The sequence below is a fragment of the Manduca sexta genome, chromosome 8, assembly GCF_014839805.1.
Source record: "Manduca sexta isolate Smith_Timp_Sample1 chromosome 8, JHU_Msex_v1.0, whole genome shotgun sequence".
Lineage (NCBI taxonomy): Eukaryota > Metazoa > Arthropoda > Insecta > Lepidoptera > Sphingidae > Manduca > Manduca sexta.
The window spans coordinates 4007285-4079373 of NC_051122.1; the positions used below are offsets into that span (position 1 = coordinate 4007285).

General features: G+C 36.6%; 2 protein-coding genes across 4 annotated transcripts; one reads left to right on the plus strand and one right to left on the minus strand.

The window, feature by feature from the left end:
• Nucleotides 1-20858: 20858 nt before the first annotated feature.
• LOC115442722 (bifunctional methylenetetrahydrofolate dehydrogenase/cyclohydrolase, mitochondrial) lies at nucleotides 20859-34521 on the plus strand. Of its 3 annotated transcripts, XM_030167856.2 has the most exons (6): nucleotides 24349-24490; nucleotides 29330-29427; nucleotides 29629-30084; nucleotides 30779-30987; nucleotides 33040-33162; nucleotides 33444-34521. In XM_030167856.2, the coding sequence occupies exons 2-6, from the start codon at nucleotides 29336-29338 to the stop codon at nucleotides 33569-33571; spliced, it is 1008 nt and encodes a 335-aa protein (XP_030023716.1). In that variant the 5' UTR covers nucleotides 24349-24490; nucleotides 29330-29335; the 3' UTR covers nucleotides 33572-34521. The 3 variants fall into 3 exon arrangements, with proteins under 3 accessions (XP_030023718.1, XP_030023717.1, XP_030023716.1); XM_030167858.1 differs by lacking the exons at nucleotides 24349-24490; nucleotides 29330-29427 and adding an exon at nucleotides 20859-20927; XM_030167857.2 differs by lacking the exon at nucleotides 29330-29427 and having other exon boundaries at nucleotides 24265-24490.
• A 32654-nt stretch (nucleotides 34522-67175) lies between these two features.
• LOC115442740 lies at nucleotides 67176-69056 on the minus strand. Its single transcript, XM_030167891.1, has one exon. The coding sequence runs from the start codon at nucleotides 69054-69056 to the stop codon at nucleotides 67176-67178; it is 1881 nt and encodes a 626-aa protein (XP_030023751.1).
• Nucleotides 69057-72089: the final 3033 nt, after the last annotated feature.

Here is a 72089-nt window from a genome sequence, read left to right on the forward strand (position 1 = left end):
GCGATTCACGTTACATTCACGAATGAATGGTTATTCATTCGTTCGTTCATTCAATCACATATCGTGGGACGGTTTATCAGAGCCCAGTGAATGGCCAGGGAGAACTGCGCTATCTTGTATTTAAATGTTTTTAACACGGATTTTTGGACTGCCAATGTTTGACACATTAACTGATGCGTAAGTAAAGGTACGAAAATGATCTGCAAATTTTAAAACTGAAGGCTGTAATTTATGCTCTGCATTTTAAATCCAAAAAGAACCTGTGCGCAATAATTACCAGAAACCATTACGCGGAAAATGAATTGTTTAATTTTACTTAAAATATCGCAAAAATTTACGTTCCAATGATTTTTGTTCGTGTAAATATTAAATAATTTATTCCAAAATGTGTGCGAACTTTTCGTGGAATTCGTACACGCATTACAGGAACGAGGAAGCGTGTCAAAACCCAAGCGAAAATTTTCATTAAAATATGCACATAATTAACAAATTATTTGGTAGTTGACAACCTCATAATTTACAATTTCATAGTAGTTTTTGTCATATTATATTGGAATTCTTCCGAAGATTTCGTGCCAGTCGGGGATTTAATTTCCTCTTCCTTTGACATCGAAGCTAGTTTAAGGTGGAAATTGGAACTGTCATTTTTTAACTTACAGTTTAATATTGACGCTTTGCTCTAGCATTAGAGTTACGTTATTTTAATTAATAGTTATTAAGTTTGTAATATATGAAATGAAATAAGCCATAAACACCGGTGTCTCCTGTAGGAGACTGTAATTTAATATTTTTTTTTTCATATCCTATAATTTATTTTATTCATTAGTCAAGAGTGACCAATGGGAACATAAAAGCATTAGGTATGGTTTTCTCTAAATTTCTTTCTCAGTGCTCAACCACTCGAGCCCAAATTTCTAAGCTTCTAGATCCACCGGTTCAAGTCAATGAAGACCGCTCAACCTGTCTGTTGTCAGTATATGTAAATAATATTAAAAATATTTATGTAAATATGGTTGAAAATTGACATCTATAATATTAAATTTAATATCATCGATTCAACAAATCGGACTCATATTTCATAGAAATCCCACGAACCGATCGGATCGTCTGGAAGTCAAAACAATAGTTATAGAAATTTATATATGGCTATCTCATCCAGAGGATTACATAGGTCATATCATAAACTAATTTCCAACTTGTTTGGAAATTCTTCTATGACATTGTAAATGAGACTCCATTCCGAAGTGTCTAACTTTTCAATTCGAACAAACCGATTTTATGTTTAAAATATTTTTTTGTTCAAAGTTAATACTAGTTTTAGATGTTGTTCGTTCAACATTATTTATCGTGTTCCTGTCATTTTCTTACTTAACACAGATAATTATATGATGTGGAGAAAAAACTAATTAGGTCAATATAGCTGATAAAACTATTGTATGCCGAGTAATGTAATTCAAAGTTCAGTTATAACAAGTATTGCCTAGTAGTCCCTATATTTAGTGGCTTTATCATCAAGCGAGTTGCTAGTACTTTTCAATAATTTAATGAACACTGGAGTTTAAAAACAAGTTGCTAGTTCGTTATATCTACAGTAAATATAACTAGGGTCCCGAGAATATTAAAATAACTCTACACGGCACTAGGTATGGGCGGAAATGTAAATCCAAAGTATAGCTAATGTTAAAGTTAACCCAACCCACGGCCAAACTTTGTATATTTTGTTTAACAAAATTTAGTTTTGCAAGTTTCTTCAAAACATATTTTCTATAACAATGTTTTCATTATTTGGTATTCCCTTGGGTACCGTTACGCGAATCTCAAGATATCTTAGCACAGGGATGCATCTCATTAATTTGTAAATTTATACATCGTACAAGTTTCCACAGCAGTTCTGCGCAAATAATGTTCTAGATTAGAACTTGACTGACGTTATTGTGATGACTGTGTTTTATACACACACACACACATCACGCTAAGGGTAGGCAGAGGTGCAACCAGCACACCTACTTTCGCTTGTGTGGTCCGTCCTATAATGTGATAGGGGGCGATCCTTTGGCCATATCGAGCACAAATTCCAGACTGAGCTGATATTAAGTAGAAAACCTAGTACCACTTTGCCCGATCTGGGATTCGAACCCAGGACTTCAGAGCGGTATCGTACCGCACACGCTATAAAACTATGACATCGAGGAAATCTAGTTATTATGGATTTAAGACCATAATATTATGTGCAATAAGTTCAAGATTGTCTAACTTAAATCTATAGTGTTAGTCTTATCTATACTTCTATACTATTATATAAAGCTGAAGAGTTTGTTTGTTTGTTTGTTTGTTTGTTTGTTTGTTTGAACGCGCTAATCTCAGGAACTACCGGTCCGAACTGAAAAATTCTTTTTGCGTTGGATAGCCCTTTGTTCGTGGAGTGCTATAGGCTATATATCATCACGCTATACCCAATAGGAGCGGAGCAGTAATGTCTTATCTCAGGAACTACCGGTTCGAACTGAAAAATTCTTTTGTGTTGGATAGCCCTTTGTTCGTGGAGTGCCATAGGCTATATATCATCACGCTATACCCAATAGGAGCGGAGCAGTAATGTCTTATCTCAGGAACTACCGGTTCGAACTGAAAAATTCTTTTTGTGTTGGATAGCCCTTTGTTCGTGGAGTGCCATAGGCTATATATCATCACGCTATACCCAATAGGAGCGGAGCAGTATTGTCTTATCTCAGGAACTACCGGTTCGAACTGAAAAATTCTTTTTGTGTTGGATAGCCCTTTGTTCGTGGAGTGCTATAGGCTATATATCATCACGCTATACCCAATAGGAGCGGAGCAGTAATGGCTAAACTCAGGAACTACCGGTCCCAACAGAAAAATTATTTTTGCGTTGGATAGCCTTTTGTTCGTGGAGTACTATAGGCTATATATCATCACGCTATACCCAATAGGAGCGGTGCAGTAATGGCTAATCTCAGAAACTACCGATTCAAACTGAAAAATTATTTTTGTGTTGAATAGTCCTTTGTTTGTGGAGTGCTCAAAGTTATATATCATCACGCTATGGCCAATAGGAGCGGAGCAGTAATGTCTAATCTCAGGAACTACCGGTTTCAACTGAAAAATTCGTTTTGTGTTGGATAGCTCTTTATTTGTGGAGCGCTATAGGCTATATATCATCACGCTATGACCAATAAGAGCGAAGCAGTAATGAAACATGATGCAAAAACGGGGACAATTTATTAGTTTTGAGAGCTTCTGTTGCGTGCGCTGCGTAAACGGTTAAAGTTATGCAACAATAATGTATGACGGGATTGTTCCTCTTAAAAAGTTCTACAAAAATATATCATAAAACAAAGTTCCCCGCTGCATCGGTCTGCCGGAACGTGTTAAACTCAAAAACTACCCAACGTATTAGGATAAAATTTGGTATGGAGACAGTTTGAGACCCTGGGAAGAACATAGACTCCCGGGAAAATATATAGCGTGACTTTTATAACGGAAAACTTTAGCCCGAAAAACTTTATAACGCGGGCGGAGCCGCGGGCAAAAGCTAGTTAATATCATAAAGGATTCCAAGAGATATAGTTCTTGCGACTTTCTAAGGTACAGGAGGCCAGCGATGGACGGTTATGATGTAAAATCATATTCAAGGGATAAGAGGCATTAAAAACATTTTAGCAGCAATAATGCCTATGGGCTAGTAAACTAGTAAAGAATAGAAACTAACACACAGATTTTGATTATAAAAACGTGTATTTTTTTACTTTATTTAATCAGTGCTATTTTGTAAACTCAATCCACCGATTTAAGCTTTGTGTTTTCTATCAGTCAGTAAAGAATTTCATTACGACTGATTTTCGAATGATCAAATAAATTTTATTTGAAGGATAAAGTAGTACATCATAAACGAATTAAATGTCAACTGTCTCAGTTTATAAGTTTATTGCTTATCTTGCAATAGAAAAATCAGCCTTAAGCACATATAACAGTTAATTAAAAATCTAAGCCATAACATAGAACGTGTAAAGCCAACGGAAATAGCTTTCCGATTTCTCATATTAATTTTATGTTTCAAGAAAGTATTGACCGCTTAATGCCTCGTTTGAAGCAAAGCTATAGTTGTACATACAACATTGTGATGTAACCACTCTTCAGTTTTGATCGAAGCATTGTCATTGTGAGGAGTTTTTTTTTTATTAGTTTTTCTTGCGCCTCCGGCCGCGTGAATTTTTTTATCCAGGTTATAAGTTCCAGTATGTACTGTTCCGGGATTAAACTCTCTTGTATCCAAATTTCATTATAATCTGATAAGCGGCTTAAACATAAAAAGGTAACACAGACAGACAGTTGCTTTTGGATTTATATAACATATCAGTAGATATGGATAGATACAGGGAGCGGGAAAGAGAAAAATGCTGCTCCAAAAGTATAGCAGACGAATAGAATTTATTTCTATTATTATTGCGATAAGTCACTAATAACTAAATTAGAGGAAATATGTTTATTTCGATCAATATCGATTTAATTCAAATCGTGAAATCTTCAAGTAGTATCGATATCCCACGCCTTCGTATGGCTCATTACCGGAATATAAACTTACATTCGGTCTCAGAAACACGATGGATGCAAGCCGCTTTCTACATGTCCTTCTGGAAATCTTAGGAGAGGCCTTTGTTCATCAGTGGACTTTATGTGGCTGATGATGATAATAAAACTTACCAATTAAGTCAAAAGCGGAAATTACGGAAACAGCAAACACAACATTTTCCTTAAAACTCGTGTTTTGCAAAGAAAGCTTAGTTCCAAGTAAACCATGACGCTAGTAACTTGATATAAGTAAACAACCCTTAAAGCACATTCGAAAGACCTTTGCGTGTTTGGAGCAGGCCACCGAATGGAGGGTCCATCAATAATGCACATTACAACGAACGCTGTGACCTTTCGCAAAATAGAAGCTATTATAATTCGAAAACCACAATGGTTGCATGGTAAAGTACAGTGAATTTCAGTTATGTAGCTTCATGTTTAATAGTATTGGTTTCTTAGTTTGCTTTAATTATCTTCCAAAATAACACACTTCTCTAAGCACAATGTATAAAGCATTTGTTTGGATTTCTACATTCGGTCGCCGTGTGTCAATCTAGAACGCATGTATGAAACCCGAGCCAAAACACAATATACGGCAGGGTCGTCATATCAGATTGTGCATTCAGGACACTTAATAAAGTACTGCTCTGCTTGAGCAAACATTTATTACTAACCATTATGACGTAATTAATATGATGCACACATGTACATAATTATATCTATGGGACCGAACAAGGCAACCAAGTTCGAAGACATCCTGCTAAAACTAAATTAGTTTCTGACCTGGTAATTCAAATAGGAACCTTCTAATACACGGGAAAGACATAGGTATTCCCAGATGTAATGAAAAGCTGATAAATGAAAATAATAATATAAAAACGCAAGTTACACAAGAAGGAAATCCGTACAGCACACATAAATATACGTAACATTGATTGATCGGAGATAAATTCGTCTAAAAAACAAGAAGCGTATGAAACGAATCGGAATCAGTCAGACGTGTGAACATCGAAGATTAAACAATGTAGAGAAGACGTTTTTAGTGGGTGATATTCTTTTTTCAATTTTGTACTTTTTTTTTGCTTTTGTAGGCAAACGAGGTAACCGTCCGCCTGATGGTAAGCAGCATTCGCCGCCCATAGACTTTGCAATGCCAGAAGCATAGCCAAGTCAGGTCAGGCATAGGTCCTTATAACTTTTCAAATTTACAATTTTGGCTTAACTAGTATCTTATGCCATGTTTATTTACTTTAGAATTTTGATCCAGCAAGGTTTTAATTACATAGGTCTTAAACATCGATAATTTTATGTTTCAAATCAAAAACTCACAATTATCTGATATAAATGATCATCAATTTAATGGATACCAACAAAGCCAGGCTATCTTCATCTACCGGAGATGTAACAGCCATCAATAAAGTCGTTTTAGAAATTAGATTACAATGATTAATAAAGGCAAATAAAATGTTTCTAAAATTAATGACATAATGGCTACTGAATCAGTTAAATTGAGCAAAGACACTGACGATGAAATAATTGGAAGGACGAGTACTTTAATGATCTAGTAAATAATTATGGAAAATATAATTTGGTAAAATATTCATAGCAAAAATCCAATGTTTTTGAAGCTCGTCACACTAATGAACTTGTAATAGATAAGTAGTAGCCAGAAAATCATTTTTATATTTTGTGAAAAACATTAGTTTATTTAATATTTTTTATAGTACAGTCAGACACAAATATAACTGATAAATTCAAAATTTTAATCTTTTGTGCCTTATAATTTTTTTAACCTAAATAAACTTCAAATGGTTTAGTTTATTTTGGATAAAGAAAAAATAATATTTAGAATGAAGTTAGTATGTAGAAGTGTTTTAAACAATTTTTTCAGCTACTTTTGTTACTGACGGAAACCTAAGAGTCATGTCGCTGGCGAGATTTAAGATCTTTAAAACCTGATTGCTACTTGCGTAGTACAGACGAAGTCACGAACGAGAATGTCATATTATTATCATACCTTAGTCGGGTGTATTCGTTACTTATAGTTATTCATAGTCATAATATCTATTCGCAAGTTATTTGGCGAATCATTCACCGATAACCTAACGAGGCATTTTTTGACTTAATTAATAATAATATTTAACAAGCACCTTTCTTAGTGCGCCTGCTTTATCCAGCTAAGGAACTCGTGTGCTCTATTTCATTCTTTTAAAGTAATCGGTTTAGAATGCGTTGACTCCCAATCGATAAATCTATATTTTTTACGTTGATAAAAGTAAATGGCAAATTATTTTGTTTAATTTATTCCAGAATGTTTCGTTTTGTTATTTTTACAAACAAATGTTCTTATTTTGCTTTGCTGAAATAATCAAATTTTTAGATATTGTTGATTCTTAATTATAAATATACGTATTATGTGATAATATTATAAATTTTTTAATTTATCGCCTTGATATAGTTAATTTTACTGAATGCTATAGATACTTATTGAACTTATATTTAATTGTACCATTATCTTAAAATACATAGCTAAAAGCTTTTAGTATGATATCCTATACAACACTTACTCAATTAATACATACTTAAGAATAGAATACAAAACTTGCATTTACTTACTACTAAATCTATTAACCTAGTGTCGATTCTGGCGTCATAATCTATGCCATAAGTTCATATCGGGCTATCGAATCGGCTCAAAGATACATCAGTTACACAGGCCATCGGTTCATTGAACTTTAGTTAGACGAGCGGAGTCTAATCTTCCAGTAATCAGGTTCTCATACGCGATACATTTACGGTACATTTGTCTTCTTTCGTGTGATCCCAGCTTTAGCCAGTGGTTTTGTCTTGCAATATGACTTCAATGGATATATTACGTAATATGACAACTTACCTTATGAATTGATGTTGATTATTTGCTGTTAATAGCAATTTTTCGGATATGGTATAGTTAAACACGGCATGGAGTATAGCGTCTAGTTACTTTCCGGGCGCAACTTATCAAGAATTCAAATAGACGTAGCGTGAAGAAGCAGATCAGTAGAGCGGGAGATTGTGTCGAATGGCATGAGATAGCCATCCGTTGCCATTTGACTCTATCTGGACGGTATAACGCTTAGCATCAGGTGCAGTGCAATCACACAACTTCTTTAGTTCTAGCCACCTTCGGGGAAGCAACGTTTATGCTTAACCCCAAAGTGATATAAGAAGGAACAACTACAGCAGCCAATTTTCCATCTAATGTTCCGTGCCTTGATGTAAGGTATCGCAAATTAGGTAAAAGAAAGGTGAAGAATAACATCCTGAGGAAACCTGCATACCTGAGAAATACTCTATAGAAATTTTGAGGGTAAGTGAAGTATACCAATCCGCTCTAGGCCAGCGTCGTGGCCTAATCCCTCTTAGTAGTAGAGGAGGCCCATGCCCAGCAGTGGGACAATATATAATACAAGGCTGTTATTAGATAAAAAGTTGTTCATTTCTTATACACATACTATAAGACATTATTTTGCTTATAAAAAACTCAAGGAAACAAAAACAATATTGTCACATTACGAAGTAATAACGTCGCAAACAAAAACAATTTATTAGATCACATACGCAATTTTATTTTGCGACACATAATTTTCACTTATCTCAATTCAGATGTCCGCGCAATAACAACGGGAATATAATAAACAGAATTTTGGATGTAATGCGTAAATAAAACCTTTATTGCGTTGGTTACTAATATTGGTGCAAATAGGGACTATTTACTAGGTCCCCCATGTACAAGCATTCGTCTAGGACGATTTCTAGGAGCAAGAAAGACTAGGTAAAAAATTACTGCTTCTGTGGCGTAGTTATAATGCGTACGCGGTCCTACTATGACTACCGGGCTGAGGTCCTGACTTCGAATCCTGAGTCGGGCTGAAAATTCAATAATTGTGACTGGGATTTTCCATCTTAAAAATTACTGTTACTGTCCGCAGGAAAGGTCAGAAAGTTGGCGGTGTGATAGCCCCGTACCTTGGAAAGCACGTAAAACCGTTGGTCCTGCGCCTGATCTCTCGCCGGTCATGTCGGATTGCCATCTCACCGGGCTATGAGAGTGAAGGAACAGAGAGACACAGACAGACATACAGAGTGCACCTGTGTATTGCGCACACACTTGTGCACTATAATAAGTATATCCTGCATACCTGGCTGATCACCGTTTATATTGGCCACCTTAGCCGAAATTCGGCTAGGAGGGATTCATTCATTTACAAGCAAATACAAACATCTTTCTTAATTATAAATTGCACAACAGACTTACAATTTTAACGTCAGTTCTGTTACTTTTTTTATTTTACGATAATAAAATTAGGTTCTTTTTTAACCCCGTGAAATAGCTAATTTATTTCCGTGGGGGTAATTACACCCAGGTTATTATCCAGGGTCTAGGACCAAGCAAGGCTAGGTATAAACTAATTTGTCTATTTCTTCTGGCTAGAAGCAAGCATTGATATGTCTCAGTTTCAAAAATAGTGGAATTACTAGGCATTTGAAAATATTTTTAGAATAGAGTCCTGCTGTAGACATACTTGTCTACAGCATAAATAGGTTACCTCGATCAGGAGAACACCAGCCTTAACAAAACACGTGATAGTTTTCCGCGACGTTAAGTTATAGTAATATTCCTGAATGTCCAATCAGCTATGGCCTTCCCCTACCACCTATTACTTTCCTTTTATGATCAATAATTAATTATAGAATCATGAAAAATCTCGTACAGAATTTTGAACCTTCTAGGGTTTTATATTTTGATGTAAATATCAAAGAGTGTGGGTATTGTGTATACAGAGCAAGGAGGTACTTTGAAATACAAAAAGTCAAACAAAGTAACAACTTGACGTTTAATCGTTTACCTGCTTGTCGATAAAGTCAAAACCAATAAATACCTTCAAAAATCGATCCTTACACGAAATAAAAGTAATTTCCCCGGCCGAATGGTTCTCAAGTTTCAAATTGTAGGTAGAAAACACTCGAAGATCGTTTAAAGGGAGCAAGCTAATAAATAACGGCAAAAAACAAGCCCCGAGCACTTCATAAAAGAACTCTTTGTGAGGTCTAATTAAGGGAAGTTATTAAAAGTAAAAAAGGGAGTGATCGAACACGATGAATTAATTTTGTCAGAAAAATTAAAAACTTAGTCGCTGTTTATTTTGGATATTGGAATAAGGGTTTAATTTCTTATCTTGAAATCCTTAGCTTAGGTGAAAACAGTAATTTTAGAAGATGCAGTGCAATTTATAATTGAAAGTTCTGAATGGTTACCAACACAAAACACGTCTTAAGTAAGTGTAAACTTAAGTGTTTCTCATGTATCCCAGTGACGTTTTACATATAGACGCGTCATACACTGACAAAATTGCACATAAAAACAGCGCAGTATTTACTATAGCCACAGCCCCAGCGGCTCGCATTGATACGGCCCGAGTGGGCCCGAGTATGCCCGAATGGGCCCGAGCGTCGACCGCCCCGTCGCCATGACAGTCGAATAAAATGAATTTATTAGTTAAAAAATAAGTTAAATAGTATATAAGTACTTAGCACTAACGCATGAAATTAAACGTTTTTTCCATTCACAGTTGCAGTATAATTTGTACATCGTCTAAAAACACAGGAAGGCATTTTATTTATAAAAATACAAAAAGTTGCTAAGCCGACTAGCGGCGACAGTGTTTGGAGCTTGACTAAGTGAATGTCGGGCAATTACCTTGCTTTCGTCTTGCCAGTATTGAGCTCGGACAACGTATCTATGTAATAAAAACATCTTAGATGTATCCCTTCAATTATAATAATATGTTTTTTTAACATACTGTGTAAAATTATATTTATATGAATCAATAGTGAAGGGTGCACATAACCCAATTTCTGCCGGCTTCCCTTTCGTAACTTATTATTGAAACGATTTGCAAACTGCATTATGCATATCAATAGTACCTATATGTTGTGTCAGGTTCCCTTTCAAAAATGTCACCCTTCGCCACTGATGTTTATCATAAAAATAACTATCTTTAACTACCTTTTTTACCTACCCGTAGTACAACACGACATTTTCTGTATATCCATTTGGCCAACAACATAAATGGACTAAATGATTACCACGAACATTGTATTATTTTCGTTTTGTTATTAACTAATTCGCGATAAAAACAAAATATACGCTGTTCTGGATTCCTTATTATTATTCGACCTAACCGGTCGATATGATGCAATGAATACAACAATGGCAGTAATATAAAAAGGTCAAGTATAGTAAAAGCTATTTAATTCATACGATAAACAATCAAATTGCTGTCTCATAAAAATCTTTAACCACGACAATTGAACATCAAACTCCAATCTATCACGGCTTTGCGATTTTCGAATAAAAAGCTACAGAAACACTTAAAATGTCGAACAACATTCTAATAGGGCTGTATTCACACGAAACTAAAGTGTAGGCCGCAGTTTCATGCGCGATATTCAAGCGTTTATTGCTCCGTAGGCGGATGACATTAAAAACAGCTTAGCACATGTGCTGAGCTACTACGATATATTCCAGGCATTTACCACCAAAAAATAGAAAAACACTGCGGGGAAAATTAGGCGTGGTATTTGTAAAACGCGTTCCGTGCGGTCATGGTAGGCATCCGCGACAGTAAATTGCGCGGTTAAACACGTTTATGGACTTTTTTTAAATGGACGCTAGGATACATTTTGGAATGTAATGACGTCACATTTTATTCGGAAATTTGCGAATTTTATGCTACAGGTCTGATATAATGTAGAATGCGTGACAAATCCTTTTTCAATTTCCAAAAAATAGATCTATACTAATATTATAAAGAGGAATAGCCTGTAACTTTGTTTGTAAGGGCTAATCTCTGGAACTACTGAACCGATGTTGAAAATTCTTTCACTAATAGGAAGCTACATTACTCCTGAGTGCTATAAGCTACTATTGTCCCGGAAAAACGTTATTACGCAAGCCGAGCCGCGGGCAAAAGTTAGTAATTGATAAAAGTCTACGATCAGTAATTGTATTACTTCACACTGCATGTATTAAAAATTATTAAGATTCTTCCAGATAGGGAAATCTTAATGCTGTGACAACGTGCCGTCCTAATGGGATAACACTATCAATGCAACATCAATAATATATTAAGTGAGTATATTTATTTTCTCTTGTCTTAACCTATCTTACTTTTCCTTAATTCTTATCTTTCTTACTTCAGCAGAGGAGTGGGGTCAAATAGAATGTCTACTGACGAAAATGTATTACTCCTCGACAGTCGATACAATTATGCCGGCCTGTTGGAACCGGATATACACAGGCTGATCTCGGAACGCGACACACTTACGTAAACCACTATGGCGGGTTTTTACACCTTGTATTCGGTGGTCGGTATCCGGGTGGATATAAAATATATCCTACCAGCAGCAAGTTTTAGATTTTGGTGGCGGGAAAGGCTTTTCACACAGAAGAAGTCGCGAGCAACATCTATTATTTTATAAATGTGTGTGAGTTTGTAAAGCACCATACTATTTTTGCTGATATATGCCTAAGTAAACATTTTATACGTTCCTAATAACTACACAAAATACCGATAAATATACCATTTATCAAGTGTAAGCACTAAATAAACGATAGCAAACCCTAATTTTTCAACTTCGACTAAAGTAATATTCGGTGCGTGAGCACATTTTATTACATAGGCTGAACCTATTAGTAGTTACTTAACATAATGTTGTATAGATAATATTAAATTTATGTTTATATAATTTATCATAAAACTATAAAAGTCATCAATATTAAAACTAAAAATATTTTAATTTTTGAGCTGAATCTATTATCGAATGAATTTTGTCTTCGTGAAAATTATGAAAGGCAAGTACAACTAGCTCGTGTATGGAAAAGCTTCCGTCAAAAAACGGCAAATTATGGTGGCGCCACAATAGCAAGTAGGTCAATTTAGATAGCGCATAAAATTAAGAGTATTATTGAATTAATCAATAAAAAATTCTTCCGCTTTGTTACAATTGGGGTTTTATATACTGCAGTTCATCACCCTCCATACACCATCCACTTACTAAAGATATGAAATTATTAAACTTAGCTTACTTCACTTCGTTTACAGCTGCTAACTTCCTGTAATATCCTTTTGTTTCACTTGTGCCTTAGTGGTGCGGTATTTGAGTTGTGATTTTTTACTTACCACTGGACGCTTTTTAAGTTCTCTTTCATATAAGATGGTGCCCCTTGCTTCTACCGTCCATGTTGATAATGATTTCTTATCCACCGTTTTGAAAAACGTGACGTCACATTGCACAACCTACGTTCTAGAATTCTCTATGATCAAAGCACAGCTGAAGCTACTAAAGGCCGAATAATCTTGGCCAAAAAAACATCCACTTATTTTATATTTACGATGCCCAAGTAACTAAGATACATCCTCAACAATAGATAGGAAAGTGTAATAAAAATGTAATTTTCCAGTGTCGCGGTCGTAAAATTGCTAACCAGGGAAATAAGTAGTATTTTTCTGAAGGGCCTAACTTCATCGCCATTGAGGTCTCTTGTGATATTAAATCACTGCTTTTTAACGAACTGTTTTTATTTTATGTTGCATACTAGTTTTTACTCGCGGCTTTGCCCGCGTGAAGGAGTTTTCCCAGGATAGAAAATAACCTATAACCTTCCCAGGGTCTTAAACTATCTCCAAACCAAATTTCATAAAAATCCATTCAATAGATATTGAGACTTCGATAACCCAGACAGACAGAAAGGAGGACTTTGTTTTATAATATGTATAGGTTTAAAACAACTTTGCTCTTCTTAAAATTGCAGGATTTTTGATTTACTGGATAGTATGAGAGCCAATGTCGAATGCCTGTAATTCGAAGTTATTAATGAATTTATAGTCCTATTATTTAAATACCAAACAATGTACATTACTGATACTACTATAGCTAAATAGAAAGTGCGTACAATATTTGGTACTGATCTAATGTAATCCATGTAGGACGAGGAAACAGAAAACTTCTTATAGTGTATATGTATGCATTAGTAGTAGTAGTCTAGATAGTTATCTATACTCTATCTATACTATTATATAAAGCTGAAGAGTTTGTTTGTTTGTTTGTTTGTTTGTTTGAACGCGCTAATCTCAGGAACTACCGGTCCAAACTGAAAAATTCTTTTTGCGTTGGATAGCCCTTTGTTCGTGGAGTGCTATAGGCTATATATCATCACGCTATACCCAATAGGAGCGGAGCAGTAATGGCTAATCTCAGGAACTACCGGTCTAAGCTGAAAAATTCTTTTTGCGTTGGATAGCCCTTTGTTCGTGGAGTGCTATAGGCTATATATCATCACGCTATACCCAATAGGAGCGGAGCAGTAATGGCTAATCTCAGGAACTACCGGTCCAAACCGAAAAATTCTTTTTGCGTTGGATAGCCCTTTGTTCGTGGAGTGTGATAGGCTATATATCATCACGCTATACCCAATAGGAGCGGAGCAGTAATGGCTAATCTCAGGAACTACCGGTCGAAACCGAAAAATTCTTTTTGCGTTGGATAGCCCTTTGTTCGTGGAGTGCTAGAGGCTATATATCAGCACGCTATGACCAATAGGAGCGGAGCAGTAATGGCTAATCTCAGGAACTACCGGTCCAAACCGAAAAATTCTTTTTGCGTTGGATAGCCCTTTGTTCGTGGAGTGCTATAGGCTATATATCATCACGCTATACCCAATAGGAGCGGGGCAGTAATGGCTAATCTCAGGAACTACCGGTCCAAACTGAAAAATTCTTTTTGCGTTGGATAGCCCTTTGTTCGTGGAGTGCTATAGGCTATATATCATCACGCTATACCCAATAGGAGCGAGGCAGTAATGGCTAATCTCAGGAACTACCGGTCCAAACTGAAAAATTCTATTTACGTTGGATAGCCCTTTGTTCGTGGAGTGCTATAGGCTATATATCATCACGCTATATTCAATAGGAGCGGAGCAGTAATGTCTAATCTCAGGAACTACTGATTCAAACTGAAAAAATATTTTTGTGTTGAATAGTACTTTGTTTGTGGAGTGCTCAAAGTTATATATCATCACGCTATGACCAATAGGAGCGGAGCAGTAATGAAACATGTTGCAAAACCGGGGAAAATTATGAGTTGTGAGAGCTTCCGTTGCCTGCGCTGCGTAAACGATTAAAGTTATGCAACAATGATGTATGACGGGAATGTTTCACTTAAAAAGTTCTAAAAAATATATTATAAAACAAAAGTCCCCCGCTGCATCTGTCTGCCTGAACGTATTAAACTCAAAAACTACCCAACGTATTAAGATGAAATTTGGTATGGAGACAGTTTGAGACCCTGGGAAGAACATAGGCTCCCGGGAAACTACTACTTTTATAACGGAAAACTTTAGCCTGAAAAACTTTATAACGCGGGCGGAGCCGCGGGCAAAAGCTAGTATATTATAAAACAAAGTCCCCCGCTGCATCTGTCTGTCTGAACGTGTTAAACTCAAAAACTACCCAACGTGTTAAGATGAAAATTGGTATGGAGACAGTTTGAAACCCTGTGAAGAACATAGGCTCCAGGGAAACTACTACTTTTATAACGGAAAACTTTAGCCTGAAAAACTTTATAACGCGGGCGGAGCCGCGGGCAAAAGCTAGTTTTTTTATACGAGCAGAGCAACATTTCCCTACTGCACCTAGTGGTAAGTGAAATGGAGTCTAGAATGCGACTGACGAGAGATGATTATCCCTCGGCGACAATTGTACCGGCCTGTTGGAACCGAATATCAAAGACTGATCCCGGAACGCGTCACACTTACGTGAGCCACTATGGCGGGTTTTTACACCTTGTGTGCGGTGGTTACCCGAGTGGATATTAAATATATCTAGCAAATTCCGTCGCTATATCGATTTCTGCATTCAAGCATTACTTTAAAAAATCATTCTTATCTATACAACTGCACTCTAATCCTATCACTGAGAGGCACTCATTGATAGTACTCGCTATATCTATACTATTATATAAAGCTGAAGAGTTTGTTTGTTTGTTTGTTTGTTTGTTTGAACGCGCTAATCTCAGGAACTACCAGTCCAAATTGAAAAATTCTTTTTGCGTTGGATAGCCCTTTGTTCGTGGAGTGCTATAGGCTATATATCATCACGCTATACCCAATAGGAGCGGGGCAGTAATGGCTAATCTCAGGAACTACCGGTCCAAACTGAAAAATTATTTTTGTGTTGGATAGCCCTTTGTTCGTGGAGTGCTATAGGCTATATATCATCACGCTATACCCAATAGGAGCGGGGCAGTAATGGCTAATCTCAGGAACTACCGGTCCAAACTGAAAAATTCTTTTTGTGTTGGATAGCCCTTTGTTCGTGGAGTGCTATAGGCTATATATCATCACGCTATGACCAATAGGAGCGGAACAGTAATGACTAATCTCAGGAACTACCGGTTCGAACTGAAAAATTCTTTTTGTGTTGGATAGCTCTTTATTAGTGTAGTGCTATAGGCTATATATCATCACGCTATGACCAATAGGAGCGGAGCAGTAATGACTAATCTCAGGAACTACCGGTTCGAACTGAAAAATTCTTTTGTGTTGGATAGCTCTTTATTAGTGTAGTGCTATAGGCTATATATCATCACGCTATGACTAATAGGAGCGGAGCAGTAATGGCTAATCTCAGGAACTACCGGTTCAAACTGAAAAAATATTTTTGTGTTGGATAGTTCTTTGTTCGTGGAGTACTATGGGGTATATATCATCACGCTATGACCAATAGGAGCGGAGCAGTAATGGCTAATCTCAGGAACTATCACATCGAACTGAAAAAAATATTTTTGTGTTGGATAGCACTTTGTTCCTGGAGTGCTATAGGCTATATATCATCACGCTATGACCAATCGGAGCGGAGCAGTAATGAAACATGTTGCAAAAACGGGGAAAAATTATTAGTTTTGAGAGCTTCCGTTGCGTGCGCTGCGTAAACGATTAAAGTTATGCAACAATGATGTATGACGGGATTATTCCTCTTAAAAAGTACTAAAAAATATATTATAAAACAAAAGTCCCCCGCTGCATCTGTCTGCCTGAACGTGTTAAACTCAAAAACTACCCAACGTATTAAGATGAAATTTGGTATGGAGACAGTTTGAGAGGCTCCCGGGAAACTACTACTTTTATAACGGAAAACTTTAGCCTGAAAAACTTTATAACGCGGGCGGAGCCGCGGGCAAAAGCTATTATAAATAATCAGATAAAACAATGCACATAAAACTGCAATACATACTACATACATACAATATATAATATCTACGTACACTATGTCACTTTTAATAATAAAACTTAAACATTTTAGTCTTCTCAACCACACATGTCACCGACAATAGAAGATTTATGTCAAAGTGATGAAAAGTTTCAAACAGGCCGGTATCGCTGTGCCAATGGCGAGTCAGGCTGTGGAATGGTTTGCCAGCACACGTGTTCCCTCCTTCCTATAACCTGAGGTCCTTCAAACGGAGCGTGAAGAAACAATTATGCAGGCCGTGAGTGTGCTGACCGTCCAGAGATGCTTGTATCTTTGGTCGGTCAGTACTTTCTTTAGGCTTCACTTTCACTTTCAGGTGCAGTGAAGCCACTTTGCCGAGCTCCTATCCAAAAAAAACACTGTCTGGACCCTAGTCTACTTCAGTTAGGTGTGTAGGACATTTTGGGGAGCTTGTGTAAACAAGTAATAATGAATAGGATAATTTTATTAAAACATCAAAGAAAAAGAAGAATAGAAAAAACATTAATTGGCCACAGTTTGCGTGTTAACATAATCACAATACTGAGTCTAAAAATGTCGCTTATTTCTTATCCAAAACTTGGGACGAGGTATTCAAAATCAAACTATATAATGATAATAGGAAAAATCCAAGTATAACATCAAACATATTTACAAATCACAATAGGTCTAGACTACCAATAATTTCTAGTATAACCAACTTAATACCATAATCTCTAACAATAAAATTCTCCTCAATAATATTAATCACCTTTACGGTGTATCGATCTTTTCCTATTATATTGAACACAATTGGGAACTTCAATATCGACGCTAGGGGCTTAGCGAGATAGGAATTAGTGAAAAAGCACTAATGGATATGGCATTTTTCTATGAGATACGCAAGTTTCAAACCCTCAGTCACATATCTGACTTTTCGAAGTCATTGTATTGTTTATTTAATGGTGAAGAAAGCATCGTGATGAAGCCTGCATAACTGAGAATTCTCCAAAAAGAATTTCGGAGGTATGTCAGGTCTGCCAACCCTTACTAGACTAACGTGGTGGATTAAGACCTAAAACTCTGTTAGTAGTAGAAGGGGACCGTGCTCAGCAGTATAGGGGCTGGTATTATTAGATGAACAAGCACGCAGGTACCCCACTACCACTTAAAAAAGTAGCAACACTACACGAACTTTAAATAACAAGCCACTGCACTACTTTCTTCACCGAGTCATTAAAGTCTCATAGCATTTTACATTGGTTAAAATATCCATCAAACTGAACACAATAATGCTTACTAATGGATACTTGGTGTCAGAAGACATTATGGTGGTACTTACCCATATAGTCCGTCACACACGACTTACCACCTAAAAGTTTAGTAACTTAGTTCTGCTTTTATTTATACCTTTTTTATACTAACACGGATATGTGACCACACACCTGATGGTAAGCGGAGTGATGTATAGATGTCGACTGTCAAGATTTTTCTTTATACAGGCATAGTCTCACTATACCTGTTGGTAAGTTGGAATGGGGTCCAATAGATTGTCGACTGAAGAGAGATGATTAACCCTCAACAATCGACACAATTATGCCGGCTTGTTAGAACCGGATATACACAAGCTGATCCCAACGCTACACACTTACGTAGGCCACTATGGATTTAACACCTGGTTTTATACATAGTGCAGTAATCGTTTATTTTATTCCGTGTATGGCAATGATAATATTTGTCATTAACAATGTTAAATTTAATTTAATTGCCACATCTAGCTCTGTTTTAGTGTCATGTAAATCCTATTGTAAGACCAGCAAGCCGTCTGACCTTCAGTAAGCTTTGAGGCACCGGATAACAAGAACTGAAACTATTATTGTGTTCACCGTTGCAGGCTCCGACGACACTTTGATAAAGGATGCAGCCTTCATTGAAAATACATCCATCATTTTGTGTTGAAAAGATTTGCTCAAAGTTATAGTTGATTAAAGAGGAAATGCTTATAACTGGCTTGTTTTAAATCTTATAAAATCTGTACACTTATAACACACCATTTTCTTTTTTAGATATAATCCTTCTGTAATTTGTATGTCTGTAGATTACTTATTATTTTATTTTTAACTTTTATACACATACATCAATTAATAATTATAGTAATTCAAACGTAAATAGGAACATGCCCATGATAAGTCAAAGAAAACACGCGACTTAAACACGGGAAGATTTGCGGAAATTATAGTATTAAAAACAACGTCCGTAGAAATTTGTGCTCACCAAGAAAATCCATAAACAATGGTAATGCCATTAAAACACCCAAATAAAAAGCAACAGAGCGAAATATTGAAATTGTTTATTTTTCACAGGGTGAAACGTAAACAGAAATTATTGCTAAGGGTCTCACTGAGAAATTAAAAAGTTTTAATTGAATATTAACCAACTGAGCGGTTATGGAAAGTTATTTTCTTCTTCGGGTAGTCTGCTTGCTCTCACAAACTCGCCAGATTGAAGTTTCGAAGCCGAAAAACAAGCGGGCTCTGTGAAAAAATTGTAATTAAATTTAGAGCGATGGCTCAGTAACCACTTTGGTGCGGGACTTTTTACGAGGATTTATGTGCCATAAATAATAATATAATAACACCAGCTCCGTATTATATTGTTTTACTCTTCTACTACTGACAGTTTAGGCTTTATCAACCTCATTGGCCTAATGTGTTGGCTACTTCACATGCCTTTTTGATGGTGTGTTTCATCATATTAACGGACGGAAATTGACGAAATATGTGCATACACCTCGAAAAACAATTTTTTATAAGTGCACGGCGTAGTGACCCCCACTTATGAGAGGGATTATTAATTCTGGACAGTTGACACAATTATGACGGCCTGTTGGTGCCGGTCCCGGATATACACAGGCTGATCTTGGAACGCGACACACTTACGTGGACCAACCACTATGGCGGGTTTTAATACCTTGTGTACGGTGGTCGGTATCCGGATGGATATAAAATATATTCTACAACCAGCATATTAAATATGAGAATTATTGTATTTTTCGATTGAATATAATTTGTGAGGTTTTAATTTGTAAAAACATTTTCCAGTTGCTCTGGTTATACTATTTCCGATATTATGGCAATCTACTTTTTATGGCGTCATGGGACGGTAGATTATAATTTGGCACTATTTGTACCGCTGCTTGTCTTTTCAGATACAGCTTAAGCCAATATAGATAGGGTACACAAAGTCCTAACAACTACCACTGTTTATTTATTTCATAAAACTATCCAATTTGGGAAGTTTAATATTTTTTTCCATACATCATGACCATGGCTGTACGCGTTTCATACACATCATGCCTTTATGGCTGAAACGATAGGCAAAGGTACAACTAGAGTACCCACTTTTCGCCATGTGTACTTCGTCTCATGATTTGATAGGGACGAGCCTATCGCCATTACGGGCACAAATTTCAGACTCCGGGCTAGTAGAGCAGAAAAATCCAATGTTGATTTGTCTGACCGGAGGTTTGAACCTGAGACCTCAAAGTCTTGTACCACGCACGCAATACTATTACGTCACCAAGGCAACGAGTGACTAACGTAATGTATCTTTCACTTCATTCCATTCATATACTACACAATAATCGATCGATAAACATCGAGTATGCTCTGTCTAAAATACAGATGGAAAAGATGTAAAAATACCTGATACTGGACTGAAAACCTAATATCACTTTGTCTGACCCGGGATTCGAACCTTGGACCTCAGAACCGCATACCACGCACGCAATACAACTACGCCACCAAAGCAGTCGTATATGTTTCATATTATTTTATTGCGACAAATATTGTTCCCAAGCTGAGTCATAAATGTCGATTGTCCATATCGCAACTTTCTCATAGAAATTCCTAAAAATAAAACGCGATAACCAGCATGCACCGCATTGATAAGACTATAAATACTAAGTGACCTTTCTGATAACCGCAGTTGTGCAGTGGTGCATACGAGGTAAAGTTCAAAAGAAATGTGAGTAATGACTTGATCGATCAATCAATCTTGACAGTTTTTTTTACGAGTGTGGAAATGTTACTCCACTACACCTGATGGTAAGTGGAGTAGGATAGAATGTCGACTGACGAGTGATGGTTAATCGGCAGTCGACACAATTATGCCGGCCTGTTGGAACTGGGATATACGCAGGGTGATCCCGAAAAGCGATACGCTTTGGGTCACTATGTCGGGTTCAAACAATGTTTACGGTGGTCGCTATCCAAGCGGATATAAATTATATCCTACCACCAGCAAAAGTTTAAGTTCAATATATATTTAAGGCATTTTTTTACACAGTGATTGTAGACATAACTAGAGTATCAATTGACGCGACATCATTTATGCCTTGTTCACACAAATATGCTGGCCTGTTCGAAATCGGATATGATATTTGCACTTACCTACTTTAGTGATAGTTTTGTTCATTCCACCTCTAAAAATAAATACGGAAATAATTGCTTGTTTCTATGGAGAACATAGTAATCTCAATCATATTTATACGGAAATTGTGTGTTAAAAATGATATAACTCATTCTTCCTTATTCGATTAAAGTCATAAACTATAATTTATATAAGACAACATATAATAACAACATACTGCAGATAGTATAAAAAAATATACGTATCATAACATACATTGGGTTTTCTATCTCTGTCAACAATCGCGTTAGTATAACGCGTAAATATAATATATATTGTATTATAAATAATTACGTTTATCTTAATGATTCGGGGTCACAAAATAGGTACATACTCTTACTAGTATAAATAAAGGCCACAAAAACTATGTCTAAAATTGTTTCCTAAGACAGTCGTCAGGAATTCCCTTAAGCAAAGTATTCAGTAATTTTTATTGACGCGTCTATCGAATCGTTATCGTAAACTAAACCTGCAATGTTATCTTGTAATGTGAAACTACGTGTTATTATTGCGTAAAACGCATTTCTGTAATTCTTGAGACATTGACATGTTTTATCTCAGTGACCTACGTCAGAACCGCGCCCCCTTCAGAGATGTATCAGCTTCCCAATTAATTATAAACATACTAACTAGTAAGATATAAACACGCAGATACTTCGGTCGACACGCGGTCCACGCATGACTCAGTAGGTTACTTTAAATTACAATATTATATTGAATTTAATCGTAATGAATTGAGTTTTAAAAATCGGACAATTTGTAGTTTGATTTGCGCAACGAGAGTTCCGTACAAACTAGTAGGCAAGGTATCTAAGTATACAAGTACATATTTACGATTTTCAAAGTTTTTCCTTTACACATGCCGGAAGATATTGCTTCTTGCCAAATATCATGATCCTAGGCTAATAGAAAGTACCCTATAGGTTATGCTTCTCCTGTAACATTGCAAAATATGCGACATAAAGGATTATATCTTTTTAATCGCGTTGACTTACAAGTTTGATTTTTTACAGCTGAGAGAAACCGTAGTTCCCAGTATTTCATAAATTTCAACTTAATAACCATACGCGTAAAAAGCGGCGATAGCCTAGCTGGGTGTGGAACGGACTACCAAGACGAATGTCCGCAGGTTCAAATACCGAGGGCACACACCTCTGACTTTTCTAAAAAAATATGTGTGTATTCTTTGTGAATTTATCGTTCGCTTTAACGGTGAAGGAAAACATCGTGAGAAAACCTGCACATCTGAGAAGTTCTCTATAGGAATTTCGAAGGTGTATGAAGTCTACCAATCCGCACTACGCCAGCGTGGTGGACTAAGGCCTAATCCCTCTCAGTAGTAGAGGAGGCCCGTGCTCAGCAGTAGGCAAGTATATAATACAGGGCTGATATTATTATTATTATATTATTACCCGTACGCGGTCCTGAGATAAGGGGTCCTGTCCACCTGATACACAGACAGGTGGACAACAAAGAGATCCTATAATGGTTCCTTTTGAAGTAGGGAACCATAAGAATTCGTAGTTTTCCTCAAGTTATCTCGGGTCAACTTAGTTTATAAATATAAAGATACTTTTATCCATTATATTTTATCACCTTATATAGTTGAAGTCAAGTAACGTAATGCACAATATTTCCTTGAGCGCATAATATTTTTTTTATTAGGAAGTAGGAAAACGCACAGACGGCTGATTATAATAATATTTCTCGATATTAGGTGATATAACAGCTCGCGCATTCATTAGCTCACATTATTGATATCAATATGTATTACGACACATTTTTATTATTTATGCAATCTTTTAAGTACTTATTAAAATTTTAATGGTGGAAGGTTTTCATGTACTTGACGGTGTAGTAGCGATAGCATCGCAGCAATCAAAATTATCCTTCACGCTAATGCTTTCTTAGGCGTAGCGTAGGAGGAGGAGAAGGGTTGATCAGGTCAAAGATGGGCGGTGTCCTCTCTAGAAAGGTCTTTGCCCACACTAGAAACAGCCTAGCGCTTACAAGAGCATCACGTGATACAAGCCTTTCGTGGAATTCCTCTTTTCTGTCTCTTCATGGCTTCGATATGCTATTGGAATAAATAGAACAATAAATAAGATTTTGAAATTCTCTAATGAAATTAATACAATTCCGATATCTTCATTTTTTTTACATCCAATTAGTGGTCTTATTTTGAAATGATACGCGGGATGACGCACGATACCCGTAAACACGAAGATGCAAGTGAATTAACAAGATGAGACTAATCGACTTGTTGGTGCGGGTAGATAATTAATCATTTAGATTTAAAACATCACATATTTGTATATAATTACGATTACTTATTTTTCCGGTTTGATGAGAAAAAATGTCCCAAGGTACTTATACAAAAACCAAAATCGCAAAAGTTTGAGTTCAGACTATGTTGGTGGCCATGTGCGATAATATATCATATTAAAAGTAGTATGTACTTATGCCGTAATTTATTATATTGTAAGTCAATGAACTTCTCGTCATTCCCTAAGTATCTACATTATTTCCTAAAAGCGCGAGAATTTAAACCGTGTAGGACATACAGTGTTAAACGTTGGAATTTTATAAAATGCATACCTATTTCTAGATATTTTCTTGATTACTAAGTACAAGAATTTACTAGAACTACCATCGGGTTCGGATTTTGAAACCAACTTGAAACTCAAAATTCCCGCCTTAACTCCATAAGACTGGTTTGACGTGAAACGTTCTGAAATCATTTCTTTTACCAATTCTTTGTTCACAAAATATTTTTTTTGTGAATCATGTTTTAACACACAATAATTTATCAAAATACAATTATTAACCAAAACTGGACAATCATCTATTTTAATTATTGTGCCGGATAACCCAAAACTGCGTAGCGTTCGGAAATTTGACAGAAAATATTCCATACGCTAAACACGTGTCAAACTACAAAGTTTATTATTTAATTTATTACCTACGCACTGTAGTACATAAATACACTTTCATAAAATAAACAATTCATATTTCTTCTACAAGGTGTTATTGATGTTATTAGTTTCTGCTACAATTAAATTTGGTGCTTTAAATTATAAGTTACAATCTATTTGTCAAAAGTTTCATACATCTCCCAGGTAAGCAAATTAATTTTTATTACTAATTGATTACGCCACACTATATGAGAAATATATGACTAAAAATTTATACGATTTAATTAAATAAAACGTATATACTGCGCATTATGAAATTCTATTGCATACTGATTAATTTTGTTTGGTTATCGGTTAGTTTTTCTAATCGTGCAACTGATCACTTTGTTAACTCGTGTTCAGTTTAATTATTAAAGAATTATATGTAAGTTGTCTTTCACAATTTTATTTGATAAAAATAATTTAATACCACACAAAACGAAATATGAGCATTGAATTTTTTATTACACTGATTTCAAATGGTAATCATTTTAGTTGATACATTAAAAATAAATCTGGATACAAAAGAGTTTTGTTTTAAATGTATCATATACACCAGCCAGTATGAGCGGGATGACTGTGACCGTCAGATAAATAAAGGTCAAATTATGATTAAGGAAAATTTAGTTGTACGATGACAATTAATTTATGTTATGTATCAACTGCCTTGTTGCTGATGACTAGTGTTATATTTAGTTTTACCTAACTCAACTCTGACGCGGCGATAGCCTAGTTGGGTGTGGAACGGACTGCGAAGACCAATGTCCGCAGGTTCAAATCCCAAGGGCACACACCACGGACTTTTCTAAAAAATCATGTGTGTATTCTTTGTGAATTCATCGTTCGCTTTAACGGTGAAGGAAAACATCGTGAGGAAACCTGCACATCTGAGAAGTTCTCTATAGGAATTTCGAAGGTGTGTGAAGTCTACCAATCCGCACTAGGCCAGCGTGGTGGACTAAGGCCTAATCCCTCTCTGTAGTAGAGGAGGCCCGTGCTCAGCAGTAGGCAAGTATATAATACAGGGCTGATATTATTATTAACTCAACTCTATTGACAATCTTTTTGTTGTTGTTAATCAATAGTGAAATTTACTTACACAAGTATGTAAAGATAGATAGAAAAGATTACTTGAACCGATAATGGATAATTCATTTTATCTTTGCATTGTTCCAGAGGTCTAACCTACATTAAAGTGTTAGTTACCTTTGTTTAAATTACAAGATATACAATCTTTCCAATAATAATAACAGCCCTATATTTTGTAAAATCCTACTGCTGGTCACAGGCATCCTTTACTGCTAAGGGTATCTTTATATCTTAATCCAACATGTATAGTGCGAGTTGGCAAAGTTTGCATACAATTGAAATTCTAATGTAGAATTCTTGTGCATTATTGTGCCTTCTTTAGTTAAATGAATTAAAAAATATATTAACATTTAAAATTTTACTTCAACACAGTGAATTTGTTTTTCGTTTTTTTTTTTGTATATTATGTCAAAGAAAGTTAATCTTTATTGTTGAGCCTAAATAAGAAACAATATAGCTTCGGGCAAATGAATAACTTAACCATAGATAAATACTTAAACTTGTTAGTTAATTTAACTGGACATATAATTTAACTAGGCTAGTGTGAAATATAATATTAGATAGATACTTTATTTAAGGTGGTAGCTCAAGGTCCATTTTCATACATTTTGTTTCGGCTTTAATCTGGGTAACTAAACAAGTATTGGCAAGTAAAGAATTTAAATTCACGTCTAGTTAGTGATTAGTTCTCGCAGTTGAAAGAAAAATGTAAAAATAATTAATAATCATGGATATTTCTGCCTTTAAAATTTCGTCATATTAAATTTTAAAGGCCGAAATATCCATGATTATTAATTATTTTTAACCACCTTAATGTTATAACGGCTAACAGGAGATAATTTATTAAGATTTCACGTGCCACTTCACTTGCATAAAAAAGATTTACCAGGATTAATATTTTCCTAGGACAAGAAGCAAGTCTCAGGAGTAATGTAGTTGTAATGTTGTTATGTAAATAAAAAAAAATCCTATTAGTAAAATAATTTCAAAATAAGTTTAGTAGTTTGTGAGACTGGTGCGTTCAAACGAACTCAAAACATATATTATTCATTAACCAACAGATACAAGTAAAATTTATCTTACCCAAGCCACAAATAACTGGTTACAGTAAAAAAAAATAGGTAGGCAAAAACAATAAAAAAAGTGGCTAATAATATTCGAGAGTGGAATTATTTTAGTTTTGGCTCATCTCATCCACTCTTACTATGCCTACAGCTTTTACTATGATGCAATATATGACCCCAATTACTAATGGAATAAAATCTACTTTTAACCGAAACAGTGTGTACAATGAATTACACAATGTTATGTTCATTTTATCAATTTTACTAGTAATATCCGGTAACATTGGAACATTATTAATGTTAAGTATATCTAGACAGGTTATAACCAGTTGTAACTTCAAAAGTAATTTCTGATATCACACGAACTATGTAACCTCAGATAGGTACCATACAAAAACCAGTCAAGAGTCTGGTTTTCACTGGATAATCAAGGAAACTGCCCATAATGTTGGCATCATATATTATTTTGACTCAGGATTCAATTAAAAATCTTTTAATTTGTAGCCAAAGGCTAGGAAAATGTAAAAGTGTCATGTGATAAGTAATCTCCAATACTTTTAAATACCCATAAAATTAGATGAAATGATGCATAAACAATCTATTAGGAAATGGATAATGCTATGTGGGCTTTTATCATTTTTTTTTACCTAGTAAAATACAACATTGAGGTTTGTTCCTTCACTGTTTTTTACTGCATTTTATATTAACCAAAGTATTTACAGGATATCATATGACTTAATATCTACTGTCGCAAAATAAGAAGCGCTGTGCAATCCTACTTCTTATACTCAAAGTACGGGTGATTTTACTACGGCTTACGAGCATCCAAGTCGCTTACCATCAGGCTAGCAACTTGCTCGCCTCAGCATAATAGAATAGAGGAAAATCTCTCTCACATGTCAACGCCCTTTCCGAAACGTAAGCACGCATGCAGCATTTTTTGATCAACGCACTCTGAACGGTACCGGTTTTTGAGCTACCGTCAAAGCAATTTATGCGGCATCGGTTTAAATGTGAAAGCTCTTGCCCAATTTTAACTGAATACTTCATACCCACATCGCATGGAGCAAAAATTTATAAAAAAGTTAACATTTTTCGAGTAATATTCTTTCTGAAATAGATTGTCATGCAGATGCGAATTATTGCGAATATAATTTGTATCCGCTTTTAAATAGTGAATGTGAATAAGATTGTAAGTAAAGCGAAAAATCCTGGAAATATTTGGATGATGTTGGGCAGATACTACAAATCTTTAATTAACACAATTTTTATAAGTAATATCAATATAATATTAAGAGAAAAATTAACAATACGATTTTTATTAAAATAAATAAAAAGAAAATAAAATGCTTTCTTCATCACGTAGGCGAACATAGTTGCACTTATGATAAGTCAAGGTACATGAGAATGTTTAATTATTATTTAAATATAGTCGCTTATTTGGACGGAACCGTAAGCAAAATACTCTGTACAACTTCTTATTCTTGCTCGTTCTGTCAGACTTGGGAGTTTGGCGTGTTTAGCGGAACAAGCCTATGTAATTCTGGCGAGTGGCAACTGCGGTGTGACCAGCGTACCTCGTTGCTCACAATTATATTTGTATTGTCTTTGACTTACCATTATGATTCTTTGAAGTTACTGTAGTACAGCAAAAAAAGAAACAAAAATGACAGTACACCGCACCTTCTAAATATAACATACAATAATCACACTTAACTAAACAAGATAGAAAATAAGTACTCATACTTATATTATTAAACAAGTAACAGCAGATATGTGTCACTTTATGTTAATGGTTATTCAACCTACGTTACCAACCGCTAGACCCCCTAACAGCCAAATAAATTAATTTCAGTAAACACACGCCTAATCTACTATAAACAATACTGACGACTGATATAACTAATTTAATTTAAAAACATCTTGTTTTGCGAATAAACTTGCATCATGCTGTATTAAATAAGTGACTGCTAATTATTTTTAAAATATGTAAGATATAACAAATAACAATGTTTCTTTATCTGAGTTTAAGCCGTAGGCGTTAACCACATTCCGAATGGTGGGTGAAGTCAAATTGAATTCGTTTAATTTATTTCATGGATGAAAGATCTAAATCTGTTGATTGAGCCATATTGTAAAAAGTAAAGCAAAAAAACAAATTGTCCACGGAACACTTAAAATAGCTTGGTCGTTGTGTAATTTAAAATTGAAAGTATATAATATTATAAAAATAATTTTAGGAATGCCAACAGCTTAGTACGTCCCGTAAAGATGAAATGTTGCAAAGCTTTCGAAACGTCAGGAGTAATGTAATAATGAAAAACTACAAATAAATCCAAAAAGTAGTTTTATTTCGGTGTCTAACATTCACGGAATTATAAGAAATCATTAAGCTTGGACGATGCATTACTATTTCTCTAGCCTTGTGTATATTAATGGGTAACAATTATTATTTACCATTAAGGAACACATTTACCATTTGTCGAATTACTGAATTTTTTATTTGACACGAATTTCTTAATCTCGTTATGGCATTGGAATTACTTTTGACAGCAAAATAAATTATACTTTTTTTGCTATTTGATACAAACTCCCAAACGACAATCTTACATCACGTACAATGAAATAGGTCAAATGGGTCATTGCATTCCAAAATTCCAATAATCCATCGATTCTGCTTCCGTTTCCATTGACATTCCAACGGGAAAATCATGAAATAAAGTGACGAAATTAGGGGCAGTTACAACACTGTACTGCCAATTATACTGATTATCCTATTTTTATAATGTTATCAATTATTTCGAATAAGTTGTACTCATCACACGACCTAATAACCCCTGTACGTCAACAGTAATCGATGAGGCAAATCATTTGTCTTCGTCTAGTCAGTTCGCTTCTGACATCCAAAATGAGAAGTCATACGTATATTGATTCCTTGGGCTCTGCCAGGTAAAATAAATATAATATGCTTATGTGTTGTGGCTTCAGTCTTAGCACTTAAAATCTTTCTTTTGTTTTAGCAAATATCACCGAAAATTGTGCTAATTTTCTTTAGATCTGCAACGTAGTGTTTTTAATTAGATTGAGTGCTGGCGTGTTTGGTATTTATTTGTTTTGAGAACACATATAAATGTATCTTTATTTTTACAGCATTATGGCAAAAATCCTCAACGGCAAAGATCTTGCCAACGAGATTAAAGAAGAATTGAAACTGAAGGTAGCGGCTTGGGTAAATGAAGGTCATAGAACTCCAAGCCTACGCTGCATAATAGTAGGAGATGACCCGGCAAGCCGTACTTACGTTAACAACAAGGTCAAAGCCGCTAAGTTTGTTGGAATAGATGCTTTGGCTATCAACCATGACGCCACCATATCTGAAGACGCATTGATTGCTGAAATCGAACGATTAAATGCAGATGAAAATGTCGACGGCATCTTGGTGCAATTACCTATCCCCGAAACAATGAATGAAAGAAAAGTTTGTAACGCAATAACTCCCGAGAAAGATGTTGATGGGTTCCACATTATCAATATTGGAAGATTATGTACGGACATGCCTGCCATCGTACCCGCTACTGCATTAGGCGTTGTGGAGATGTTGAAAAGGTTAGTCGCAAAACATTTAATCAGCCTTTTAAAATGGTGCGTTATAATTTTTTTTTTCGAGTTATCTTCATTGAATTAACTGTCTAGACGTTGAATAATTAATTGCTAACCTTTATTTATTATTTACATTTTATTAAGATTGTCTTGAATACTTAAGTGAAAGCAAATATTTGTAAAATAATTTCATTAAAAAAAACTGCAAAACTCTTTGAAAATTAAAGATTGTTAATTCAGTATTTAAAAATGTTAAAGATCGTTCGAGCCAGAATTGTTAGTTTATAAATGCAAAGACTTCTCCGATTTTTTCGTAGTGCGTTTAGATCGTAAGCCATGACAGTGATTTGAAGTCTTATACTCTGTATGTAATCTGAATTTCATGAATTCAAAAACATGTAGAATATATTTAGTTACATAGAAATGATCAAATCACACACTTATGCATTTTATACCCTAAAGGGTAGGCAGTGGCGCAACAATTGCACCCTCTTTTTGCTATGTGTAATAAGGACCAAGCCTATCGCTTATCGCCCGCAAATTCCAGACTTCAGGCTGATAATGAATAGAAAAACCCAATATAATTTTGCCCAACTCGGGGAACCCTAGACCTCAACACTGCACCTGTATTCTATAGTAACTTGTACACAAAAAAAAGAATTACAAAAACAAAATGAACATTATCAATTGATTATTTAAGGTACAAAATCGAAACATTCGGACGTAACGCTGTGGTTATTGGGCGGTCTAAAAACGTTGGGATGCCAATAGCGATGTTGTTGCACAGTGATAAGAGACACGACAGTGGGTTAGGAATGGATGCGACGGTCACCATCTGTCACCGTTACACGCCGAAGGATCAGTTGGAATTCTACTGCCGTAACGCAGATATCATCGTCACGGCTACAGGTGAGGTTCAAACATCAACTTAGTGTACCTGATTGTCTGCTTACAATATATGCTTACTAAAATATTTTCCCAAAAAATTCTAAGCTCACAGTTTTGTGTACTGTTTAATCTGTCATGTTTTGAAAATATAAAAACGCTGTCCGGAACTAGGTCTGAAGCCTCACATTTTCTAACATTTACACCAACTTCACGCCGAGACAATATCGTCACTTGTTAATCAGATAATTCGCACTTGGCTGATATATACAATAAATAATAGGGTATTCGAATAATAGATATCGTATTATCTTAAGTAATTTCTTCTTTATCTTCAATTTGATCATTTGCCTTGTTCAGTCTAAAGTCAGTTTTTCTTAGCGAAAAGGGTACCGCCAAATCATCCGCTGCTATGTCATCATCCACCTTCCAGATAGCTTTATCTATATGGGCGAATTACGTTTATATTTACAATAACTTTTATCGCTCCATGTGGGGTCGGAATGTTTTCATTATTAGTAGTTTAATCTGAATTATGACGTCTATCTTCAAGTAGGCTCGGTGTTTTAATTGTTTTGTATGATCGGGTCAAACGATTGTTTGACGTCAATTATTGTTGAGTTTGATCATTTGTCATTTAAATTTAAAGAGTTACAACTAGTTATAAATTTGAATATAGAACTGATGTTCTTTTTTTAAGCAATCTTTTAAAAAGGAGGTTGTTTGTTCTACCGTTATTTTTAAAATTTCAAAATTCGAATTATTAGTTGTTTAAGCTTTATAGCTTAATAACGTATTATGTTGTATGTATGTTATTTAGTCCATTGAAATGTTACATTTTTTAGGCCTTACCTTGCGTTTTTTAGAGGACGCAATTTTATTTTTTTTGAAGTGTAGGGGGGGTCAGTCTAAAGCTAAAACCAAGTTTGTGGGGTCGCCACCCTTGTCCCACGGCCGCCATCTTGAAAAAAGGGGTTGAAATGGTTTTTACGATGTATCTCTTTAACTATTTATCTGACAAAATAAATGTATAAATATTTTTTGTTGCAAATTAAATTCTCTACAACTTTGGTCTAGTAACTTTTGTCGTAGAACTATAAATAAAAAAGTTATAAGCGAAAATGTTAAGAAATTCAATGTTAAGCAATATCCATTGCAACGTCATCAGAACGTGTGTTTATAAGGTTCATAATACTTTTTGTACTCTCATTAATACCCAAATACCCAAGGGACCATTAGGGAACAAAAGAACATCTGCCTGCTATTATTATTATTATTTCTAACCTCTCTTATTGTAAGAATAGCTGATAATATTGTGTTGAAGTTGTCGTTCAACTTTTATCTTTTAGTTGTGCTACATATTTCTGTACGTGCGTATGTATTTTATTCTGTTTCTAATTGTGAAGACGATTTCGAATGATTTTAGACACGATTTTAACTTTAGTGAAAACTACTTTTTTTATGAGCATTTTGACTTCTAAAAGACTTTTAAAAGTCAAAATGCTAATAAAAAACTTACTTACGACAACTTCAACACAATATTATCAGCTATTCTTACAATAAGAGAGGTTAGAAATAATAATAATAATAGCAGGCAGATGTTCTTTTGTTCCCTAATGGTCCCTTGGGTATTTGGGTATTAATGAGAGTACAAAAAGTATTATGAACCTTATAAACACACGTTCTGATGACGTTGCAATGGATATTGCTTAACATTGAATTTCTTAACATTTTCGCTTATATCTTTTTTATTTATAGTTCTACGACAAAAGTTACTAGACCAAAGTTGTAGAGAATTTAATTTGCAACAAAAAATATTTATACATTTTTTGTCAGATAAATAGTTTAAGAGATACATCGTAAAACCATTTCAACCCCTATTTTCAAGATGGCGGCCGTGGGACAAGGGTGGCGACCCCACAAACTTGGTTTTAGCTTTAGACTGACCCCCCCTAACTTCAAAATAAAATTGCGTCCTCTAAAAAACGCAACCCCAAATGTAACTTTTCAATGGACTAATTGGAAATAGAGCGCTTTTGAATATACTTAATGACATAAAAAAAATCTTGACAACAGGTCTACCCAAACTCATAAAAGCTGATATGGTCAAACCCGGTGCTACAATTATCGACGTGGGCATAACTAAAGTCATCGATGAAAATGGAAAGTCCGCACTCACCGGCGATGTTGATTTTGAAGGTGAGTTGTAATGTATTTTTGCTACTTATCTTTGCATTCTGTTACATCTAAGAAGTGATTGACTATGCATTTAATTTAAACAATTTGAAGATTATTAATTAAGTGAAATTCTTTTGAGCTACGCGTTAAGATTAAACTTTTGAGAATCCTTATAAGTAAAAATTCCTTTTCAATTTTATTTTTATAACGTATTGTAGCAATTTTGCCCAATATGTATACAAAAGCCATTATAATTTTGTCCATGATTATTTTCAATAAAATCATTTTACTTTTTGAAACAGAGGTAAGCAAAGTCGCTGGTGCAATAACTCCAGTGCCTGGAGGCGTAGGACCCATGACAGTGGCAATGTTAATGCACAACACACTGCAGGCCGCACAAAACCGAGTCCACTCGTACAAACTACAATAGACTAATGTTATAATTGTTATTAGAATTAAATTTATTAAAAAGTTTATGTCGCGTAGATATTATGCTGAGACTGATAATTGTAAATAAACGAGCATGGCAAAGTAGTAGTGGTAGGATATATTTCATATCCGCCCGGATAGCCACCGCACACAAGGTGTTAAAACTCGCCATAGTGGCCCACGTACGTGTGTCGCGTTCCGGGATCAGCCTGTGTATTCGGTTCCAACAGGCCGGCATAATTATGTCGTCAAGGGGTAATCTCTCATCAGTCGACATTGTATTGAACCCTACACTTTGCCATGCAGCTATAAAAGTCTCCACTGCGCCTGATAGTGGAGTGCCGTTCAGAATGTCGATTGATGAGTGATGTTCCATCGACAGTCGATCATTCAGCCTGTTCGAAACCGGTACATGCTGATCCCGGGATATTTAGATATATTAAATAAAGCCTGGCTTTGTTGATATAGTGTTCCTATAACTTATTTAGAGTTGCGACCCTTTGTCGCCAATGCATGGCATTTCTAAAGCAATTTTCCGTAGACAAAAATAATAATGATAAATGATCTTGAGATGCCCAATAGTTACTTATTGACATTTACTAAAAATGACATTAAAAAGATGAGTCATAAAAAAGAAATCTCTATTTTTTTTACATTATTATCAGTTCTCAATATAATTTCAGACGAATAACTCGTTTTTTTAAAGAGTATTATATTATTAAGTAACCTAATTGTGCGGTTAAAAATCGATATCGATATAACTATAGTATAAAAAAATTGCATTCGAAATTCGAACGTATAAAAGCAATGAGAATTCGACCATAATGAATAGACAATGTATAGATTATATTGATATCTATTTTAACCTCACAATTATGAATCGAATAAGATTATTATTTATTTTTAACGCATTCCTTGTTATTATGGATAGGCTGTGAATCATCTAGAATAGAAGTCATCCATAATTTTCTTATATACTAACATTACCTTCATGATAATAAATAGAATATTTACAAATTAATCCCCTTATTCGTAGACGTTTTTTATCTAAGGACGGAGCAAAGCTGTGATAATAAGTCTTTTTCTCAGTGCTGACTGAGATACAACAATATTAGCCAATCACAACGGCCCTATGGCTACGCACTGCGAAGGCTGCCATGCCGTCAGCACTGAGAAATAGCTTTGTTATCACAGCAATGCTTCGTCATTAGATAAAAAACGTCTATGAACGGGCATAAATAAACTCGAAATATGAATAAATTGTTAAAATAATTATTTCTAATGTTTGATGAAAGCAATAAAAACTAATGAACATCAATGATATTCATTTTTTTTGTATTTTTGTCACAAAGGTTAAGTATAAGGTTTACAACTGAAGCTTATTCACCTCTGCCTACCTTCATATGTATTTATCATTATGGTTGTAAAGTTATAGCATCCTTGTTTTTGTTGTCACAAAGAATGACGGACGACATAGAGAGTGGAGAAATTAATCCGACAATAATGCTTGGTATCAACTAGTATAATCTAGAAAAAGCTAATATTTCACCGAAATACTAAAAGTCGTGAATTCATTTCTGCGCGTTTCTCCCGAAGTATTAGTTCTGAGGGTCTACTTCGAAAAATGAAATCCGTAGTTTCGGATGACGGACCGCACGTTTTGTTACTACGAAGTGTTACGGATCCGATTCGTTCATCGCAATATTTCAGACATGGAATTTGTAAGAATTTAAAGGGTTTCGCGATTGCTTTTTAAAACCATCTGCGAGGATAAAGGCTCATTGCTTTCGCCAGAAAAAAAATTCGGGGAATTGATCTTACCACGCACTCTCACTTACTAAGGCGAGCTACAGAACGGTGACGGATCCGAAGCAATTTGGTATTAAATTTAAATCCGAAGTTCGTTGTTTTTTCGTTTCGGACTAACATTTCGACGTTCGTTTTTCGAAGTAGACCCTCAGTACCTATTCGACCAGTGGCGAAGAGTGAAGTTTTTCAAAAGGTTACCCGAGGCAAAGAAAATTGCCCTAGTTAATATATCGCGGTCAACAACAAATACTAAGACAGAAGTAAATAAACGTGAAAGGGAAGCCGGTAGGAATCGGGTTGTATGGACGCTTCGCCACTGTATTTGACTAATATACGAATGCGAAATAATAATAATCGTAATCAATTTTGCTCCAGCATTTGCAGGTCCGAAAGGTATGAAGTTCCTTTGTGACAGAAATTTTACAGAATTACGTTGTTCAAAAAAAGTGTGTTTTCAACATTGTAACTTTTCAAAATGGAGTTAAAGTTACATGACTAGTATAATAGTTAAATTATTCATTCAAATCTACTTAATGATTTTGATTCTTATTAACTGACATGCGTATACACATGCCCTTAGAACTAAGTTGACCTAACTCAATAAAAGACGATTTGCGGGAAATGAATAAAAAACAATTGAAAAATATAATAGGAAGTGAATTGGGTCGCCGAAAGGGAAAATCTGTTTCTATTCTATAATTTTGTCTTTTTTCGTCAGATATTATGCTTTATTAGTTTTTTTAACGAAATAAGAAAATATATAAACTTTGAGTTAGGTCACTAGTTTTAAGAGTGTGATATTTATATAGTAGATCAAATACATTGACGCCGCGCGTCACCTAGACATAGATTGTTTTGTCAATTATACAAAGTCATAACAACTGCATTTATATATAGGTAGATATGTTATTTATCATTAAGAAAATATTTAATACTTGTATTCTTATACAATGGACGCATTTTGCATTATATTGTGTAACAATAAAACTATTTCAGATACAATTGTATTTTTTTTTTATTGTAATAATAAACCCTTAGTCCTTTGTGCTGTACACGTAGATAAATACATATACTTGTCATGTGAGGGAGTTGACGTATTAAGCAACTATGAGCAAAAGAACTGCTAGTATTTTTTGTATATGAAGGTGTTAAACCCGGCATAGTGGCCCACGTGTGTTACGTTCCGGGTTCCAACAGGCCGACATAATTGTGTCGACTGCCGAGGGGTAATCATCTCTTTACAAATTATCGCTTCATTTAACTCTGAAGGAAGCATCATGAGGAAACCTGCATGACCTAAGAAATTCTGTATAAGAATTTTGATGGCATGTGAAGTCTACCAATCCGCACAAGGCCAGTATGATGGACTAAGGCCTAATCCCTCTCAGTAGAAGACGCCCGTACCCAGCAGTGGGGCAGAATACAGAACTGATAATATTATAAGACTTGTTCGCTTCTACTGAAGTTTTGGTATCTCAACCAGGGAAAAGTTACGTGGAATAATACATCCATTCCTTTGTTTCCCTTAATATCCATAAAACATCTGAATATAATGAATTTTAAATAAGGAATACGAACCACATCCTCACGCGAAGTTAGCTTCTCTTTATAAAATTCACCGTTGGTAATGTTAATAATTAATTTACGTCTTACGTTATAAACGGGTAGGTACATCGCGCCAAGTAACAGCGGAATGGTTTCAGGGAATACCTTGCGTTTTAAAACCACATTTCCTTTTAAATAAGAATACGTTCATGGAAAATTTCTCGGTGAATTTTCAAGTTCTTGTGTATAGTTAATTAAGAAATTGTTTTTAATGAAGTCTAACATTTTGTCGATACAAGGCGGGAACCTTGTAAGGGTTGGTTTTCGTAAATGTTGCTGTTGCATCGTAGTATTCTTTATTTTGAATATTGACTGCCTCGGTGTAATAGTGACTGAGTTTTTCCAATTTAAAAAAAATAGGCGCCACTCGGAGATCACTTAAAGCCGTTGGTCTTCCGCCTGATTTATCTCCGATCATATCGGATTGTCGTCTCACCAGCCTTTGAGAGTAAAGGAACAGAGAGTTCACACGTGTATTGCGCATACTTGTGCTATATACCTTCTGTCTACTGGGCTGATCTCCGTTGGAATTGGTTGCCGTGGTCGAAATTCGGTAAGGAAGGAATCAATCTATCATTGATTATAATTTATGTTTGTATCAAATAACGTATACGTGACGTCAAATTTGTGAACAAAGATGGCGTCAGCTATCAAAATTCAAATAAAGAACGACATTAACTGAACATGAATTTGTATTCATGTTGAATCGTTTGTCGTAACTGCGCAGAATTCTTTCAAATAATAATTAATGTTCAAATAATGTTTAATTTATGTTAAAACTGAGTCTTAATAAAGTATATAATAGGCAGATTCTTTAATTAGCTTATATTTCTCTATTTTATTTTTATTTCGACTGAGTGATTAGGTACCTATATTTTAGTCCTTAGTTTTTCCAAAAAATGTAGATAAGGAACTCATCTCCTAACTTCTGGTACAAAGTTAATTCAAACTTTGTTAACTAGACCCTTATTACCATCGTAAAGGATAAAAAATAAGTCTGGCCCATAAAATGTTAAACATTATCAGACTTAATTAAAAAAGTATGCATTGCCTTGTTTTAATTAAAATATCCCCAGAAAAAGATGAAAAGTGAACGTCCCTTAATTTTGTTATCACTTTAATTTTTTTTTACCTTAAACGTCTAATTAAACGCCAAACTCTAAACGGCTTATTGTTTTAAATAACATACAAATAATTTTGGTTAGCTTTATTTTTCAAATTGTTGGACAAAATAAATTTATCTTAGCATCAATAGCACGCAAATTGATACGTATAATGTAGCAATTCTTGCTTTAGTGAAAATATATTAATTGAAATACTATGTATTGTCTACATAGGTACCGCTTCCAACAGGCCGGCATAATTATGTCGACTGCTGAGGGGTAATCATTTTTCGTCACTCGACATTATGTTGGACTTCACTTACTATCAGGTTTAGTCGGGTTATTATGCCGTGTAAAAAATCATGTTTCAGGTGACAATTTTTTTAAATAGTTATTTATACCTACTTACTTAAGCTAAATCATTTTAAGTTCATTTTAAAGATTTAAATTCCAGAATATTCTTATTAAATCAAATTAATTACCAGAGAAGTATATTAGAGAGACTAATTAAATTCTGAAGTACATAAGCGATCTTGTTTCATCTCTTGCCCTAACAATAAACGAGGGTTTCCTACGTGGTCGCTTTACTTAACAAAATAATTACGTTATTTCGGACTTGCCCTTAAGGGCAGGGTTGTCAGAAAAAATGGACGAGAAAGTATAACAAAGGTAGAAAAAAGCGTAAAACATACAGCCGGGTAAATAAAAATGGTTAATTGTAGCTGAATATTTTAAATTGTGTTTCTCTTTCTTGCATGTTTTTGTATTTTTCTGTCTACCAGTGTCAAAGTGATATAAATTCGGTATCCAAATTCTCTCTAGAAATTTGAAGATTTGCCACTAATCTATATACATATATTTATAATCGTTGTGGTAGTGCTCAATAACATGAAAATCCTAAAGAATTCAAAATTAGTCCTAGTCTACAAAATATATGGGAATTAGCAAGATGACAAAGCTAAATCATAAGCATACCAATTAAACATCAATAAATTCTAACCTTTTATTAATCACACTTTTTTTTCAAGAGACATGAGGTCCTAAATGCAACAAATATTATTTTATTATACACACACACATAACATCACGCATTTATCCCCGAATTGGTATGCAGAGGCGTAACCAAGGCATCGATTTTTCGCCAAGTGAGTTCCTTCATGATGTGATAAGAGGCGAGCCTATCGCCATATCGGGCACAAATTCTAGACTCCGGGCTGATACTGAGCAGAAAAATCCAAATATCACTTTGCCCGACCCAGGACCTCAATGCGCTATCGTACCGCGGATGCAGTACAACTACGCCGCCGAGGCATTATTTATATAGTATATTTATATAGTATATTTATATATAGTTTGAGTATTTTATAGATTCTAACACGTGCCAGCCCTGCATTGGGTTCGTGTAGCAGGTCCGAGTACGAAGCCCATTTGCATGTGGTGGCGTTAACTTAATCGAGGCGATTAAGTTTGAATGTTTCACTAAATTAGTTTGAACACTTTTCGAGATTATGAAACTCGAGTTTCTTTGAGAAATTATATTAACTCAGTGAATTAGATGAGGTGCATTAAATAATTGCTAGTAGTTTGAGACAAAAACTAAATTACAAGTGCTCATGGATGTGGAAATTTATTATTCTAAATTAATTCAATTTACGAGCATTAAGTTTTAGAGCATAGATAATAAGGCACTTTAAATGATTGTAAGAGTATTATTATGGTTCATTTGGATGAATGTAGTATTTATTAAGAACTATTCAACAATATTCGGATCTGAAAGCTTGTATAATACATCAAAGTCAATCTAGGGCAATGTTGTCAGATGCGATATAATTACTGTACATTTACAAAATATTGTTGTCCATTAAGTAAAGCGATCACCGTACACAAGGTGTTAAAACACGCCATAGTGGCCTACGTGTGTCGCATTCCGGGATCAGCCTGTATATCCAATAGGCCGGCATAATTGTGTCGACTGCCGAGGGGTAATCATCTCTCGTCAGTCGACATTCTACTGGACCCCACTCCACTTACCATCAGGTGTAGTGCGGTCACTTTGTCGTGTCCCTATAACAAAATATTACTAAATGGCAAATAGACCACAAAACGGAATACTGAAAAATCTGCAAAAAAAATATTATTCGTATTATAAATGTGTGTTTCGTTGGTCCTTTTGTATTGTAAATTAAAAATTTAACGTTCCATATAAGTGTAAGATGTGATTAAATTTTGACATTTAAAATATACTTATTTTTTGTTGAACAGTATTTTTATATATTAATCCACCATATTGTAAATTGAAAACATTGTAAATTTCAAACTTTTACCTGGCAACATTGGTCTATGTACAATCCTAATACTACAATAGGGACTTTACTTAGTAATAACTATAGATAATAGATGTCACCGCCAGTGTTCACGAAATGACAAGGGGAGCTATCTATGTTACGTATTTCGATATCAATTATATAGAACGGAACCTCCCATTAGATGGAGGACTAGGTATCTTGACTTTAAAGCAATTAAATGAATACTTAATAAGTCGTGTTTTATAAACTGCTCCACTTCTAATTACCACTGCTAAGAAGTTAAGCTGTATCAAACTTCAAAAAATAATCGTTTTATTTTCATGCCTTACTTCACCATGCTCGCCTAGCTTAGTTTGGTAATTATATACTTACTTAAAAATCCAAAGCTTGTATTTATAAATATAAAAAAAGAAAATACGAATTATTTTTTTAAACTACGAGCCTATTGGAATCTACGAGTGGACATTCAAACAATTGAGTTAAAAAACCGCTATCCAAACAAATGCGTTGACCTTTAAAATGAGTACCTTTTCAGACTATCAAGGGCCTCGCAGCCATTCATTAGTCTGCCCTTTAACTAATTATGAGGGATGGATGTACGAATGGGGCCAAAAATAATTGTCTGCGGCGCCGTTCGATGTGTTCACAGGGGTGGAACTGGGTAATCCCCAGGGGGCTTTATTGTTTGTTTTTAGGAGGCATATTGTATTATAGTTATTATTATTATAGTTATTATTCTTGAGCTTATTATATCCTTTGTAATAGGTATAAATTTTAGAACAGGAATTATTTTAACTATTATTAAAATATTTTATAGCGACTTTACAATACTTCTTTAAAGCGGTAAATACAGGATAGTTTTGTCACGCGTTAATAAATTAAAGTTTTATACGCATCTTTACCTCTGCTAACATTATGTCAAAAATCATTCATGAAAAACAAATATTTTCATCAAAACTCCGATTTTAGTTTTCTTATTTGTTTATTATTTTGTGTTTTATTGTGAATACAGCGTGTGCGTGAGTGTATTTCTGAATGAAAGTACAATGTTGATGCTGCGACGCATTCTCTTAGAATTATATTAGTAGCATTGGGCCGTGTAAAATTAAAATTACATTATACAGTTTTTAATTTAACATCTACGGTTCATGTAACTTATTGTAGTGTTATTTTCAAGAAGACTACTATATGGTTTCATTTAGTAACACAATGTCAAAAAAACCCTGTATAGTACAAAAGGAAAAACCTTAGCTCAGCATTGTTCTTCAATACTATAATTTTTTTTCCTAAGCCATGCCTTAAGCGCTTACCCATCTCTTCCGGCCCAGTAAAAACCGTACGAAGTTAACCGCAATTGTGCAAGGATAAAATGGTGCATGATTTTATTTATTCACGTCTTTATGTTGTGCCGACCATGCCGCACTATATTGGAACTTGCTAAGTAAAATTTAGTAGTTTCAAATAAGGTAATACTTATAATTGTATTCCAGTTTTATTTTATTGCCAAATTTTAATTTGAGTTTCTTTTTTCTGTTACATTTACGGAGAAACTGCAGTCTTATGAACAAAATGAGAAAAAAATGCAAACAAGATAATTGAACGGTTTTTTTATCAATTTCAATTTTAGGGGGTCATATCCCCCAAATATTAGCCTAAATACTATCCAATACTATCCACACAGATATAAATGCTTGTAATGAATTTAATGTATGAGAACGTGCCTCTATTATGTACTTAGTAATTTGCGTTACGAAATTAGGGTGTATAGCTAATTTTATGAATAGAATTGTCATTTTGAATTAGTCTACGGTTAGTTATTCCTTATACATTTCATCCCCCCCAATCCCGTCATTGACTGCCTCGCTGGCGTATTTATAATTGACAACATTTCATTTTTTCAACATACCAAAATGTTTATATTTTATGAAACTAGATCTAAAATGACGAGACCCATATTTTTTCTTTTTTCGAAATGCAGATATTTTCATTCATGACTTTCACTTTGTATTTTGTTTTATTCTAAAACGACGTAAGCTCCAAATGACGTCACATAAACGGCTCAAAAGGCAATGACCTTTGCTTTGCAGTAAAAAAAAATTAAGTGACAGTTTTTTTGTTTTTGTCTCTCTCTTTGAAAGTGACAGTTGTGACGTATCTATTGTAATATTGACATTTGACATTGACAAATGACGGAGTCTTAGTTTTTTAAAATAAATAATAAGGTGGACCAAAGAACTATTTCATTTAACCGTATATGTGACGTCATCAAGCATTTTTCGGTTTTTAATTTTTTTTCTCCGAAATTAAGTAAGTATTAAAAAAATATTAAAAATTCATAATCGAACTCAGAGTAGAAAAATTAAGAAATGGTATTTTTGTTTTAGCCACGTTTACATTTTGAAATGTTGTCAATTGTACACGGTACGAGTACGACTACCGCGCTAAGGTCCTGGGTTCGAATCCCGGGCCGAGCCAAAAATAATTGTGACTAGGTTTTTCCATCTTAAAAATTATTCAGCAAAAAAATTAAAAATTATTCGCAGCTCGGAGTCAGGAAGTTGGCGGTGTGATACTCCCGTGCCTTGGAAAGCACGTAAAGCCGTAGGTCCTGCGCCTGATCTCTCTCCGGTCATGACGGATTGCCGTCTCACCGGACTATGAGAGTGAAGGAACAGAGAGTGCACCTGCGTATTGCGCACAAATTGGATTGGCATTGGCAGTGTTGGCCGAAAATTCGGCTAGGAGGATTCATACATTTCATTCTTATGTTAAGACTGCACTTTATTTCACATTCCTCCACCGTCTTTATATTTTTTATATAACGTGATCTGACACGTTAACTTCTCTCCCGATAAAGGGCATACCTTCCCGTATACTGTAGCAACACGTAGGTAGAGTAAGTTAACGTTTACGTATTTCTCTAACAGTTTGACATATAAGTCACAAAAACAGATTCGTACTGACGATTCCGATACATTTTAAGTTTACCGTTACAATGGTTACTTGATTCACTATTGGAACATTAAACGCGCGCGATAATAACATTGCCGAATTTAGTTCCAAATATGCTCACGGGGCGCTGTACATATTTCCACACAAAAAAATATTTAATAAAAACATTCGAAACCTACCCGCGCTATCTTCAAATTGCCGTGTTTTAGTTCCCAAAACGCTCACAGGGCGCTGTTTAAATTTACATACAATAACTTACTTAATTAAAATCATTTAATTATACGATAGAAAACATAAATTCGTTCTTGAGATATGCAGTATTGTATCTAAAAGAGAACTGTTAAACATGAAACTAATTTAACACTTTAAGTTTCATAATACCATAACTAAACTCAATGCTAAGGCCCCGAGTCCTGTTTCTATCAAGGACCATTTTTCTCAGCAAACTTCAAAGGAAACCCATCGAGGAGCCTCACATCCTCAGCTAATCTATAAAGGATTCAGTTTCATATGCACCCTCCTTCCGCACATTAGGTGCATCACATCAGTGGTTTGGATAAAATTTGCGGTTAGGCGTAATATAGGGAGGCATGCAAATATCACTTATGTTTAATTTATTTTAAATCCCCTTTGGCGGATTTTGTTTTAACCAAACATTTCGTTCCTATTAAGGTGTTTAATGAAAAATTTTTAGATATTAGATGAATATAATATTTTTATACAGAATTAGCTTTTGCCTGCGGCGCCGCCAGTGTAAAAAGGATTTTCCGGGATAAATATTTTCCCGAAATAAAAGTAGCCTAAAGCGCTAAAGTAATGTAGTTTCCTATGAGTGAAAAATTAGTAGTTCCTGAGATCAGCGCGTTCAAACAAGCAAACTGTTCAGCTTTATATATTAGTTACATTATTTTAACATTGCGTTACCTACTAATTGAAATCACATACTCATGTTCTTAAAAATAATACAATACTCATTTGTGAGCAAGTCAAAAAACTTTATTCGGTTAAGTCCATTTTTGAGATAGATCGAAACAAGATATTGGCATCTTTTATTAAAAGTGTCGGTAAATATGAGAAATCTGGATTGTAGCGGTAAATAGCAATAGACCCATTTCCATCACACGAGATTTAGCATATCTGGTAATATGTGGCAACGACAGTAACACCTCTGTCTACTTCCGCAAGAAGAAAAAATAAATACATGTCTAATTTATAACTGGCTGCTTTTTTGAAGTTGGTTAAAAAGACGGTAGCAGTATGTATTTATAAAAAGAATTATAAATAACGGTACCTCAAAAAGGAAGTCAAAACTATAAATTGGTCCTCTGTATACACGACTAGTGGCACAAAAATGGTTATTGCTTACGTCTTAGTACAAAACTTGATATCATTGTATACCTATTTCCATCTCCGAGCTGTGGAAATTCTTTTAATATTGCTGGAAGAGGCGTCAAACATTTCTATGATATTTTTTGACTAATATTTGTTAAATGCACATGTTTGTGCGGTCATCGAGCACCCAGATATTGAGGACGCGCTGAAATATTGAGTACGAATAATTTACTTACTTTGACCCTCTGGGTACCTATACTTTTGCTATTGAATGTACTGTAGAATACAACGGTAAAAAAATGTTTATACTTAATTAAGTTTTGATAGCCTAGTTGGTGTTGTGTGTTGGTGTTTGGTGAAGGAAAACATCGTGAGGAAACCTGCACATCTGAGAAGTTCTCTATAGGAATTTCGAAGGTGAGTGAAGTCTACCAATCCGCACTAGGCCAGCGTGGTGGACTAAGGCCCAATCCCTGTCAGTAGTAGAGGAGGCCCGTGCTCAGCAGTGGGCAAGTATATAGTACAGGGCTGATATTATTATTATTAAGTTTAACAAAAAAATATTTGTTGAACAAATAATCCCAATTCTTATTTTTTACAATTCAGTCGATAGTCACACAAAATGAACCAAAATATAATAAAAAAAATCATCAAATCAAAGTTTTATATCTATAACATAACGAAGACATAAATTCCAAATTGGAATAAAATATAAATTCAAACTTCGACCACAAATATGCGGCAGTCGATTACTCCAGCCAAGATGGCGACGCGTTGAAGTGCGAACATTGTTGGATTTATATCCGCCAGTGAAACTGCATTTTCTGTTGGCAAAGTGACCAATATAACTGAGAACCGGACAGAGCGTATTCTAGTCAAATTGCAACGTTTGAAGATTTATACTGCAAATATAGATGGCGACACCGCGTTCAGTTATTGCTACTATATAATCTGAATTCTCTTCTCGTCAAATATTGTTGCTGATGCCTAATATTATTATTATCCGTGTCTCTATTAGATGTAGAACTTCTATGTTTTGAGTGTTCCTAACCGATTCCAGCTTCAATTATGGTTTCAGGTAGTTAGGTGGCTTGGTTTATTCAACTATGAGAACTTTATGGTTATGCTATTATTGTTCTAGTCGTACGCGCACCGTTCAAGTGATTTGAAAAGGCAAGTCCACCGTACTAGTTTATTGATTAATTAAGATATTTTCTCGTACATAAACCGATAGTAGAATTTGTTATTTTTAAATAGAAAAAAACGAACAGTATTTTTTCAGTGGGTAAGCAATCATCAACGCTCTTTGACCCTTAGTTACCTACTGTATCATGAAATCGTGGTGCCGACCTTTGAAGAAGCTTTTCTCTTTAGAAACAGGCTCATACAGAATGAAATGCATTATCGAAGAGGTAACCACATTGAATTTTTTTGTGAAATTGTTGTAAACCTCATAAGAATTGGTCTTCTTATTACGCTTTGTTGATTACTGAGGCGTGCATGAACAACTTAATATAACCCCCCTCCCCCACCGCGAGAAACAGTTCAGTATATATTTCTCGCGGTTGTTATTACACATCGAAGCCTGTGAAGGCTCGCGAACATTTCCTGTTCTTCTCTCTGCCCATCCTAAGAGGGTTCCTTCCCCTAGATATCGCCCTCCTGCGGGGCCCGCAGCGGGTCGTTGCGCAGCAGGCCATACGGGCGTACCGCACGGTCTCGTACGAGGCGGCTTGTGTTTTGGCCGGATTCCTGCCCTGGGATCTGGACGCCAAATCTCTCTCCGACGCTTTTCACTGGAGGGAGGAGGCGTTCAGGAACGGGCAGCGTCCGGCCCCGAAGGAGGTGGAGGCCAAGAGGGCCTCCTTACGGCGAGCCGCCGTGGAGGAGTGGCGTCTCAGGCTGGAGGCCCCGTCAGCGGGGCTTAGGGCCGTCGCGGCAGTGCTTCCTGTCTTTGCACAGTGGCTGGACAGGCGCCACGGCGCGGAGACATTTCGCCTGACACAGGTGCTCACCGGGCATGGTTGCTTCGCCGAGTACCTGTGGCATATAGTTGCAACGGAAATAAGCGCCGTGTGTCACCATTGTGACAACTGCCCGCGAGATACGGCCCAACACACGTTGGAGTCCTGCCCGGCCTGGGACGAGGAGCGCAGCGCTCTCGTTTCAGTCGTCGGACAAGATCTCTCGCTGCCGGCCGTGGTCGCTTCCATGGTCAGCAGTCGGGAGGCCTGGCGTGCGGTGACCCACTTCTCCGAGGTGGTCCTCTCGCAGAAGGAGAGTGCCGAGAGGGATCGAGAGAGGGGGGATCCCTCCCGCCGTCAGAGGAGACGAAGGAGGCGCCGGGTGGAGGACTGACCGGCGTCTCTCGCCCTGTGGAAGGGGGGCGTTTGCAGAATTCCACCACGGTATCCCCTACCTGTCGTAAGAAGCGACTAATAGGGGCCACAATGGGGTCGTCGATATTTTGCGTGTGAATATTAACCGCAGCGCGGTCTAACACTAGGCATGTATCAGTCGAAGTATCACTCAGACTATTTCGAAAGCAATTCAATGACGCATTAAAACATCTCTCGTTTCACGAAGGGCGACAATTGCAGAAGCCAACAAATGCTGGAAACTGGGATGCGAATCGGCATTGTGTTGTATTGCTGCCCGGGGACTCGGCCATTGTAAGTGATAGCAGATAGCGTGTGAGATCCTGTTCACGTTTCTTGTTATAAATACAGTATTGTACATTGACGTATATTCTAGTACATATATATCGATGGTATTGTGTTTTAGAAAATGAGAATTAAAATGTCATTGATATTTAAAAAGGGCCTTGTTCGTTAAAATGCGTTTCTGTTATTGGAATGCGTAATATTATTACCGCTATTAATATAAAAAAAATCTTAATACAGTGTTATTTCTAATCATATATTTAATTAAGTAACAATACGGAGTCATTACACTTAAAATATACACCGTTTTTATTTCTCATCGCTTTCCTACATTAATTTGTGGCATATACCTAGCAGCGAGTTTTAGCCGCCCTATTTAGAATTATATTCAAGTATTAACCCCGAATCCAGCACGAACCTTGTGCGAGGACTAAAAGGAACTAAGCCTTTCGAACTAATGTAGTAAAGTGTTGTGCATAATTACAATGGACAAATAATAGAGTCAGTGCTAAGTATATATAAAAACGAAAAGTGTTTTTTTTTATGTTACCAGGCTGTAAGAAAGTGCCTAGAACATTTTTCTTAGTTTTAAAGTTAAAACCTAGAAAATTAACTTAGAATGGTATTGCTTAGTCTTATAGACTACATTGTAACTGCTAAGAACCTGGTTCTCACTGTAAAACATTTTATTATTTATTTAGCAAGTAGGTTTATTTATAGTTTTTAACCGACTTCAAAAAAAGGAGAAGATTATCAATTCGACGTGAATGTTTCACAGCACCTCAGAACTGGCTCATTTATGAAACGATTTGGAAAAATCTTTTTTTATTCGAAAGAATATCTCTCCAGATTGGTCCCATAATTTTTTTCGTGACAGGAAAGTAAATTCGCGATTTCGTTTCCAAGAAAACGAAATTACTTTCCTGTCTACTTATAATTGTCTTGTCAAGGTTGATTATTTGTCATTTTTATTAATAAATTGCATATGGATTTCATGTTTTGCTAAAGATATTTTAGTTACAACAAAGGAAAAAAAGGTTTTAACTCCTATTAACCGCTAGATCTTCTACCATAGACCAAAATCTCCCATCATACCTAGAGTCGATACCTAACAAGCATTATCGACGCAATAAGCCGCCAAACAACGTGCTGGTATAACGCAATATTACTTTTATGCATATTCTTATAGCGTTTATGGAGGTGGTGTTTGGAACTTTTATTGAAGTTAAGTTTGATGTAAAAATATAACCCCTTATTCAAAGACGTTATTTCTCTAAGCTCTATCTTTGCTGTGATAACAAAACTGTTTCTCAGTGCTGACGGTATGGCAGCCTTCGAAGTGCGTACATATAGCGCCTCTGTGATTGGCTAATATTGAAATACAACTTGAATCTAGTTAGCTGTCAGATAAACAAGGCTGAATAATTAGCAAGCCGTCAGATAAACAAAGCTGAGAAAAGGACTTGTTATCACAGCAATGCTCCGTCCTTAGACAAATAACGGCTATGAATAAAAGAGATATTTTGTAGAGTATTTTTGTTATAAGTGACACCTAGGCGCAATAATGCAATTGTTTATTTTATGGTTGTCTGACAGATCTTTTAAACCGTTAAGGCTGTTGTATATATTTTTAAATATAAAACCTATTTATTTGTAAGCTTTCATTCAATATACTAATATATATGCTGAAGAGTTTTTGAACGCGCTGTCAAGAATTACTAAACTAATTTTGATTTTTTGCACTAGTAGGAACATTACTTATGACTGCTATAAGTTACTTTCTACCCTGAGAAAATATAAAGCAGGATATTTTCCACAAAAACTTTTTATTGCGAGCAAAACCTGTAGCAAAACCTAGCACGATATACCTACGTAAATTTTTCCCTGAAATAATATCCTATAACCAGAAATAAAAAACTCGAATCAATGCTCAAAAATGAAATCCATTACACAATACATGAATACGAAAATATCGAAATAATATTTTCCACTCGCACTATAAGTATGTCATTACATTAAGCCTGTACAATGGCCGCTCCATCACGTTTCCGGTACATTATTAACGGCCAAAGCCGATAATATGGCACAAATGTTACAATATTAAACGGACCTCTTGACGTTGAGGTCTGTTCACACTTCACGATAACAGAAAAATCATTTTCCTCTAGCTGCGTATGTGTGTAATCGCTTAGGTGGAGAACCGAGGATTAGACTAGGTAAAGTTATCAGATGATGGCCCTTTCGTTTATTTTTTCGGAATTGGAGTAGTATGGGAATGCAAAGAATCTGCTAGCACATCATGAGACGGAATATATAATACTAGTTGTTGTCAGCTAAGTCAGCGGAGCAGCTGCTCCGTCCACGTGAAAAAGTTTTTCTGGAATAAATAGTAGTATGACTATATCACTCAGGAGTAATTTAGCTTTCTATTGGTGATAATTTCAAAAACGGCTTAGTACCTAGTTCCTGAGATAAGGCCATTTAATATATTAGTATAGACGTGAACTGCAAAATATATGCAGTTAATAGGATTTCTTCGTAAGATTATTTTCTCGTTGACTGTTCATAAAATATAAAACCTACACATTCCTAAAAGTTAGTTTAAAAACCTTATTATAGTTTTAAGCCGTTTTTATTACACAAGTAACCTTTGTGCGGGACGCAACTTGAGTAGTGGGAACTTAAATGTCTATGCAAGCTTCCAATTTATATACATATATTTATCAAAACCCTAGCCCCTTCTGACGCAGGAACCGACAAAATAAAACAGATTGAACACCCGTAAAAGCGGATGTACGGAGCGGCATGGTCGTGAAATAACGACCAAGGTTTTTAAATGAAGATTAAAAAAATATATATTTAAGTGGGACATCAAACCAGCATACAAGTAGTTGCACGAGGGAAACGCGGCTTTAGAAACGGGTATTGTAAAATTCCTTTAATTTTAGAGCTCACGATCAATTCAGTCTTATCAAGAGTACAAATCGTCGGTGTACTGCAAGAACTCATTAACTGACAAATACAAAAGTTTTAATTAAGCCACTTTCAGTTTTAGTTATATTGTTTTCGCTACATCACCTTAGATATAGTTTTTATTCTTAAAATCAAGTGAATGAGTGTATGTTAAATATTATATAAACTGTACTTGATTTTTTCCGTTATTGAGTTGTTGCAGTAAACCGACGATATACATTCAGGGAAAACATTGTTTTTACTTTATGAAGCTTCGCAAAATATTTCCATTCATAATATTGAAACCCTACTCTTTCTCACAATGAATTTCCGAAACCCAGATGTAACCAACGATCAAAATAAAACTCGTTGAAAATCCGACATTTTAAATTAAATTTACGTTACCCAGCCAAATTATTTCAACATGTCAGTTTCAGGGAATCTTTCTTTATACTATTTTTGAATTATAATTTCATCCACTCGGTATGAAATGGTATAATTAAGTAACTTATGGTTTACTTCTTAAACTTAGAATGTTTGTTGAAGTATTAATAATTGTCCGTAGCTTAGTACGCAAATTTACGATTAAAGAACTTACTTATCCCATAAGAATTCGATTCACTTACATGAGATACAAACAAAATAAAATAAGTTGATAGGTATAGGCTACAAATTAAATATATAAATTAAAACAAATTTTCGTCTTGAAACAGTTTCATATACCTTGCATTTTTCCAGAATCAAATATAACTTGCTTTTATGTCTAAAAAAAATTAATCACATCTATCGAAACTCAAGCCCATTTCCATCTAACTTCCTCATTGTTTAAAACTTAATAGGTATATATAAAAGTTTATTTTTATTTATTAAAATGCTCAGAGTATGTTTCAAAATCGTTTTAAACCAACCATGTTTACACCTTTCAAATATTTACAAAGCTGGTCATTTTTCATTGCTTAACTCCGTTGAGTACGACTGGTCTCACTCGCGCCAAATATGTCACAGAACGCGGTTACGTGGCATTTGACATATCGAGTAGTGGACGGTTACAACTAATATTTTGGCGTATTCGCTGGGGAACGAAGGACGCCTGTGGTAGGAAAGTGTTTGTATTTTTATTAGTGGATTTTTCACATGTCTGATCATTTCCAAGCCTCCAAAATTATATAAGATCTTTCAGTGATTCCAAACCTTTTCAGGGTACCGTACCTCAAAAAGCACTTGAATAGAATTACTTTGATATTCCTATCCGTCTGTCAGTCAAGATCCTATTGCTCAGGAACGCGTATAGATATGAAGTTGAAATTTATATCTAAAACTCAAGTCTTATGTGGTTTACTTACATGGCAGTCATAAGACTTCCCCGAAAACTAAAAAATCTTTATCATTAAAAAACTTAATCTGTTTTGAGTAATCTTTATATTACCGCTTCCTGCCTCAAGCTCATAAATAATAATTAACAAGAAAAATAATCAGCAACTAAAATACAAATATATTAATCAATGAAAAAGTTTTTTAAAATACTAAATATACATTTAAATAACAATAAACTTACAATTTCCACAATATTCGTTTAAAATAACCGATCCAAAGGTAAGCCGTAACCCGCTTTCGCATCTCAATTCAACGATATTTCTTGTTTCCATCGAGTCTAAAAGGGAAGCCGTTACAATTTATAACAACAAATAAAATATTTATTCTACATCGGATCCGATACAGCGAATGCCTCTTCGACTATATGACGACAAACGGGTAAGACCCGTACACACTTGTAGTAAAAATTTCACGGCCCCATAAAATCGTTAAGACAGTCTTGTGTCGTCAAAAAGATGATTTATCAAGAAAAAACCTTTCTGAACTGAATCGTAAAGATGCTTTTAAGTAATGTAGCTGGTTGTTACAGATACTCAGCGAATAGATTTGTTGATATGACAGTATGAATGCATTTTCCTTTGAAATTTCAACTACCTACATCAGTGATAATTTTTTCTGGTCAGTATATCTGAAGTCTGAAGTATTCGATATGGTGATAGGCTGGCCCTTATCACATCATGGAATGGAATGCACACGTCTAAAATATAAAAGGCGTGTTGTGTGTAAAATTTATTTAAAATATTTTGCGAACCAATTTTATTATTGCGTCGAAAAAACAATATTCGAATAAGTTTTTGTTCAACATGTTTATTTTTCGATGCGTATGTATTTTTACGTGTAAAATTATTAAAAAAATATACGTAAATTTATATACAATTTCATCGTCGTAGAAAAGTATTACATACTATGCGCATACTTAAATCGAACCAGATACAATTTTAATACGTTTCCTTGTGTCTATTTCTGCAATTCTTTTACTGTTATCAAGCAAGAGATCGACCTCACGAAATCATTCAAGGGAGGCAAGTTTTAAAACTCCAAATGAAAATTGGCCGCTAATAGAAATGCCACTCAACGCGGCCCCTGTCAAACGTCAACGAGCCTTTCGATCTAGCTTTCTCAGTTATTTTATGCAAATTTTTACCAGAAAATATGCATTTTATATTTGAAAAACTCAACCCTCAAATGCAGATTTCTTATAACATCAACAGATATTTCATTCGAAGTAAAAAATATTATACCTAACCAAAATAATCGAGTGACAAAGCCGACGTAATAGAATAAAATTTTTACTCCACAAAGCGAAGCACCTGGATATTTTATATCCTTTAAAACGGCGGCGCGGCGAGCCAATTTTGTGGGAGTGCGTCGATAATGCCTACAGAGGCTCCCGGGCAAAGGCCCGGGAATCCTACACGAGAGGATTCGGCACTGTTTGATCCCCCGTCCGGGATACGGGAATAAGGGTTGGAAACAAATCCTGAATGTTGCTGTTTTTAAAACCCGATAGTTTCGAGTGTAAATGTGGAGTCAATTTCTTAGTACTTATATTATATTTTATTGTAGTTTCTGTTATTTAAAGTTAACGAAACTGATTTTTAACTAGGTATCACTCACGGCTTCGTCCACATGTAAAGCCTTATCCCGTTCCTTAGGAAATGCAGTGATTCATAATACCACCTCTAACGCCACTAGGGCCATCTCTTTATAAAATCAGATTAAAAATCTCCATTATTTTCTAAATGAGCAATATAGACGCAACTAGTGTAACAATTTTCCCAAAATTCTATCACCTTTATCAACTAAATTTTCATTTGACTGTAAATTAAATAAAACTTCGAAATGCTAAACACGAGTCCCGAGTCAAACAAATTTAAGCCAATATTAGAGTGCGAGTGTGTGCGTAACAGATTAATGTGTGTTTAAATCCGACAATGTAGTTATAATTTATAACTGGGTACGTCACTCTCTGCACGACTGTGAATGTAAGGAGTGGTTCACACGTAGAGTTTAAATATCTCCTTCATTAAATCTCAATTTATATATTTATGTGCGAAATGCAACTGGTCGTAAAGAAGTTTTCACGTGAAAAATAGATTTTTTTATACGACCGCAAAATGACCCGTACACCTAATGCTAAGTAATGTGCGCTCCAATGGAATGTCGACTGACAAGGGACGATTACCCCTCGACGGTTGTCACAATTATGCCGGCCTGTTGGAACCGGATATACTCAAGCTGATCCCGAAACCCGACGCACTTATGGGGACCACTATTTCTTTAAAGATCAGTCACAGGTATTGCCTTTAGCTATATGTATATTATGGGAATTGATGACCATATATCTCGCATATTTTCGACTTATCTAAATATATTTTTTTTTTTCACCTCATACATGGTTTATCTAGACAAACTTAGTGTCACACATTATCTACCAGTTAAGATAAGTGTTTTTCTTGCCAAAACAGCAAACGGTATTCCTGTGGTTAAGCGGCATCCCTCGCCCAAGGCCGTATGCAATGCCAGGGGTACGGCTAAGCCGTTGCCTATCGGGTAGTGCATCTCTTTGCAAAACGCCAGATTGATACACATTACCTCTCTGTACCGATTACCATAAAGATATGTTATGAATTACTAATGTACCAATGCATAGGTTAGTCCTGATACCTAATTACGGGGGGAGAAATTACGTATCAAATAACGGAACCTCGTCTTCTGCCCTCACTCTTTGCGAAAAACACCTCCTGACTCATGTCTTGCAAAATATATTAAACCCTGTGTATAATGATTTGGAAAAAAAACATAATGACAATTGTAATCCAGTGTGGCCTAACGTTTACTAGTACCCGGGGGCGTCACGACTCTATTGACATCTCAAGCCATTAATTATTACAATATTATTGCGGCTTGTGAATCGCTCAAGAGCCATATCGTACGTCAAACTTGAACATGTAATGCCATTCGGGTGATAATTGTAATAATTTATTGATATTACAATGTTATTTATGAAGGTCTGTTGGTATAAGTTCGGAGAGTGATTGGGGTAAATATTGGGTTAATTTTTAAACAGTCACATATTTTTATGCTGCATAAGTCGCTTTATATAATTTATTTATTTTTATTTATAACACCATAACAGTTAATACTAATGCGATTTTATACAGATTTAATCTTAACAATTGATTTCAATAAATCTATGAGCCATTTCTGTGAATTTCGACAGGTTACGTATAAATATATACAAGCTCTGGGATATATAATATTCTCATAAATAGTGAAATGAACTGGTCTCTCATATGTGAGAGTACGTCTGGGTAGTTAAGACCGCAATATCTATTTCTGACGCCAAGCAGGAATGTGTAGTCACTGTTGTGTTCCGGTTTGAAGAACATTGTAGCCAGTGTAACTACTGGCTACAAGACTAAACATCTCATGTCTCAGGATGGTGAGCCCAGTGGAATACCATTTGGCCGTGGAATTTCACCTCAAATTTGAATGTATAAAAATCGTAAAATAATTGAATTTCATACTTATTTCTTTACTGAATAGGGTATTATTTGCTTTAATACGTATAGTGGCGATAAATGTGCGTTTTATTTGAATATAAATTATTACACATTAGTCTAACGGCAATTAGTGGCGTACTGAACTGAAAAATGTGTTGAAAAAATATTCGATATTTAGAGCAATCGTATATATTTTTAAAGAATAAATGTACCTACACAGTTGACTGGTTTTGGTTACTATGTATACCTAAAATGCTATTAAAAATATACTTTATTTATCACGTAGACGAACAAAGTTGCACTAATGATACGTCAAAATAAATTATAAGAAGAATTATTATTATTTCTAAATAACAATTAAAATCACTTATATAACAACGGACATTTTAAATTAGGAATAAAATTTATAAAGAATACTAGCTTCCGCCCGCAGCTTCGCCCGCGTGGATTTCGGGCTTCAAAAATGGAGGAGGTGCTCAATTTGTCGGGATGTTTTTTAAATTTATGGTGTTATGCAGGTGGTCCGATTGTCCGGTCAGGGTCTGATGATAGGATCCTGGTGAAATCGAAGGAACTTTTAACCATTAAGGTAGCACACGAAACGACGGAAGCTTAAAAAATGGAGTAACTTCTCCCGTTTTCCCAACATTTCCCTTCACTGCTATGCTCCTATTAATTGTAGCGTGATGAAAAGTATACTATAACCAGCTCAGGAGTATGAAAAATAATTGTACCAAGTTTAGTTAAAATCCGTCGAGTAGTTGTTGTTTCTATAACGGTTATACAGACAGACAGACAAAAATTTTACTAATTGCATTTTTGGCATCAGTATCGATCCCTAATCACCCCCTGACAGTTATTTTGGAAATATATTTCACGTGCAGAATTGACCTCTCTACAGATTTATTATAAGTATAGATATGCAAAAGTAGCTCAAAAATTGTCTATAACGAAAACATGAAATTTAAAGTAAAACAATAGAAATAATATCGCGAAGCCAACCAAATAACTAATGATATATTAAATTTTGTGACTGTTCAATTTAGTCTGGTCCGCGATATCACTTTTGTTGAGTTTCAGAACACGACATTACATTATTATATTCTGTGCTCTAACGCACACTGTTTTGATGTTAGGAACACACCTACATTGCTTAGACAACAGTGAACTTTATACAATAGCAATAAAGCTCAAATTGACTCTCCATTTTATTTAGAAAACGTTTGTATGGGAAATAGAAAAATGCTGTTTTGAGGATTTTCCCGGCAATTATTCGAATTTTTCTCACCTTTTAAACCGTCCCTAGACCTCCACGAATAATTCAAGACCAAGATAAGATAAATCCGTTCAGCCGTTCTCGAGTTTTAGCGAGACTAACGAACAGCAATTCATTTTTATATATATAGACAAGGCAGTAGGATGCAGGTAGAGGGAAATAAAAGAATAACGCGTCGCGATGAGGACATGAGCTCTAGCCTAGTTAACCTACCAGCCTCTCATTAGCTACCTAATTGATGATTACCCGAAGAAGAAAGGCAGAAAGAAACTTCGGGCTTACTTTTTTGTCATCAATCATTTAACAACTTTACCATAACATTCTATCATGTTTCTTTCCCTCCTTCGTGAGCAGAAACGATAGGATGATGTTAATGCACAATAAAGTAAAAAATGAACACAAAAATAGACGAATGAATCGGGATTCGAAACCAGGACCTCAGCGCGGTAGAAGTATTCGTACTGCGTACGCATTACTACCATGCCACCGAGGCAGTAACAATCATAAAACACATGTCGAAGCGAAACTTCTCGTCTGATGACGACGGTTGGGAAAGTTTTAAATTAGTGCGCCACGAAAAGGCTTCGTCCGACGAAATATCGCGTCACACATTCGCGCTTACAGCGGTGGTTTACAGTACAAGTTTATATTAATAGGTTCGCGAGGCTCGAAGCCCTAGTGATGTGCTGCTGGATTTAAGGCAACTGTAGTGAGGGTAGATAGTGAAAAACAATAGGGATTTTAGCTTCATGATACATTTCAGTACGAGGCCGTCTCATGTAACCTATAGTAAATCACATGGATAGCTAACATAATAGATCATTTTAAATCATGTACTTTTCTGTTCTTACAAATCAATGTTTCTTAACAGAAAAAAAAACAGGAAGTATTATAATAATAATATTTATTTCACACAAGTTTTCACAATACATATTGAGTCCAATGACTTCTGAGCGTGTTGTCAACCCGTGTAACACCCAGCTCAGAAGTGTATTATTAAAAACAAAACAGTTAAACGAGCACATCTGTCTAAATCACTTAATATTTACAAGTGATATCAATGTTTGAACTATTTCAGTACTAGAACAGACATATGTATAAAACTATGAATCAATAACTTCACAGATATATAAACTGCATAAAATCTGTATACTGTTACATTATACTGAAATATTTATTTCAATTTTAGTCAATGCAGCGTCAAACATTTACCTCGACATCTAACATCACTAGTATGAGTTGTGCAGAAATTTTGCTGAATTCCCGACCTATATTCATACGTAATATACCTACGTCTAGGCACGGGCTTTTCGTTTCGTTTTATACTTTATACTCTGTCATGTTCATCTCCAGAGAAATAGAAATTGAAAAGAATTTGGTAGTCTTCAATTGTTTTTGGTACTGAATGTTTAGGACTAAATGCCATAGACAAGTCATAAATGTAATTATGAGACTTAATGTATAACGGTGATGAGTGCAATTTTGTTCCATGCAGATTTGAAATTCAAACTACCGTTTATAATAGCCGGCAAAAAACTTGAGCATACTCACGTGATGTGGTAACTTTGAATGTAGCTATATTTATGTACAAATGTTGTAATAGTTGCACATCTTTTTTTATTACCTTATTGCAAACTAGGGAGCGGTGCGCCTGATAGTAAGCAGCATCCGCCGCTCATGGACTAAACCAATGCCAGAGGAATAGTAAAGCCGTTGCCTACCGGCTACTTTTAGATATCACGTGTGTATGTTACTTATTGCTTATTTTAACAGTGTTTGAAATTTGTGAGGGACTTGCACACCAAAACTGGAGTGTTGGAAAAAACGGTTATCCTAGAGACGAAACATCAAATATAACTAGGCTGTATAATTATTATTATGACGGTTACAGCACGATAGGAGTGCTGAAGTGACAGGTTCGATTCCCGAGTCGAGCAAAGTGATACTGGAATTTTCTACTAAGTATCAGCCCTAAGTTTGGACTTTTGCTCATCATGTCATGGGACGGAATATACACGACGGAGACTACAGAGTCTCGTACGCGAGTTGCATTTCTGCCTACCCTTTCGAGGATTAAATGAAGTATTTGTGATATAATTACCATCATTAGCTTTCATAACTGATCAAAAGATATTCCAAATAGAGAACGCATAAGATAAACCAAAGTAAATTATACAAAGCGTATCCACATCTGGAGAGTTACCTAGCCGCACCAGCACATTTCCACTTGAAGAAAACTAGAGTAATATTGTCAAATTAACTTGAACATTCAGCCAATTACACATCCACAATTAAAGAGCTCAGCATTTTGATGCCAAGTTAAACTGAACTTAGCAGCGTCAAACCAAACATTGCCAATAGAGCGGTGCGCGCAAATGTCAAAATTTACACAACTATGCTCACAAGCCCTTGCAAACAGAGTCGGCCGGCCTCTGCAAGTTTTATCAGTTTGCCAAGCTTAAGCACGTTATGTTAGGCTGGATTTACATCTAGCGGTTCATCAAGAGCGTTTCTGGGATTTGTGCAAAACGGCTTCACGGAGAAGCCATTGTAGTTTCTGTGGTTGTAGTTTTAAAGTTTGCGGATTTGATCATTTGATTGTGTGATATTTTAATATTGGTTTGAGTTTTGTACTTCTGAATTTCCTTATACCCGCAACAAATTACTTGTATTTATAGTATGTTTGGGTGTTTCTATGGGCTAAAGAAGTCTAGAATAACTTTTATTAGTAATATAGGTGACATTTGTATAGTAATCAGTAACATCAGCTTTGAACTACAAAGTATTTCATGGATACCTCTCCAGGCTATTCATATGTCGCAGACATTATTTTGGCTTCGGCTTTCCGCTTGCTTCACGATAACTCTGAGAGCTTCAAATTGAGTTAAAAAAACCTGCACAAATTATTCTTCGATACGGAAATCGACACTGTACCTTCCCATAACCCCTATAAGTCATGGTATCAGTTGCCACCTCACTTCTATCATTTGTTTTCATAATAGTAAGTTACTGTACCTCGAACTGTTCTCGTAGTTCCTGCGTCCATATACCCTTGTTCAAGTTAAACTCGAAGTCAAAGTAAGTTCAGTGTATTTTAACCCTTACTGCTTTAGTCTAGTCATTCGTTACCTTTCTATTTGCTGTACGCAATGGAGTACTTAATTACTCAAGTTCTTGGAATTATAACTATTATATTTGCCCATTTTATATTTACTAAAATGGTATCTCTTTGTCTAGTGTTGTACTGAGGGTGAACTAATGTTATTAAATGAAAGGGTATTCCCAAAGTCAGACATTTTTTTTTAAATATCCACGGGATCGCTGGTTATGCAATTTGGTTTAAATAGATATGTGAAAAGTATCCATTGATTTGTCTTTGATGACCCCCTTGAGAATGTCGAATTAAACTCAATTATTATAGTCTTGTAGAAGTTTGTCTAGTGCTTTTGATGAACAAAGCATAATCTATCCAATGTACACAACCAATAATATAAAATTATTTTTTTTAGGCTTTTTTAGAATTTACTTGTGGCAGGTCTCTCATATGTGTGAGTCCGCCTGGGAAGGTACCACCGCAATGTTTATGTCTGCCGCCAAGGAGCAATGTGTAGTGACATTGCATTCCGGTTAGAAAGACATTGTAACCAGTGTAACTACTGGACATAATGAGACAACATCTCATGTCTCAGGATGGCGAGCGCAGTGGAATACACAAACAATACTTTGTAAATTTAAGGTGTTGGATGGTATTCTGTTATTTATGAGCGGTCGTATCGCTTACCATCAGGCGAACGGCAAGCTCGTTTCGACATTCAAAGCAATAAAAAAAACAATACTACAGAAATCTCCATTTTTTACGCTATTTTAGAATCTAGCCAAAGATAATTTTGATTCAATTTCTCTCTCCAATAATGCACTTTAGTGTTAAACCCCCTATCAACGCTGTCAGTGGTGTATTAAGCATGATATATTTTAACCCGTACAATGTAGCGGAACTACATCGCAGCGGGTAACCTGTCTTCGCGGAACATTTTTCTACGTTAGGGCCTCCGAGACCCCTGCTAAGTTGGGCTTAAGTGGTTACGGTAGTTAATTCCGTAACTTCAGTAAAGAAAATAAATGTGAAAAAAATAATATTTCGCACTTATTCCTTTAGAATTACTTCAGTTTTTAAATGATATGTTACGCTAATAAAAATGATGAAATAATATGCTGGGTCTACTTGTTTCTTTTTGTTGCTTCGGTAACTTTTTTGTATTGAATGCGTGGTACGATTGTCGCTCTGAAGTCTCGAGTTTAAATCCCGGATCAGGCAAATTAATTTTTCTGCTCTTTATCAGTCCTGGATTTGTGTCCGATGTGGCGATAGGCTCGCCTATCACATCATATGACGGAATACGCACGACGAAAAGTGGATGCGTTAGTTACGCTTAAGCCTACCCCTTAGGAGGTAAAATACGTATGTGTGTGTGTTTTTTTTGTCGTATACTGCTATACACTAAACCTTCATGGTAAGGAGTGTTATATGCCATGCAATTTTGAACTTAAAGTATCTGTAAAATATGGTATTAAATAAGAATTACAGGGTATAATCGAATGAATTAAGATTGAAAAATATCAGATAAAGCTTCATGATATATTTTTGCTTTCAAATATACAATAACATTTTACCCAAAAGAAATAACAGGCTATTTGAATACCACAATATTTTCCGGTTGAATAATGTGGACTAAGAACATAAAATAATCTAATATTAAACATCCAGACTGTTGCGTATGAACAAAGAAATAAGGAGTTTTATGAAAAATAAAAATATTGAAATACTCAGTACTATTGTGGATCGCTCTTATGCCATAGGAATAGGCAGGTACTATTGAGCGCCACATGCCGACCCTTTTTTTGGTTTCGCGTACTACCGCGACAGTCCGGAGCCCCGCTGGCGGTGCCTCCACACTGAGACGCCACTCCTCCATGGCGGCTCGCAGCAGGGAAGCCCTCATGGCCTCTCCCTCCTTCGGACCCAGATGCTACCCGCGACTGAACGCCTCCTCCCTCCAATGAAAGGTGTTGGAGAGAGATTTGGCGTCCAGATCCCAGGACGGCCAAAAGACAAGCCGCCTCGACCAAGACAATGCGGTACGCCCTGATCGCCCGCTGCGCCACCATGCGCTGCGCTGGGCTAATTACAGGGCTATTATGTATTATTATAAGGATAATATAATTATAGTATCTTAGTAATAACATACAATAATATACAACATGGTTTATTCCACGCTTAGATCTTTCGCAAACCGACTACATTACCCATATCCCCCAACACAAATATACGACAGTCTAGCGAAAGTAATCGTAATTCTCAGCGGGATAGCAATACATTAAACGGGCGAATCCCGGTAAAATATAAATTATATCCGGATACATTGTTTATTCATCTACGTGAAAGCAAATAGATAAATTTGAATCAGTAATGTCGGTCATTAATTGTAGCCCTTTCGGTACGGATTTACGCATTGTCTAAAAGGATCATTTGGTATTTGTGTATTAAAATGTGTTTTATTACAGTTGTATTAAGAGCATTAATGAATTATCAAAAAGCTAGATGTCGGGATGTTTCTAAATAGGTAAATATTAAATTGTAAGAATTATTGGTATAGAAAAATGTGACGCAACCCTAGAAAATATTTGAGCTTTGTTGATATTTTGTTTAAGACTATTGAAATAGCTATCGCCTATCAATAAGCTTTAGCAAAATATAGCCAACGAATAAAAATTATTCTCTTAGCTAAAATCAATTTTATATTCAAACCAAAATTAATAACGTCTCCGTTTAAACTATTTACCTAAAAAATTATAATAAAAACTAATTAATAAAATTAATAGTAATTAAACCCATACAAAAAAAGCGGAGATTGCCTAGTTGGCAGTGGAACGGAGGTAATTACTACCTCTGACTTTTCTAAAGTTATGTGTGTATAATTTGTGAATTATCGCTAGCTTTAAGACAAAACACTGTGAGGAAACCTGCCTACCTAAGAAATTCTTTAAGAATCTTTAGAGTATGTAAAGTCTGCCAATCCGCACTAGGCTAGTCTGGTGGACTAAGGTCTAATCCCTCTCGATAGTAGAAGGCCCGTGCCCAGCAGTGTGACAGTATATAATACAGGGCTGATATTATAGACCAATGTAAATCAACGCAATAGCACGCTTCAAATCCGTGTCTCGTGTTTAAAACCAAACTGCCTATAATAACGTCAGTTGAGCGAGATATAACTGTTAATGGATCCAAAAACGGCTTAAGTTTTAAATGCCGTCATGAATGCAAGCTGTTTCTGAATTTAGATAATTTGCCGCGATTTTTATGAGAACTTTGTTGAACGTTTGATTTTTTATTGTGGAGTTCAGATTTTTGTAGTGACTGGTGGCAAATGAATAAGTAACTACAATGACAAATTAAGTAGGGAGTTGTGGCTGTTTAAGCATAGAATTTAAAACAAGGCGTAAAGTTTGTTAAAAATTTTGTTAAAATATCAGGTACTTTAATTAAAAACTGATTTGAAGAAAAGGGCTTAAAAGAACCTGTAGAATATATCATAAGAACTTATAATGTTGAACTGCTAGGATATCGAAAAGTACTTTTTAATATTGCAATCGTTACTAGCTCCCGAGAGACCAATCGATTTAAAAGCAGATGAAACGACGAAATAAAGTATTTATTGATAACGTCAGATTATGAGAATATAACGGCCCATTATAACCAAAATTTTTCAGTTCGGTTGTTATATTCCATGAAATCCTTGTAACTTTCTTAAGGTTAAGGAATATGGTTTTTATGGTGTCTGGTGGCAGAATATTTGTATCCGCCTGGATAGCGACCACCTTACATGATGTAAAAAACTTCTTATAGTGTGTCGCGTTCCGGAATCATTCTGTGTATATCCCGTTTCAAACAGGCCGGCATAATTATGTCGACTGAGTATCTATCTTCTCTATCTACAATCATCTTTCATCATTCGATATTCTATCAAGATTCTACTTCATTTCCATCAAGTCCAGTGGGGAGATTTAGCAGTATAAAAATGTATCCAAATATCTTCACTGTCATAATTTATAGGTAATTTGAGCTACTGACTCGATGGTTCACTGACTGGATGGACCGCCTTCGTGGCGCAGTTGTACTGCATGCGCGGTACGGCAGCGCTCTGAGGTCCTGGATTCGAATCCCGGGTCAAGCGGAGTGATGTTTGGGTTTTTCTGCTCAGTATCAGACCGGAGTCTGGAATTTGTGCCCGGTATGGCTGTAGGCTTGTCCCCTATCACATAATGGGACAGAACACACTTGGCGCAATTAGGTGCCCTTTTTTTTTTTCATGGGGAAAATCCTCTTGGATCCCTACCTACTAATGGTAAGCAGGGTATGCCGGACTTTTACCGGCTAAAAACCCCATGGTAGTCTCCATCTGCACCTTGGTGAAGCTCTGGGACCTCAAAATGAACACGCCAGAACTCCACCAGTGCTTTGCTGAAAGCACTGTCTCGGTGGAGGAATAAGAGCTCTTACTAATACCCTCCACTCTCAATACAATCTATCTGCAGGCTTTTAAGCAGATGTACCAGGGCGATGGATACGACCGCCTTGGCGTCTTCGTCTTCGAACAGGGTCGGCCCTCTCCCGATCCCGCTCTGCGGCCTCCTTCGCAATCATGACAGTTTCACAGAAGGAGGCCACTGCTTTCCAGTTGGATTCTCCCACCAGCATCGCCATCACGACTGCGGGCAGGGAGAGATTACTTCCAATCCGACCCGTTAGGGCTCGACGTTCCCCATCCCACGCAGGACACTGCGCGAGTGTGTGGTCCGCCGAGTCCTGAGCAGTGCCACCGCAGTGGTGGCAGTTCGATGTTGCCTCACGTCCTATCTTATTCAGGTAATCGCCAAAGCACCCGTGCCCGGTGATCACCTGAGTCAGTCTATAGGTGAGTCTTCCATCTTTTTGGTCCATCCAGTCTTTAAAGACCGGGAGGATTGCTTCGACGACGCGTTTATGCACATAAGGCTCCTCGCAGAGCCTTGAGTGCCACGCCGCTAATGCATTTTGTTTTTCTTCCCGTCTAATGGCCACCGCAAACGCCGTTATTGGCTGGCCTCCGCTTGTCTGGCGGACAATACGCATCCGGTCGTAGACCTTTGCGTCCATGTCTGCCAGTATATCCATGGGAGGGAATCGCGCCAAAATTGTCGCCGCCTCAAATGATATGGTACGATATCCTCGTATGATCCTGATGGCCATCTTTCTCTGAAGTCTATGGAGCTTCATTCTGCATCGACGGACGGTCAAGCGCTTATACCAAACAGGTGCCCCGTAGAGAGCCATCGATCGCACTACACCCGCATAAAGACGGCGAACTTCCTCTCTAGGTCCCCCGAGATTAGGTAGTAGTCTGTGCATGGCACCCGCTATCCTTTCTACACGAGGGACAAGACGCTCAAAATGTTCTTCAAAGCCCCAACGACCGTCTAAGGTGAGGCCCAAGTACTTAATATACCGGCTGACCTGTACTTCCGATTCACCTACTCGAATTTTCGAGTTGGGTGGTTCTCTGCCCCGCGATAGCTTGTGAAACCATAACGCCTCCGTTTTGTGAGGCGCTATTTGGAGACCTAATTCGCGTATTTTAGTAGCTATGATTGCCACCCCACGTTCAGCAAGCTCTATGGTCCTCTCGAAATTTTCCTCGACAGCAATAATAAGAGTATCATCCGCATAGCAAGTGATATATATGTCGGCAGGGAGTTTGACTCGCAGAACTGCATCGAATGCAATGTTCCAAAGGAGAGGCCCTAACACTGATCCCTGTGGAACCCCACAATGCATTTCCCTTCGGGTAAGACAACCATCCTGGCCAGTGTATTGTATATGCCTGTCACTTAGATACGCCCCGATTACAGCTTGCAGGTAAGAAGGCACCAAGTGATGTACCAGTCCCTTTCTTATGGCATCCCATGGTAGGGAGTTAAAGGCATTGACAATATCCAAACTTATCGCCAACGCTACTCCCTCCCCGGGGAAACAGCTAGATCCGACAGGGAGCGTACGCGAAGGATCGCGTCAATTGTCGATCGCCCCTGTCTGAAGCCATATTGACTGTCCGACAAATCGGGGCCAACACGCGACAAATGTCCGTTAAGTCGAGCAGCGACTATTCTTTCAAATAATTTGCCAGCCTCGTCTAATAGACATATAGGACGGTAGGCAGACGGAGAATCTGCAGTCCTGCCTTCTTTCTTAAGAAGAACCAATTTGGCCTCTTTCCAGAGTATGGGGAAAGTGGCAGTACGGAGACATCCGTCAAACAGCCGTCTTAGTCTGTCTCCCAGTGCAGGTAAAGCCAATACCCAAGCCCGGCCGGGAATTCCGTCCGGACCCGGCGCAGTATTTCGGGCGCGCAAACGGCGTACAGCTCGATTTAGTTCCTCTTCGGTTACTCCTAGTTCTTCAGACCAGTCCGTTGGCATTACTGGGGCAGTTATGGAGCATCTCTGACCTATTGGAAACAAGGTATCAATTATTCGACCCAGTTGGTCTGGTTCTAGGGTTTCCGTTAGAGGTGGCATCCATGGACGGAGCCTGCCTAGCACCATTTTATATGGACGCCCCCAAGGATCTCTGTCTAGTCCTTCCAAGAGCTCATCCCAAGACCGTGACTTTGCAGTCTTAATAGCGGCTTGGAGTGCTATTGTAGCAGCTCGGTACGCCCTGTACGCTGTGTCCACCTCAATAGTCGTAGTTCGCCTTCTTCTTCGAGCTCTTGTATATTGGCGACGGTTTTGCAGACAGATAGTACGTAGCTGTGCAATTTCTTCCGACCACCAGTATACAGCCTTTCGATTGACAGTCTTGGCTCTGGGCATGGATGCGTCACATATGCGGACCATCGTGCTCCGGAACCAAACTGCCTCAGCTTCTGGGTCAGTTATGACCGTGTTGGGCGTTGTGGGCCAAGCCGCAATGTTGGCAGCGGCTTTATGTATATCGGGGTTAAGCCTTTTAATGGACCAACGCCGAGGAGTACAGCTATTTTCATGACTAAAGTTTGTGTTCGGCCGCCGGTGAGTCACGTTAAAAATAATGTGACGATGGTCGGAGAGGGTAACTATTTCTTCTGCGACCCGCCATCCAGATATTATATTAATTGCAGAGGGGGTTACCCATGTGAGGTCTACGACCGACTCCCCCTCGCCATCTCACGCATGTGCTTACAGAGCCTCGGTTCATAAGGCGCAGATCAAGTCCAGCCGCCCAATCTTGTATTGTCTCACCCCTACGATCATCCCTGCGATTTCCCCAAACTCTTGAGTGAGCATTGAAGTCTCCAAGAGCGATTGTTGGTCGAGGTAAGCATCTACGTATACAGTTTGCTACCTTATCCAAGTACTCCTCGTATTCATAAATCGATGTATTGGGCGAGATGTAGCACCCCACAATAGCTAAAGATCCCCATTTCACTGCAACAAAACCTTCCCCTTTTTCCATTAAAGAGCAGGGTGGAGTGTCTTGCATACCCGCCCAATAGACAGCGACAGAGCCCGCTCATCTCCGAACCATCGAGGATGATCCGGAACAGTGTAGGGCTCCGCCACCACAGCCAATGCAACGGACCACTCCGCAATGGTTTGCAGTAGCAGGTTCCGCGCATTGCGGCAGTGATTCAGGTTGCTTTGAAGAATTTTTAAGGCTGGGAATGTGCCGTGTCCATAGTCTCCTCAGTGATTGTTTGGCTCTGAGCGGAAGGAGCCTGCTTCTTACTCCCGCTCGTTTTTGCTGCTAAACCACATTTCTTCCCAAACCGATGGTCTGATGGGCATTCAAAATCCACACAAAGTGGACACTTTAAAGCCTCTGCAGTACACTGGTTGGCTTTATGTCCAAGTTCGCTGCAGGCATAGCAACGTTTACTTCTATCCACATTGTTAGGACATTTAACGCCCACATGACCCTTTTCGAGACATCGATAGCAATGCAAAGGTCTGGCTTCCAAAATGTCTACCCTTACAGTCCCCCATCCTATGTGGATACGTTTACCAGCTGCTATCCTTTGCACTGCCGTAAGCGGGCATCTCACCCAGCAGGTCCCCATAGATGTGTTTGTTCTACGAATTTCACCCGTTTTAATATCTTCAATGAGACATCCGCCAGCATTAGCAACAGCTATAGCCACTTCTTTTAGAGTAACGGCATCGTCGAGGTCCTTCAACCGAATTTCTCCCGTTTTAGTTGGACGATTCACCCGTACGTTTTGGTCAGAAAGAACCTCACGCATCCGTACTGCTAGCCTTTCAGCTTTGGCGCCACATTCTGGGCCCTGAACTGCTACAAGGAGCCCCCCGGTGAGCGTTCTCTTGAAGCGAGCGTCTTCTATGCCAAGGTCCGACAGACTTATCTTGGCTTTGGCTTGCTCTGTAATTGTAGCATAACTTGTGGGGGAGCCATCTACTACAGTGATTGTAACAGCCGCAGTCTCCTTTTTGGTCGCCTTTCCTTTTTTTTTCTTTTTGGAAGTGGGCTTTTTGGGCTTCGATTTACCGACGGTCTCCCATGTTTGCTCTAGCGGTGTTGTTGTTAGTGGCTCTGAGCGCGCAACTGGTGGCAAGTCTTCTACTGGCGGATGAATAGGTCCGGCCTTCCTAGCATTTTTCTTTTTTCTACCATTTTTTTCGACCTGCATTGCCTGAGCTTGAGATTGTTGCATCGTAGCAGTTGTCTCTTTTCCCAGTGAAGGACTTGGGAACCTATCGGGAAATATTTCTGCCTTAAGGGCCGCAAATTGGCTTTTTACTAACGTTTTTACTTGGGCCATGAGCCTTTCTTCGGCGTTACTTTTTTTTAAACTTAAAGGATAGGGGGCGGGACGTGCACCCTCGTTGCTCTGCCCAGATACACTTCTAACCGATGTCATAGACACCTGCCCTCCAAGTTTACAAATCTCTGTAGTGAGGTTAGACAGTTGTGAGCGCAATACCACAATCTCGTTCTCTAGTCTTTTAATATCTAAAGTAGACCGCCGGGTTAGTTCTTCAGTTGTGGCCTTAAGCCAATGCATGGCTTTTTTAAGCTCATGGCCATTTTCGCATTTAAGACTACGGGTTTTTTCCATCGCCTTTTCTAAAGTCTCTAGATGTTCTTTTATGCAGTCGCCCAATTGATCGCTAGGTTGCGACTGCACAATTTGACTCAACTCGTCCAAGTTAGGAAGTGTCCTCTTTATAATTCCTGAGACAGACGCAACAGAAGGATTTTCTCCCTCCGTGTCTGTTTCCGTGGTCATCTCTTCGGCCGATTGCTTTTCTGTAACGGTTTGCCGTTTCGGCTTAGGCAATATATTCGCTTTTGTAGGAGGTCTACCCCTCTTACGCGTGCGAGCTACATCAGATGCAGTCGATGCCAGAGACATATATGAGCCATCTGAGTCCACTGTATCACTTTCCACAATCGGCGCCCGGACTGGCGTCCTCGGGCGCACCAAGTTTGCACGTTTTCCACGTGTTGAAGCTGTTGGTATCGCATTCTTCTCTTTACCTTCTTTATCAATAATTTTATTTGGATTATTCATAATTATTCCCACGAGAATTGGCGAAATGGTGGTCCATTCGTGCAGTGCCCCATGTACACGAATAAGCCTATGTGTAACCCACCACGGGTGTCGGCCGGTACCCTGGCGGAGGTCGCACTAACGACTGATCTGCCCGTCAGCCATGCATCCTCTCGTGGTGCGCCGCCACTTAGGATTCGGGGTAATTTTTTATAGAGGTTTTCTTCCTCGCGGTCCGGCTGTTAAAGGCAAGACCCTCGGTCCCGACTAAGGCTGCGAGACATGACCACAGCACCTCATATCGGGATTGCGAGATCGACGGTGGCTAGCTGTAACTAGCCCTCGCACATCGCGAGTGTGAGCCCGTCCTCATTCTTCCACAGCGTCTCTCTGCTAAACAGAGAGGCACGTCGAAAAACATCTTTTGTGCTGGTTTTGGTCCACGCCATTTCTGGAACCCCGTAGGGGCCTTTCCCCTATCCGCCACCCAGGGGACGCGCCCGATGGGAGACCAGCAACTCCACACGGGGCAATTAGGTGCCCTAGTTGCGCCTTTACATAACTCTTCGGGGATAAATACGTGACGTGATTTGAGCTACTAGAATTACTAAGGTATTGTTACTAATTAAAATTTTACTATTTCCATTTAATGTCTCCGAAATGATTCTCGAGGTTAAAGGACAAAGTTTTGATAGGGTTGTATTATCAAACCCAAAGTTCTAAGAAACGTATCAGAGAGGATGATAGCTTCGCTCCTCAAATAGATCGAATAGTAATATTTCGTAGTATTGATACAGATAACTTTGATCATACGAATGGAAGATTAAAAACGGAGGAAGATTAGAAATGGAAAATGAAAAACTACTTTATAAAGGACATGTCCAAAAACAGTATTTATTCGACAAAAATCCTTACCAAGATAATTTATTTACTATATCTGGATGGAACTCTAAAAAACGAGTAATTGATATAATTACTCTTAAAATGAACATTTTCGAAATATAGATGTTGATACATTGAAATCGCACCATCAATCAATCAATCAATCAATCAATTTATTTTACATAAAACATGGTATAAATTATGATGTTAAATAAATCAAAAAAGTAGTTGTCAAAAATCTAATTTATTTGTCTCTAAGGATAACCTCGAATGTAATTTTTTTGATATTTTCCTTTTTTAATTTTAATTTTATATCCGCGAATGACCATAACTAACAGCTACTTATATAAAAAAAAAATGGTAGTTACCTATTTAACGAATCAATGAGGTTATTTTTATCATTTACTGCTGCTATCATTTGCTACGACATTTTTTTCTTATTTTTCTAAAATTATTATTTTAATAATTGCAAGCTCCACATTTTTGCCATTTCAATCAATACCATCCAATAATTTTGAGATTGGTTAGAAATTGTTCGAAATAAAGAACCAGCACCCATACTAAAAGCGGACATCTCCTCTATTTTTTTTTAATCATTACGCATCCCTAAGCATCTATATATAACCTCAACAAAGATTTCTCTATATAACCACAAAATATATCATTAAATTTTCAACTATAAATTCATAAAGTTAAAGTTAAATATTATACATTACATAAAAATATCCTGTCGAATCATCCTGGCAGTGCGAGCCGAGCCTTAAAATTTAGAAACCTAGACGCCTTTTAGTTGTTCATTTGTTTTGCCGGTGATGTGCAAACAATTCTTCATCCCAGGAGTAAACCCATTTGCTCCATCAAGCGGTGGTCCATAAAACAATTTGCATGGAGACAGGGCATTCCTAAACTCAGTTCCAATCCATGATAACGAACCACCGCAAATTTATTCATAGCTTCCTTCGTTCTTGTAAATATGACGCCGTCGCACAATCGGAAATTCGTTTTGATTTTAAAACTAATATACCCGAGCGTATAATGGCAAATGAGTTTGCTGCAAGTGGTTTGAGGTTATGATACTAGGTTTTGCTTGTGGCTCCATCCACGTGGATAAATTAGGAACCTATGGTATTTTGAATTTATATGAGCCTTTAATAAATTTAGCTCTACATTGACTTGCTATAAAAGGTCACTATTAAGTATGAACCAAGAAATTACTAAAGCTTTTTTTTTTATTCTCGCACATCAAAGTGACTACATCGCACCTGCTGGTAAGTGTGATGCCGTCCAAATATAGTATGGAATGGTAACAGATGGCTATCTTTTGCGATTCGACACAACCATGCCGGCCTATTAAGAAAGAAAATTAACAGGACATTTTCTATTTTGAGCTTTCAGGCTAAAGATAACCAAGTTGCAGACTTTAAAAAGGTTTCAAACACCGCAAAAAACCTTCACTTTCGATATTTAAAGGAATGTCCGTAATTATTCAGCAAGACGAATGCTGTTTAAGATAATTCGACTCACGTAACATTTTATCTTTTTGACAAATTGCCGTTAAACGTACCAGGTACAATTCTGGTATCTTAATGATGTACCTACAATTTGGAGTGGTTTTTTTAATAATACTTTGGGTTCTGCAGTTTTATGCAGTGCTTTTTAATAATATTTTTTATGCATGCAAAGTGACCCCAGTGCATGTGGAGTGGTGTCAAGATGTTAACTGACGAGAGATGATTTACCTTCGGCAGTCAACACAATTATGTCGGCCTGTTGGAACCGAAAATGCACAGGTTGATCCCGGAACGCGACACACTTACGTGGGTCACTATGGCGGGTTTTAACACCTCGTGTATGGTGGTCGAAAACCGGGATAATATAAAATATATCCTACCATCCGCAAAAAAATTCTATATGATTACTGCTTTTGTTTATTAGCAGTTTTGTCTATTTACCGCTTTTATTATTAAGGTGTTTACGTGGTTAAGTTGTATTGCATGCGCGGTACGACCACTGCTCAGAGGTCATGGGTTCTAATCTCGAACCATCGGTCGGTCGGACAGTAGTGTTTGGGTTTTTCTGCTACCAGATCGGTGTTTGGAATTTTTTCCCAATATGCCCACTTGCTCTGCTATTACTTCAAGTAAAAAAATATTATTATTCCCTTTTGATTGC

Excerpts from the sequence above, each read along its gene's own strand:
- LOC115442722 (XM_030167856.2), top strand. The coding sequence starts at position 29,336 with ATGAGGCAAATCATTTGTCTTCGTCTAGTCAGTTCGCTTCTGACATCC. Across the intron at positions 29,428-29,628 it reads GATTCCTTGGGCTCTGCCAG|CATTATGGCAAAAATCCTCA; the intron begins GTAAAATAAATA and ends TTATTTTTACAG. Across the intron at positions 30,988-33,039 it reads TATCATCGTCACGGCTACAG|GTCTACCCAAACTCATAAAA; the intron begins GTGAGGTTCAAA and ends TCTTGACAACAG.
- LOC115442740 (XM_030167891.1), bottom strand. The coding sequence starts at position 69,056 with ATGAATAATCCAAATAAAATTATTGATAAAGAAGGTAAAGAGAAGAAT.